The 71521-nt window shown below is 35.2% G+C and overlaps 5 protein-coding genes across 9 annotated transcripts; all 5 read left to right on the forward strand.

Moving 5' to 3' along the window:
* Window positions 1–156: 156 nt before the first annotated feature.
* LOC133291177 (uncharacterized) lies at window positions 157–6761 on the forward strand. The gene is made up of 4 exons (XM_061489429.1): window positions 157–262; window positions 335–1326; window positions 5486–5535; window positions 6578–6761. The coding sequence occupies exons 1-4, from the start codon at window positions 157–159 to the stop codon at window positions 6759–6761; spliced, it is 1332 nt and encodes a 443-aa protein (XP_061345413.1).
* Window positions 6762–13019: 6258 nt separating this feature from the next.
* LOC133291684 (uncharacterized) lies at window positions 13020–17078 on the forward strand. Its single transcript, XM_061490015.1, has 4 exons — window positions 13020–13380; window positions 15766–15782; window positions 16409–16673; window positions 16777–17078. Exons 1-4 carry the CDS (start codon window positions 13020–13022, stop codon window positions 17076–17078), a joined length of 945 nt encoding a protein of 314 aa, XP_061345999.1.
* Window positions 17079–23024: 5946 nt separating this feature from the next.
* On the forward strand, window positions 23025–35828 carry LOC133292091 (uncharacterized). 3 transcript variants are annotated; one of them, XM_061490612.1, is made up of 12 exons: window positions 23025–23321; window positions 23410–23458; window positions 23573–23719; window positions 25505–25633; window positions 25714–25785; window positions 25920–26010; window positions 31779–31848; window positions 31972–32067; window positions 32178–32277; window positions 32373–32459; window positions 32555–32646; window positions 32878–35828. In XM_061490612.1, the coding sequence occupies exons 1-12, from the start codon at window positions 23079–23081 to the stop codon at window positions 33007–33009; spliced, it is 1308 nt and encodes a 435-aa protein (XP_061346596.1). In that variant the 5' UTR covers window positions 23025–23078; the 3' UTR covers window positions 33010–35828. The 3 variants fall into 3 exon arrangements, with proteins under 3 accessions (XP_061346596.1, XP_061346475.1, XP_061346537.1); XM_061490491.1 differs by having other exon boundaries at window positions 25505–25626; window positions 25716–25785; XM_061490553.1 differs by having other exon boundaries at window positions 25505–25626; window positions 25716–25785; window positions 32564–32646.
* Window positions 35829–42496: 6668 nt separating this feature from the next.
* LOC133291350 (ATP-citrate synthase beta chain protein 1-like) lies at window positions 42497–50769 on the forward strand. Of its 3 annotated transcripts, XM_061489765.1 has the most exons (18): window positions 42518–42600; window positions 43292–43336; window positions 43774–43892; window positions 44003–44105; window positions 44323–44388; window positions 44729–44852; window positions 44942–45076; window positions 46016–46076; window positions 46154–46230; window positions 46354–46509; window positions 46609–46737; window positions 46886–47018; window positions 47130–47257; window positions 47473–47578; window positions 47698–47774; window positions 49678–49748; window positions 49856–50140; window positions 50437–50769. In XM_061489765.1, the coding sequence occupies exons 3-18, from the start codon at window positions 43793–43795 to the stop codon at window positions 50510–50512; spliced, it is 1827 nt and encodes a 608-aa protein (XP_061345749.1). In that variant the 5' UTR covers window positions 42518–42600; window positions 43292–43336; window positions 43774–43792; the 3' UTR covers window positions 50513–50769. The 3 variants fall into 3 exon arrangements, with proteins under 3 accessions (XP_061345686.1, XP_061345749.1, XP_061345617.1); XM_061489702.1 differs by lacking the exon at window positions 43292–43336 and having other exon boundaries at window positions 42497–42600; XM_061489633.1 differs by lacking the exon at window positions 43292–43336 and having other exon boundaries at window positions 42548–42600; window positions 43748–43892.
* A 12044-nt stretch (window positions 50770–62813) lies between these two features.
* On the forward strand, window positions 62814–69385 carry LOC133291263 (phytochrome B-2). Its single transcript, XM_061489528.1, has 4 exons — window positions 62814–65131; window positions 65884–66691; window positions 67514–67807; window positions 68419–69385. The coding sequence occupies exons 1-4, from the start codon at window positions 63037–63039 to the stop codon at window positions 68630–68632; spliced, it is 3411 nt and encodes a 1136-aa protein (XP_061345512.1). The 5' UTR covers window positions 62814–63036; the 3' UTR covers window positions 68633–69385.
* The last annotated feature ends 2136 nt before the right edge of the window (window positions 69386–71521 follow it).

Raw genomic sequence — 71521 nt, forward strand, 5'->3', positions numbered from 1 at the left:
ATTCTTACAGAAGAGTCTATAAAAAACATAACTCTTGAAGAAATTGATAAGGTACTGCAGAGCAATGGGAAATGCCTTTCTGATTATCCGTCAATGCCACGCATCAATAGTGAAACTTTGCTTAATATGCAAAATCGATTAGTGTTGGATGAATTAATGTATGACAGATTTGCTTTGGAAGAGGAGCATAAAAGACTAATTAATTCCCTCACTGATGAGCAGAAAGCTGTTTATGATAAAATTGTTTCAGCAGTTACGGCAGGTAATGGAGGGTTATTTTTCCTATACGGGTTCGGTGGTACACGAAAAACATTTATTTAGAATACTCTTTCAGCATCTATTAGATCAAAAGCTGGAATTGTACTTAATGTTGCTTCTAGCGGAATTGCTTCCCTTCTGCTTCCTGGAGGACGAACAGCGCATTCTAGATTTCGTATTCCTATTCAAATCAATGAAGATTCAACGTGTAATATAAGGCCGAAATCTACTATAGCTGAGTTGCTGTCAAAAACAAAGTTAATCATTTGGGATGAAGCTCCAATGGTACATAGATTTTGCTTTGAGGCTCTGTATAGGACACTGAGAGATGTTCTTAGAATTTCTGATACAAGCTGTGTTGATATGCCATTTGGTGGAAAAGTTGTTGTTCTAGGAGGTGACTTTCGGCAAATATTACCTGTCATTCCTTATGGCAGCAGACAAGATATAGTTCATGCAACCATCAATTCTTCTCATCTATGGTCCCATTGTCATTTATTAACTTTGACCAAGAACATGCGTCTTAATTCTGGAAGTAGCGCTCACAATTTAGAGGAAATAAAAGAATTTTCTGAGTGGATACTTAAAGTTGGGGATGGTAATCTTGGAGATGATGTTGATGGAGAATCTATTATAACAATTCCAGATGAATTGTTGATTAGAGAATCGAAAGATCCGCTGTCGGATATGGTTAATTTTTTTTATCCGAATCTCTTGGATAATATTTTGGATCAGACCTTCTTTAAAGAACGTGCTATTCTAACTCCTAAATTGTCCGATGTTGCTATGCTAAACGAGCACCTAACGTCTATGATTCCTGGTGAAGAAAGGACTTTTTTGAGTTCGGATAAAATTCTTAAGCAAGGTGGGACTTCCTCTGTTGAGGATGATGAAATCACCCCTGAGATCTTAAATACATTATCATGCTCAGGGATTCCTGATAATAAATTAATCTTGAAAGTTAAAGTTCCAGTAATGCTATTAAGAAATATCGATCAGTCGAGAGGTTTATGCAATGGCACGAGATTGCTTATTACAAAATTAGGAAATCATGTTGTTGAGGCAATTGTACTTACAGGAAGCAATATAGGGGAAACTGTGTTAATCCCTAGAATGACGATGAGCCCATCGAGTCATACATTTCCTGTAAATTTCCAAAGAAGACAATTCCCCCTGATTGTATCATTTGCCATGACTATCAACAAGAGTCAAGGACAATAACTTTCACATGTTGCAATTTATCTCCCTAAGCCTATCTTCACTCATGGGCAATTATATGTGGCACTGTCTAGAGTAAAGAGTAAGCATGGATTGAAGATATTGATACTTGATGAAAATGGCTGCGTTACGAATAGTACCCTTAATATAGTTTACAAGGAAGTATTTCAAAGACTGCTATAGTATATTGGGTTCTTTCTTCAAAGATATAACTTCGTTGTATGGTACAGGTAAAGACAAAAAAAATGATTGTTTATTCGCGTCTCTTTTCCTTATCTATCTTCAAAGATATGACCTTTATTATCCTATTTTCTTTCCTATTTTTAATGTAACAATGAATGACTATTTTGTTATTTAAAAAAATGACTGTTTGGGACCTTTGAAATACTGACAAAATGAGTTCGGCCCGGAGGGCCGACCCACCATGCCAAACAAACCAATTTTTTTTCTCGTGCATCGGCACGGGTAATTCACTAGTATTGTTAAAAGATGAAACCTTCAAATACAATTGTTATTTATTAGGCTTTTGCATTTGTCATGTTGCATAACAAATGTAAAGTTTCCTACACATACATCGATATTTGTGCTGCATTTTCTTTTCTTTTTTATTTTAAATTTGGTGGACCCCACATTTATTGTCTCTATAGCATGACAAGAGAATTATCCTACAACACAATACTTATTTTTTCCTATTTATTAACATTAAATGTTAAAATGATTATGATTTTCTGGGCATTGTCTCTATAGCATAACATTAAATGTTTTGAATTTTTTTTTTTATTAACTTAGAAACATCGTCGTTCAATCTCTCTCAGCGACTAAGAGTACGGCTTCAAAAGCCATCTTTTTATTAGAACAGCGAATGTATTTGGCTTTGATATCGGAAGAAAGATAAGACTAATCCCTTTGTCCAGGATTTGAACTCATGATCAAAAAACACTCATGAGAGCTCAGTTGTCAACGAACCAAATGTTTTGCACATTCTTTATGCATTCAACATTTCGTATTTATTTTATGAAATAAGTTTAACATTAAAAAAAATATTGGCTCTTAGGTCTGTAAAAAAATTTCATTCAAGCCACTACCCCAACAAACCTTTCAGCACAACCCAAGTAAGCGGTTTTAGCCCCTTTCATCCATGGCCAAGAAATTCGGGCCGTCCAATTTTAATGAAGGTAATTCAGCCCAAGCCGAATTTGGCATCCTCGTGGAACTTCGTAAGTCAACAGTAGCAGTGTAACATCGTCTCAACCAGTGTTTAAAAACCCGGCCGGCCATCGACCCGGCCGAGGTCGGGAGTTATAGGGTCACGGGTCCAACTGGGGGGTTACAGGGTCACTACGCTGACCCGATTTTATATATTAAAAAAATCTAAAAATATATATTTTATATGAAAATATTAAAAAATAAACCACCAATCATCAAAGATTCAAAATATACTTAACATAATTCATCAATTACAACAACAAGTTAATGGGATCACTATGCTGATCCGGTTCTGCCTCTTTTGAGAAGGTCTCTAACAAAGAAAAATTTAAAAAAAGAAAAAATGAGTTTTTGTTTTTCATCGACGACCATAAAGATTTTATTTTAATTGATAAATTTTTACCTTTTCTAGAAGATTTATGGCAGCGAGGTGAAGATTGAAGACGTCTAGGTCGCGGGGAGAGAATAGAACGATAAGATTTAAGTTTGCAAGAATTTTTATTTTATTTTTTTAATAAAATAATGTTGTTTCATGAAAAAAAATTTAAAAAAAAAAAAAACATGCAATGACCCCCTTCGACCCCTCTGACCTGGGAGCCACTGAAACCCAGCTGAATTTTGGGGGTCAGAGAGGTCGATGTGCATATAAGGTCCAACTTGTGACCCCAACTCTCAGAGAGGAGGGGTCAGGGTTGACCCGAGTCAACCCGAGAGATGCGGTAAGATTTTTAAACACCGGTCTCAACCACCATTTGGATTGTAAATTGCTTTGCTAGCATCTTATGTACACAAGAGTGGATAATTTTTCTATTTCCAGTTATTATTTTTTATTTAATTTACTAATCAGTAAAAATTAATTTTTTTGATATAATAGTGGAATCTCGTATAAGAAAATTACATGAAAGAAAGAAAAAATATGGAAGCAAAGTATAAACCAACTAACTCACTTAAAAGTTCTCAAAGGCTTATTATATTAAGGTGTGCAAAGATAAATTACTTTAATTACTTCAAATTGTTGGGAATGGTACTGAGAGTGCAAAACCGTTTGGGAGGAATGGCATTTATCAATTGGTCAAATGGCAACTGACATCAGAGTTTAATTCAAAATATTATATTTTAATCTAAAATCTTAAGATAGTCCGTTAACGAGTTTTTTTTGCACTTATATATTATTCATTCGGTTTATGTCTAACTGATATAGGACTTCTTTACCACTCACACTTAAATATTTTTAACACAAATTTAATTTTAGTTAAAATTAATTTCATAAAATCAAGATAAATGATAAATATTATGAGATAGATTATTTTACTTACTTTTTTTCATACCTACCTTGCCTACTAATTTTCAACACTGTTAGATCAAAATATAAAGAGAAGAGAGATAAATGATAAATGTTAGTTGAAGATTGTAGGTAAAGTAGACATTATAAATATTATCGGATAGATTATTCTACTTACTTTTTTTCATACCTATCTTGCCTACTAATTTTTAATACCGTTAGATTAGAATATAAAGAGAAGAGATAAATGATAAAGATTAGTGGAAGATTGTAGATAAAGTAGGTATTAAAAAAAGGTAAAATACATATCTCAAATATCACACAGCTTTTAAAAAACTGAGAAAAAACAATAGCGTAGTGATTGTAGTAATTACGAGTATTTAAATAAAAAAATTTCAGTTTAATATAATTATTTTTAATTTAAAGGCAATGTTATATAGTTCTATTGTAATCTATTGCTCAACAATAAATTTTAGAAAAAATTAATGAAAAGGACCACTAATACTATAAAATGTAAGGTTAGGTTATTCTCACACATGGTATAAAAATAAGAAATATTTTCATTAAAATAAATAAATAAATAAATAAGTCTTGGTTACGAATATATTTGCATCTAACGGTTCACATATCTAATAAATCAGAGTCGGTAGATATAAATAGGATTAACAATCAAAATTACTAGTTATACCAGTATAAAATGATGTAATCTTAAAATGAATGAAATAGACAATTAATTATTCTGAATGGCTAATCAATTATTTTTAGTGGTTATTATCATTACAAAAATAGTTATTAATCTTAGATTTAATAATGTATTATTGGTGGTGTTTTTCACTAATTTCCCCTAATATTTTAAGTTTTGATTCATAATTCACAACAAATTTAGTACGGGGGAAGTGGGAGCCTTAATGGTTTATGTTATATGTTACATCGGTAACATCACCACCATTCCAACACTCTTTTACCCACCACTCTGCCAGTTAATTATAGAGGTGGCAAAATGGGTTGAACCCAACGGGTCAACCCGCCAACCCGTCAAAACGGGGCGGGGCGGGTTATATATCTTGACCCATCAACCCGCCCCGCTTATAAGCGGGTTTAAACGGGTTATGGGCGGGGCGGGGCGGGTTAACCCGCGGGTTTTTGATTTTTTTTATCACAAGTTCATAACCCAACACGGCAACACCTCATCACCACTCATGAAGACCTAAGTGAAAAACAACCCTCACACTCACAGCACCGCGTTTCTGTTTTCTCTTTTGTCTCTCTCTCTCTCTCACAGTTCCATCCAAGCTGGTACCTTTCAAAATTCAAACCTTTGGCTTTCATATGATTTTATGTGAACTTCATCGTTGTTCTCTCTATTTTTTAATTTTCCTTTCTTTGCACTACTCCTTTTTTCTTTTTTAAGTTCAGATCCCTAATTTTTTTTGAAAGTTCAGATCCCTAACTTTAATTTTTTTTTCCTATTTGTCTATAGGATTTTGACTACCCCTTAAGAGTTGTTTCTACTTTCTAAAGGGTTTGGAGATTGCAATCTTCGGAGGCGTCGAGAATCAGTGTTTTGAAAGGTCTGTATTCTGTTATTCTGAATCCAAGCATTGATATTTAGTTATTTACCTTAAAATTTCGAATCTTGGTTCTGCATGCTTTTTCCTTAAAAGTTCATAAAAAAACCTGCTCGAGTATTGTTAAAGATTTATCTGTCAAATAGTGTCATTTTGTTGCGATGGGTTAAAGCATATCTGTTTATAAAATGTTCAGTCACTGTCTAAACATAGGCTACAAAATATCATCAAAATAGATAACAAATTTGCGTGGCTAATGAATACCATTATTGCAAACCGTGTGTGCTTCAATGATATATTCTGTACATGGTTGTGATTTAGTTATTTGTTGTCTAAGAATAATCAAAAGTGTATACACACGTCATGATTCAATTTGCAGCATCTTGGATATTGCTTATCGAGCACCAATAAATCAATTTTCATGTTTATATAAACTATTCACCAATTGTACGATCACAATAATAATAATATATTATGTCAATAGATTCTTTGGGTGGAAAAGTTTGTCATATGTGATTCTTGCAACTAGTACGGGTCCTTCCTAGGATGTGAAAAAAATTAAATGAATCGAGCTGAATTGTGAATTGATATGATGAACCTTGAATTTTTTTTACTTTTTTTTACATTTTTTAACCAGATCAAGAATCAAATCATTTTTCTTTAAATTGGTTTAAGATTCTAATCATATTTTCAAAACATGAAACGAATTTTCAAAATCGGTTTAATTTGTCCGAACCAAACCAATTTTTTACTATGTTAACTATATTTTGGGTATCATACTGGTGGATTTTAGATCTCTTCAATGATATTTTTTCCTTCTAATTTGTGAGTTATTGTACAATTCAAGGATTCAAAAAAGTCCGTAGACTATGTTACTATGTTAACTATATTTTGGGAGCTGATGTTTTTTTTTAACTATACCATTATTGCAAATATTTTTTTTTACTGAGAGGATGAATTCACATCTTGAAGTACAACTAAGGCTCTAATACTGATGTTTGAATTCACATTTCTTATACTTATAATCTAATGAATGCTATGGCAGAGTTCATATTGTGCTGCAAATGGAATCAATTAATAACACTATGGATGATGATGCTGAAAAATTAGACATTGAGATTGAAGAAGAATCTGTATCAGTTCAACCATCTACAAAAAAAAGCCAAGTCAACAACATCAGAGTGCTGGAAATATTTCACAAACATAGGACCGGGCAAAGATGGAATTGATAGGGCAAGATGCAATGCTTGTAAGAAAGAGTACAAAGTGGGTGGAAAGCAATATGGTACTTCAAGTTTAAACCGTCACCTCGATAAGTGCAAACAAGTAAAATTTGAAGATGTTGGTCAAGTCATGATAGATATGCAAGGCAAACTAAAGTCTATGAAAATAGATCAAGGCATCTCACGTGAAATGTATGCTGAAGCAATTATTGAACACGGTATGCCCTTTAAGTTTGCTGAGTATAGGAAGTTTAGGCGTTGGCATTCTTACATATGTCCTGATTTGATTCACATTTCAAGAAATACTCTTAAAAAGGATGTCTGCAGTGCTTTCATGAAAGAGAAGGAGAAGCTTAAAAACATATTGGCTAGCATACGTAATAGGATATGCTTAACTTCAGATTTATGGACAGCCCATAACGGTAATGGTTACATATGTTTAACCGCTCATTATGTTGATGCAAAATGGAAGCTAAACAGCAAAATTCTCAACTTCTGTCACATGCCTCCTCCTCACACTGGTTTTGAGTTGTCACAACAAATACTTGATATGTTGAAAGACTGGGAAATAGAGAAGAAAATCTTTAGTATTACTTTGGACAATGCATCTGCCAATGACACTATGGTCAATCTTTTGAGAACTCAACTCAATATGCAAAATTGGTTGTTATGTGATGGAGCTTTTTTTCATGTGCGTTGTTCTGCACACATATTGAATTTAATTGTTCAGGAAGGACTTAAAGTTGCTACTGATGCTTTGTACAAAATCAGAGAGAGTGTCAGATATGTAAGGAGTTCAGAAATTAGAATGAACAAATTTAAAGAATGCATTGAACAAGTTGGTGATGTTAACACTTCAATTGGGTTACGTTTAGATGTGGCTACCAGATGGAATTCCACTTATTTGATGCTTGACAGTGCTCTCAGATATCAACGTGTGTTTACAATTCTCCAATTGAATGATAGAAATTATAAAGATTGTCCTTCAACAGATGATTGGAAAATAGGAGAGAAAATTTGTCGGTTCTTGCAGCCATTTTTTGAGATAACCAATTTGATTTCTGGCACTTCTTATCCTACTTCCAACTTGTATTTTTTGCAAGTTTGGAAAATTCAATGTGTTCTAATTCGTATGATAAATGATGAAGATGAAGTTGTAAAGAGCATGGCTGAGAGGATGATGGTGAAGTTTGATAAATATTGGAAAGAGTATAGTGTTGTGCTTGCACTAGGAGCGGTTCTTGACCCTCGTGTGAAGTTTGCTACATTATCTTATTGTTTTTCCAAGATTGATGCTAGTATATCTGAAGAAAAAATAGAAAATATAAAGATAAAGTTGTACGATCTCTTTGAGAACTATGCAAGCACCAATTCTTTCAATGTGAATGTTCAAGGTGATGTTAACTCTCAAGCTTCAAGCAAAGGGTCAAAAGATAATAAGGGGTGGTCTGATGAATTCTTTGATGTAAGTTTATGTATATTTTAACATGATAATTTAGTTACTTTATATCGTGCATTTTTTTTAAACTTTATCATATTTTAATTTTCATGTGTTTTTACTTGTTATGTGATAGGAAATGAAAATGCACAATCATCGCCTTGCAATTAATGCTGGAAAGTCTGAACTTGATGTTTATTTGGATGAACCTGCATTGGTTTTTACACATTGGGAAAGTTTAGATACATTGCAATGGTGGAAGGATAATAGTGGTCGCTTCCCGGATCTCTCAATAATGGCGCGTGACTTGTTAAGCATTCCCATAAGCACTGTAGCATCTGAATCTGCATTTAGCATTGGGGGACGCGTCTTTAACAAATATAGAAGTAGCATGGTATCAAAGAATGTCTCAGCTTTGATTTGTACCCGTAATTGGTTGACTGGTTTTGATAGTGAAGGTAATTTATTTAATTTAAATAAAATTATAATTTTATTTTAATTCATGGTTGTTTGTCAATTTTACTCTTCCACTTTTGATTTTTTTTTTTTTTGTAGATGAAATTGAAAGTGAAAATGACGATGACGACGATCATGGCATTGGCAACAAGATTTCCAACGCAGGAGCTTCTTCTAAAAGAGCATCTAATGTTATTGAATGTTGATCTGGAAGCAAATTGTGATTTGTGTTAATGTTGTTGAATTATTTAGAATTTGTAAACCTTATTTAAAATTATCAAATTGTTGAAGGATGTGTTGTTATGGGTTCTGGTTATGGTGCTATTTTGGCATCTGTTGCATTGTGTATTAAAAGAGCCTACCACCATTTTGCAGTATGCTGTTTAGAAATAGTAGGTGGTGAGTTTTAAACTGGGCGAAGCACTTATTGGTCATTTTGCAATTACTTTTTTATTGTTCTCATATTTACTCTCATCAAGCAAGTTTCGGTTGACAATTCATTTATAAGCCTTATGATATATTGATATGCTTGGTAGAAATAAGAAAATGCAGATGGTATGCAAACTACTATACCTCTTATTATTGTATTTTTCTATTTTTACTTCTCCCAAGCTCAATCTTATTCTTATTAGGTTTGATTAATTTGCACCAGAAATGCATGTTTTCGGTCTTGTGCTTAAATGAATTAGGCTTCTATCAGTTTTGTTTATTTTCTATTTTCAATATACATTTTAACCTATTTGCATAGTTCTGTGAAGCAAATTGGAATAGCAGGAAGTCAAATGTGTTAGAATTTTTAAAATATCTTCGTAATATTAAGATTACACATAGAACAGAGTATGTCAGTTGAGATTTTTTTTTTCAATTAATATTTTGGCGGGCCAACCCGCCAACCCAATAACCAATTTTGTGACTTAGCGGGTCAACCCGCCAACCCGCCTCAAAACGGAGCGGGTTGATATTTTCAACCCACATTCGATTGGCGGGTCAACCCGCCCCGCCCCGTTTTTGGCGGGTCGATGGCGGGTCGGGGCGGGTCAACCCATATTGCCACCTCTGGTTAATTACTTCCCAATATGCCAGTCATGCAAAACTTGTAAGGTCAAGTAATTAATGAGTCAATTTCCGTCGTCCGATGTTCTAGCAACAAATAATTCTCCCACGTTTATTTTCGAGTTTTTAGATATAAAAAACGAGGTTAAGCAAAGATTGTGAAACTGCCAATAATCTTATAAATTTTAAGCATTCAATTTAAAACCTAGTGTTATATGGATTTAAGAATTTAATTGAACTAATTTTTTTTTTTTTGGAGATTACAAAGAATTGAACACAACACCCTACACTACACACACCCCACACCACTAGGCTAACCCTAGTGGTGCTAATTGAACTAATTTTCATCACATGTACACTCCCCCACCCCACCCCCCTAATTTTTAGAGATTGATGTTTCTCCTATAAGAAGAAGACAACTTTAATTCCTGAAGTTACATGAAATTAAGTGGATGGGAGCATATGAAGAGTGAAGAGACAAAAAAAAATTAAAAAAATGGGATCTCATGTACTTTAATGTGTGTGTAGATTAGAAATGTGTTATTTAATATGATTATGTCAAGAAGGAAAATATTACTCACCTTTCACATGAGATATCATCTCTCACTTCGATTTCACCTTTTTCTTTTTTTCTTTTTTCTTGTAATGGTGGGACTCATCTATTTTCTCTCTACAACATAAGATAACTATCTTATGTTACATGAGACTAATAAAACCCATAAAAGAATCATATCAATTTGTGGTTATATCAATGACGATGATTTATCAGTACTCTCTATTCCTATATTTTTCTCTCATATTCCTCATCACCATTTATCTAACCATGAAAGATTATAATTATCTCATATTACATGATCATGTTAATTAAGGATCTATTTCTATTGGAAATAAAATAATAAATAAGAATGGGTAGTATAAACGATATGGTTTAAATGTCGTTTATTTCCTTTAATTTTTATGTGATAATAATTTGGCTTATTCAATACATTAGTATGTGAAATTATTTTTTCCTATCATAAATACATGAGGCTAGCTAAGCTGTAAAATTTCCAAGTGGCTGCAGCTATTAAATCCCATCACATGGTCATACATGCACGAACAGGGTGAGGGTGGCTCTCCCCAAAACCTTAGGTTGCTATAAATTGCACAGCAATTAATAAATTAATGTTCATAGTGATTCTTCTGTCTATCTGAACTTGAAAATAGAATTAGCTGAATCCAAACGGTTTACGAACCCACAACATGTGCTTCTGAAAAGCATCAGAAAGGAAGATCTTACCCGTTCATTGATTATTTCATATATTTTTGTTAAAACGCGGCTTTGTCTTTTGGAAACCTAACAGTGACTTATAACTGTGGTATGAATACTGAATAAAGCTTTGATTTTAGAGGCAGCTTTCAACCATATACTTTGAAACCAGTTGCCAGGTTCCAGGCCTTCTTTCTTTCACTATCGAACTGCAAAGTGGGTAAGAGAACTAGCATCAGTTGTGGTTTTTGTTTTTTTTTTTTTTTTGGTACATAGCATCAGTTGTGGTTTGAATCCTCCTTTCACGTGTGTATCTTAACTTCTAATTAACAGACATTCATGGCATATAGTTTGCTGAGAATTGATACACATATATGCATAAACCTCACTTGTGATAATAAATAGGAGTAAGAGAAATCCTTATACTAAGTCTTATTCTCACTTTTTTTCAAAAAATGATGTAACACTCCGTTCTAGAACCGGTTTATTAACATTGCATTATGATATTAAGCGCAGTTACAATAACATTGGTTCAATTAGAAATCCGGATAATAATTTTAATTTTCTTTTTATTTTTAACAAAGCCGAATATATAATAACCAATTGTGTGACTATAACCATATGACATTACGAAATAAATAAAACTAAGCTTAACCTCTTTTATTATTATATGAATTATTTATTTTCTCTATAGTTCTCAACTCCTACTATATTGTATATCTCTTCTATAGCTTCGAGTGGGTTCAAACCGCGCTCAAATCGGAGCTCTATAGCTCGAGTTATCCCAGTTTTACTAAATTAAGTTTTTGCTGATTTTTCGAGTAGAGCGTTTTAGCGCCCGACTTAGCGTTTAAACGCCCAGAGACAGAAATTTTGGCCTTCTCCAGGTCTTCAACGCGTTTTAGCGCTCAACTTGCGCGTTAAAACGCCCAAGGGCAGAGATCTTTCATCCATTTTACGAACCCAGCGCGTTTTAGCGCCCTAATCAGCGCTAAAACGCTCTCCAGCTAGGCAAAACATGTCCTCCTCTGTTTTTATGTAACTTCATGAGAAAACTCCTCCCTCTTTCACCATTCTCTTAACTGGCTGATAGATCATATAACTATCCAATATAGCATTCATCATAGTTTAACATAAGAAGTTATTCAATTGTACAAGAACTCATAAGATTATACTATTTCCTAGTCTTAATGACATATCCATATGGTACTCAAAATACGTATCCAATGATAACTCAATTACAATTCAAGTTTCACCGTCCTTTTCCACAAAATATATTCATCTTGACATAATTGCATGCATAATCAAAATACTAGCTAGAGCCTCCATCGAATGATACAAGTATGCAAGCATGTCAAAATATTCAAAATGTATGTGAAAGTATGCATCACTGCTCGGGCCTCCTGCCTTGAGGTTCGTCTCCTGTACTATCTATGGATCCTGAAAATAAACTCCACAAGGGGTGAGAGACAATCTCAGTAAACTCAGGGACTTTGGAGACTCCTCCAACCCTGAGCTCACTTACATGTTATACAGGCATCAAAATAGCATATAGCATACAACATATAATAATTCTACTGGCCAGAGAACCATCCAATCGAGCATAAGCACAAGACCAACCAATCTAGTTAAGCATAGGCACAAGACCATCCAATCCAGTCAAGCATAAGCGCAAGACCAACCACAAAACAAGAACGTGCATATACACCCAATTTTCACACCAATGTACACACATGCTATACAAACCACAACTATCCACATGAGTGTGGCGAAACAACAAGGGGTAAAGTCCCCAAAATCCAAGAGTTTACCTCTTTGTAGGCTTATCCTCTAGCTTCCTCTTGGCACCGTCCTCACAATATTACCAATTATAATTGTCCAACCTATAAGTCTCCAATTCCAAGAGTGAAACACTAACCCCCAATAGGTTTCTATAGTGATTTTCACATGCACTCAACCATAGGATCAATATTCCTACATCAAACAACAATGGTTCAAGCATCAACACCATTATTAATTCATAAATTTCGAAATCCCCAATTTTGCCTCAAAACCCTAACCCCGAATCATGAAATCCACTACAAACTCAAGAAAAACAACCTACAATGGTTATGGCTTACCTCAAGGCTTCGCTCAAGTTGATTTCCAACATTCCATAAGCTCAAAAATCCCATCAATGGCTACCCTCTTGAAGACCCACAAAAATGGCACAAGAATGGTGGATCTCTTGCTCTCAAATCTTAGCTTCTTAGTAGTTAAAGAGATGAAGAGTGAGGAAATGGGGTTAATAGAGGAAACCAAGTGTAATGGAAGCTTCTCCTTGACTCTTATGGTGGAGTTTAAACAAAGAGAAATGAAAGGGGAAAAGGAGATGAGGGAGACGATGGGGAAGGAGAATGGAGAGGAGAGAAGAAGCTTTTATGATAAAAGTTATATCTAAGTTATAATTATTGCAAAAACAAAAAATTTCTTCTATCAGCGATTATAACTATATATTTTGGGGAGTACATAGTTATAACATTAAAAAAAATTCTCCTTTTGGAAATTATTGGCTAACGTGAAGAGAGATAAAAAAATTCATATTATAATTATATATTTTAAAAAGTACATAATTATAATAGATGGCAGAAATTGTTTTTTTACAACGCGAGAAAAAAAACACCCATAAAAAAAATAGTTTGATGTATTGTTAGCGAAAAGGCTTTTACAGAAAAAGTGACGAGATATGCATTAATGCATGCAACCGTGCCTGCATATGCATGCATGCCCATTCATGAATGGTACGTTTACTTGAGGGTCAAATTCCCTTTTGTCAAAGTTGGTATAGGTCTATAATATGTAGGCTTAGTAAAAACGGAAATTTATTGTTCAATTGGAAGAATAACAAGCTATTCCTACTAGTTACTTGTTTTCCCTGACATAGGGGACTGTCATTACTCTCCTGTAATTTTCTTCTTATAGCTTGGAAGTCATGGTGCCTTGTCCTATCTCTATATGCTAGATCCATCTCAATGTAAAAAAAGAAGGGTACCCAAAAGCTTATCGAGAAGAGAAGAGGTAAAATGGAATATTGGAATTTGAACAAACCTTGAACTGAGGCTGTGGAGTATGGAGACAGAAAAGGGTAAATTACTTTTTGACCAACAAGATTGTTTCTTTCCATTTAACCTTTTTTGGGTTAAATTCAAACCAAACAAAAGGTGGGTTAAACGAACATTAATAACTGCATAGGGATGATACACAACGAAATGTTACAACCTCCTTAAAAAATACTTATAATAGAAAGTTTATTTTATTATTTTTAATAATATTTATAACTTTGATATTTTATTTTTGTCCTAGTTATAAAAAAATTTGAATCTGTCACCGATAAATCGGGATGTCCAACCTAATATTTGTTATGTTTCTATTGTATCTGTATGTCCTCTCTCGTATATAGGAGAGATACCTTATAGATCACCGGAGCACTGTACACTATAATAAACAGCATAGTCAAATGGTGGCTTAAGAGAGAGGGTTTAGAACCTGTGTACCTTATTGGCTTAACCATTGGCGGACCCACTTGCGGGCAAATGCCCGCAAGTGCGGTCATAAACTTTTTGATTTTAATTTTTTTTTTTTTTTTTTGTAGATTGTTATTTGTCTCTTGATTCAATATATATATTAGGAGTAAATAATTTTTTAAGTCCCTAACAAAAAACATGATTCTCAATTTAGTCCTTTACAAAAAAAAATTAGTCTCGAGGTCCTTAAAAAATTTAAAGTAGATCAATTTAATTAAAATCGTGGTCCATCACAAATTCAAAAAAGACCTACACTAGTCCCACAGAAAGACCAAAGTGGGTCCATAGGGATCAGGTGACTAATTTTTTTTTTATAATGGACTAAAGTGAGGACCAAATTTTTTTTAGGGACCAAAAAGGATATTTATTCTTATATTAGTTAGCAACGTAACAACGTACGAAGATGATTAAAACAACGCAACAACGCACATTGATTAGAAAGAAAACTTATTCTTCCTCCCTTGTCACGTACTCATTTCCACGTTCTCTTCATCCTTTGTTTCCTTTTTTATTTTTATAAAAAGAGATGATTGATTGTAGGTCTGACATTCTCAAATAAGTTAATATCTAGAGACGAGACCTTCACTGTGATTTTGTTTTACTTCTGTATAGGTAGTGTTAACTTTTTTATTCACCACTATAAAATAGAAGGGATAGGTTATTCTACTTACCATTTTTTTGCCTACCTCTACCTACCACCCTCCAACACCGTTAGATCAGAATCTTAACTAACATTTATCTTTTTCTCTCTTCTTGAGATTTTGATCTAACGGTATTGGAGAGTGGTAGGCAAAGGTAGGCAGAAAAATGTTAGGTAAAATAACATATCCCAAAATAGAATGATGATGTATGGATGTACTGGAGTATATTCTCATATTTGTTTTGAAGGATTGATAAGATTTAGGGGGAAAATAATTGGTCAAACTATTGTCTGCAGCTTGTTATGGAAGCAACTAGATTATGAGCGGGTTCAAGCGTTAATTTAAACTTTTATATAAAAAAAAAATTCTGGGGCGCTGCCCCCGAACCCCGCCACTGATTGTGCGGACATAAATTTTTTTTCCTGGGTCCGCCACTGGGCTTAACCTCTTATTTATAGATAGGTTATCTGACAAGAGTGTATTTCTGAGTCTCTTAGGAATATTGGAGTGCCAAATCCAACTGCTTAGCTGTTTGGATATGATCGTCATTTATAGAAGATTCCATTCCTTTGTCTTTTATTGAACCTTCTATAATATGAGCCTTTGTCAGGTTCAGGAGACAATTCTGTTTGAAGAGTTAAGGATTAAGACTTTAAATCTCTCTCAAAGATGGTCTCGTGTGCCAACGTCATTTGGTATCGATTATTTATTATATTATTTTTTATTTTATTAGGTTTATAAACGTTTTCAATAATATCTTAATTACTTGGGATAAAGAGAAAATTGTTTTTTAGGTGTCATTCTTTTATCTTTAGCATCGTAGTTTTTTGCAGAATCCTTCGATTATAGTTTTTTTGCTTTGCTTTTGTAGTCAAATAAAAATATTAAGGACTGTATGAATTCTCTCATTTATAATGTTTAAATATAATATAAACTTTTTACTGTCATATTAAAAATTTATAGATAAAAAATAAATATATCTTTGTTGTAATTTTATTTTATTTTGGTAAATCTTTTTTGTATTTTTTAATCTTATTCGATGTCGATATATTAAGAATTAAACAAGGACCACTTTAGCCTCTATCAGTGTACTTATAATCTGCAACACCACCATGCCATTCTTGTATATGTAGCACTAGGGGTCCCTAGCCCTACAAATCCTCCTCCACTCTCTTGAATCTTCAGAATTGTTTTCCTAAAAACTTTGGAGTTTGAGTACTTGTTTGTCAAGGGAGATAAGCAAAGAAACATAGCCAAAGCACTCTGCAATTAACATGACCATTACAAATTCATGTCCTCTGTTCTTCCTCTGTTTCATAATGCCCCTTCTTGTATTTTGTGATGTGGGAATCCATTCAGGTACCATAACAAAACCTCTTGCTTTTCTCTCTAACCCTTCCTCAGAGACTGAAGCTTACATAATATTGGCAGGTCATGAAGACACAAACGGGTCCATAACAGTGTCACTGAAAGCTGAACATGCACACCCCACGTCCAGAAAATTTTTGTTGCATAATGGTATACATTCAATTCTGTGTTCATAATATATATTTTTTCCAACTGAGATGAAAATCTTCCTTCTTTTTTGTTCCCTTTTGACTGTGCTTTTGATCATCAATAGGTTCTTGCACAAACAAAGACATAAGCATCTCACAAAGCAAAGGTTCTACATCTGGAATCCCACAGTACATTGTGCAAATTGTTAATACCTGTGTTTCTGGTTGTGCTCCTCATGACATTCACCTCCACTGTGGCTGGTTTGCTTCTGCAAGAATAATCAACCCCAAATTGTTCAAGAGGCTCTCCTATGATGATTGCTTGGTGAATGGAGGGAAGCCTTTAGCTTCTAGTGAGATCATTAGATTCACTTATTCCAATTCCTTCATGTATCCTCTTACATTCAAGTCTGCCAAGTTTTGCTGAGTTCAAAATATGTTATAGCTAAAACCAAAACACAAACTTCCAAAAATGATAACCCCACATATCCAACACCTTGTTGATGTTAACCACTGAAATTATAGAATCTGCTTTGGCTTTAGCTATGTGTCATTTTGATTTGCAAATGTACAATGATCTTACCTTCAATGATTTTACTATTATGTTATGCCTCAGACACCCCAAAACAAGGGAATCTTTATTACATAGGGGATTTTGGACTTTTCAAGTGAAAAAAAAAAAATGCTTCCATGGTTGTAGCTGCATGTTGCATGGAACTCTTGCAAGTTGGAAATCTATTGATTCTGCAGCGCATACGTTGATGGTGCAGTGTGCCTGCCTCTAATTTGTTTTACAAGGGAGCAAGCAAACATAGGGAAAGGGAGAGAGTTGTTTGTGTCTCTTGTTCTTTTCTTTTTATCGCTCTTGAAGCTTATTATGATAATAGCAGTCCTGAGAGTCAAAAGAGGTTAGACTCAAACATAGAGGAGACAATGACAACACCCTGTAAGCACAAAAAAGGTTCCAACTCTTCCCTTGCCATTTTCCTTGCTCACTGATCTTCGTTGGGAAAGGTGGTTGTGTGTCAGTATTCAACGTTTATGAATCAAACGACTTTGTAAAATACATCATTGGGTTGTGTTTTTTGCCTTTTATTTTAAAGTTAGTCTTTTTTTTTCTTTATTTATTGTTCCTCAGAGACTAAAGTAAACTAAATAAATCTGTACTAAAAAAAAAACTAAATAACAAATCACTGTTAACACAGATGATAAGGAATTTAGATCTCTTAATAAGAGGTCTCGAGTTCAAGTGCTGCGAATGTAAAAAAAGGATTTGGGAGAGTTACCCCTTTAATGGAATCTGACAAATGCTAAAACCGAATGTAGTCCGAAGAATGAATTGAGAAATTAAAAAAAAAAATAAACTAAATAGACAATGCATGCACATTTTGATTGCATCTCTAGGTCTTACTTATCGAGGCTTTGAAGGGTCAGCAATTATATATTCGTCAATTTAGCAATTACTAAATCTGTTGGGCTGAAAAGAAAAGAGACTTGATACCCTTTACTCTGTGTACCTTTGTTACAATTTATGAGCCATTGTAACTTGACAATGACATTACCTCTGGGAGAAGCAGGGGAGCAAAGAAAATAAAAATTCATGAAAGAGAAGAAAATAAAGTATCGTTTTTTGAAATATGTTTCATCCAAAGAATAATCCTAGGTTTCTTCGAAATGGCTAATAGATCCTCATGTGTTAAAATTTCAGGTTAACTCTCTTTAAATTTTTGTCATGTATATTGCTCCCCTTCTTCAAGGATTGATCTCCTATAAAGGAACAGAAAATACAAAGAGAAAAAATGTGCTCCTAAATAAAATGAATGTGTAAAGCACAAACATCATTTTCAACATGGAGCTATGTAAAGCACAAACATAATTTTCCTTCTCTTCTGCTGCATCTTTCCCTCCATCATATTTTCCTATAACTGAAGCGCAAATGCAAGTTTCTATAGCAAATCAACAAATGAGGGCGTTCAAGGCCCATTGTTTGGGTAGTATTTTCTCAAATGAAAGAGTTATCGTTCTCAGCGAACAAGTTGAATTAATTTCCTTTTTTATTCTATTCTTAAATTCTTGAAATTTAAGTATTCATTCTTTGAATCAAAGTTTTTATTAAAAATCGTATTAAACAAAAATAACAGAGGAATATCTAATCACAAATGTAACAATTATACGATACTGGAATTCTTGAATCATGGGTTTTTCCAAAGAATTTCGCATTCCTGCGTTTTTCCACTGCTAAGGCACTTTTATTACATAATTTGAACTACTAAAGCACGTTTAGCTGGAACTTCCCAGTTCCAGAATTGTTCCTCAGAAGGGTCTTTTTCCAAAGTCTTCTGATTCTTTATACAAAAATGTCAACTTCCTCCTCTGGTTATCCCTAACCTAAAGGGTTCAATTAGCAAGGAAGCATTTACTTGATTTCCCAATCATAGCTCATGCAAGAATATTCAAGAATCTTTCCCAAGATTTCTTGAAACTAAGAGAATTGCTAATCAAATGAAATAAAAAGATGCATAACAGTGTTCAGAAAAATAAAGAATCACCCAATCATCGTGAATCCCAAAAAAGGAAAGAATTAGAAACTCATATTCAGAAATATTGCAAATCTAAAAGTAAAGAAACATGCATCACCAATATTCATTAAAGAAAACTCAAAGTAAAATTACAAACCGGTTCTTCAAGAGTCAAAGTTCCTAAACTAGAGCTAGGAAGAAAACGTGCAGAAGTATGAACACAGTAGCTCGCATGCAGATCCGTGATTCCTTTCCTTGAAGGTGCGTTGTCAATGCACTTCGAGTACAAGAATTGAAGAATTAGCATCCAGCTTTCAAGGAATTTCTCAATACTCAGATTCCAAGAAAAAGATTACAAAGATTCAAAACTAAAAACTGAAACTAAAAAGTACGAAAGTTCTCTCTATATCTGGCCCTAATGACTCAGACTCCTATTTAACTAAAAACTAAAGAGCTGCCTCAAAATGCATTGCTGTCCATCCATCTTTTTGTCCATCCATCTTTTTGTCCATCCAATGGTTCAGATTTGATCTCACTTTCAAAGAGTTGATCATATGGCTCTCTAACTGCAGTAAAATAGTAAAAGAGAATAGTAAATCATCAAATTATCTCTTTCTCTCTTTTTTACCTTATTGGGCTGATTGGTACTCATTTGGCCCATTACCATGCACTAATATCCAGCCTGTTGGGAAATTCGTTCCCTCAAACTCCAATGTCAAGCGGGTCCAGGGAAGCCCGTGGCGGGGAACCACCACCAATGAGCTAAGGCTACACCAACCGTAGCAAGTGGATCCGACACCATGTCTCAACCCAAAACCTTAAGGCATTGGGTTCATGGGTTCTTTCACTTGTATACTCTTCACTTAGCTCATTACCAACCAATGTGGGACTCATCACACCTGAATATCTCAACAATCTCCCCCTCAAGTGTGAAACTCACCATTGGTATACTCCCCCTCCACCGAGTACCCGAAGCGCAAAGTACTCGACCCGCCTCCTAGCCAATCACTAGGCTAGCTCGAGCCCAATCCGGCTCTGATACCACTGTTGGGAATGGAACGAGGGAGCCCAAAACCCTTTGCAAAGGGTACATCCACCAATAGGCCAAATGACAAACCATAATAAGCGGGCCGACACCACATCTTAACCCAAAACCTTAAGGCCGTAGGTTTATGGATCTTTCACACTTATATGGTCATCACTTGGTCTATGTCTAGTCTATGTGGTACTTCTTTACAACTCATACTTGATTATTTCCAACACAGCCTTCAACTCAAATATTATAAAAACAAAGCCATTAAAATAATCATAATTTATAGCTAACACCCATTATCATCATTCATCAGGCATCAGCCACACACTTCTGAGGTTTTCCTCATAAATTATTTTCAGACGCTCACGGTTACTTCTTCCTTTAATTAAGACTTGGATCTATAACATCTTCAGAAGTCCCATTCTTTAGGCTCGGTAAAGCTCAATCTGCTAAGCCGAGTTGTTATTTTGGGCTTGCCAATTATGTGCTCAGGACAAGCCCAACTTCAGGAGATTGCAAGGAAAGGAGAGAGGGACAAACATGACATGAGTAAAGTTTATTACAGATTTTTTTTTTTGGTAATCTGTTTATTACAGAATTTAGAAGAGCAACTGTGTGTTGAAATAATTTAAAAGAGTAAGGTATATTCTCTTTACATGTAACTCCGTTGGTAAGGGGACTGAGTTCCAGGGGTTGGGCTCGTGAATTTAAAAGGCTTGGGATTCGATTCCTGCGAGGTGCATTTCAGAGTCAGTGGAGAAAACTTATTAATTATCTCCTCCAATCTACGAAAGGGCTTAGTCCCATCCCAAAGGGGTGGGAATACTTTTGGGTTTACTCAAAAAAAAAAAAAAAAATTCTTTTCTATCTGCTACACTGTTTTAAAAGAATCACATATATTTAACTTTGGAGACATTTCCCTTTGGAAAAGAAAACTTTCTCCAACCATCACATTCTCCAGTAAGTTTTCTTTTTAGTTCTTGATTGATAAAACTCAAAAGTTTGACCAAAAGGTTAGAATGATTGATTTTCGTAATCACGACTAGGTCAAAATCAGGGCTGATTGGTCATAAAGATTTGTTGTAACTATTTTTTTTTCCAGAAGTTATTTTACCAATAAAATAAAAATATAATGCACTCATATATGTTAAATCAAAGTTCACTTTTTTAGAGATCTCAAATCTCTTAATATATTCTTTCTTAAAAAATGCCACCTATTTTTTTTTCAAATTAAATTTAGATTCTTTTAAATTAATTATTCATTTTTTTTTTTATTTTTTTCAATATTTTTATATTTATATATTTATATTCTAATTAATTACATATATACTTTTTGTATTTAAAAAAATCCTCTCTTTTAATTCATGTTTTTTTTAACATTTTACCTAAATCTAAAAATAACAATACAATGTACAACTTGCTAGTTAGTATATACTTTAATGTAATGAAATTTTACACTAAACATTCATTAATACTTTGATATATCATATTTGTTACTTTTATTTTAATTAATAAAAAATAAATTAGTAACAAATAACAATGTGTCAATATATTAGTAAATATCAACATAAAACTCTTTTATATAGTAGTTGATTTGATGCTTATTAATAAGTTTATAATAATTAGAGTGTTTTATCGAGCATATTATATATATACACACACGGATGTCTGTGCGTCAATTTTATTATAATAAATATGTAAACTAATTGATTTATGTGTTTGCTTTTTATACCGTTAATATAGATAACTTATCTACAGTGAACCTAAAGTGATGTTGTTTTGAGGCGAAAATCAAGATATTTTTATAATTATAATTTATTTTAAGGTTATAATAGTCTTTTTTATTATAATTTTTTAATTTTTCAATCCAAAACGACGTCATTTTGGGAGTGAATATAAATAATTTATTTACTTTTGCTTTAGAAACTTAAAACCTTGATTTATATATGAGTTTTATAAGAGTTATGTTGTAGGAAAAATGATTGTGTTATGTTATAGAGATTCGTTTTGCGTGCTGAAGTTTTTTTTTTTTGTTGCGGGCCCCACAAAATGTTGTGTGTGTAAGAAACTTTTTATGATCATGTTAAATGATAGATGATAAACCTTTATATATATTTTTTGGAGACATTGATTTATATATTTGTTGTCTCTATTAATTTACAAAATATTTTCAGTTCTGAACCGTACATTTAAGTCTATTCAAAAGGTCCTGAATCACTCCCTCGCTCTTCCACTTTTCCCCTGCACACATGTCTCTGATATCTCTCTCACCTGAGGGACCAGCTCACTTAAGATAGGCACGTGTGCAAGGAAAAAATAATAATAAATAATAATTTATATTTTATATTTTATTTTTTAAAGACATTAATCCTAGTTTTTCCCTAATTATAAAAGGGAAATATGTCTCTCATGCAGTAGGAGAGAGAATATTTTTCCTACACATACACATACATCGAAATGCGTATCTTCTCTTTTCTTTTTTATTTATTGTGGTGGGACCCACAATATCTTTGAGTCTACCACATGAGATAAGATACCTCCTACTACGTAAGAAAATACAAACCCATTATAAAATGAAGGGTTTTATAAGAGTTATGTTGTAGGAAAAGTGATTGTGTAATGTTATAGAGATTCGTTTTGCGTGCCTTAATTTTTTATTTATTTTTTTGTTTTAAAAAGTGTGGACCCCACAAAATGTTATAAGTGTAGAAAAGTTTGTTGTGTTATGTTAAAGGATAAAACTAAAACCCTAAAATGAATATGCTCAATTTCAGGAAAAAGAAAAAATGCCCCATCAATATTCAATTAGGGGAAAAAAAAATCTGTGTTTATCTTCCGCAACAGCAACACGGTCTGCTCGCTGCTGCTGGGAATAATGGCTCTGAGATTTTTGTGCACTACAAATATTTCAAATCAAAAACATCATGGTTCTGCTAAAACTCTTGTCTGTGAATATGCAATTCCAGCGAAAGTGGAGTTGAGAAACAGCAACAAAAAGTGTCTTGAGAATGTGAAGAGCCTCGTGAACACTGTGGGGCTTCCCTCCATTTCATCAACTCCTCTTGAATCTCTCCAGAGAGGTAACTGGGTCAAGCTCATTTGTGGTGCAAGCTTTGAGGTATTACAACCCAACACTCTCTTCCTTTCTGTTTCTCGTACTTCAAATATATAACTCTCTCTCTCTTTCTCTTTCTCTCTCTCTATAGGATGTTGTTGATATAAGAAACCTTAGTCTGGTTTACACTCTTGCAGGAGGTAAGGTTTTCTACAGTTATAATTTGTTTAGTTATGCAAACTTGACCTTATAAGGAACTTAGTAAGGAATATCTTGTTAGTTAGCTAAATTGGATTATTTATATATGTTTGCAGTTGACTGCATTGACTGTGCTGCTGATGCATCGGTTGTCAGCGCTGTGAATGAAGGAATTGAAGTTGCAAGTGATATCGTATGTCTTCGCAGGCCGTGGGTTATGATCAGTGTCAATGATGATAAAGATCTTCACTTTCGTAAGGCTGGTAAGAGTGTTCCTTGTTGAGCTTAATTCTTGTATATGTTATTCTTCAGCATCAGCATAGGTCAGAAATCTTGTGATATAGTTTGATATGCAAATTCACTCTATTTTTTCTTGTCTCATGATGTATAATATATCACAGCATTTGAAGTATCATGATTAGATTCTTGGTTTCAAATAATTTTACATTTAAAACTATTGGAGGGCGATTACACTCACTCTGTTACTGCAAACAATCTTCTATTGCAGCAACCCAATTTATATGTGTAGAGCATAGTTTACATATTTGAATTGGAGTACTTCTAGTGTCTGATTTGAATAATTGGTGGTAACTTGAACAAAAGTTATGTCAGTTTTTTCAAATTTAGCCTTCTACTATGGAATAGATCATGAACCAATAATAAACTTTGATATAGAACATATGACATCCAATTTTAGGACTTGGATATGAGTCAAACAATTCTCAAATTTGTAACGTCCGACCACTTGCAAAAATCAATGACTGTCTCCACACACTAACACGAGACTTTTCAGTGTGTTTTGTCTTCACTCGCACACTTCCCGGGAAAACATCCCAGGAGGTCACTCATCCCCGAATTGCTCCAAGTCTAGCACGCTTAATTGTGGAGTTCTTCCGATCCGGGCTACCGAAAAGTAGATGCATCTTGTTAGTATAGGTAATACCAATTAATTCTTATAAGTCATTCCTAACTGTACCGTCTCATACCAGCACAGTCTCTGGAATCCCTCTCTTTCGGGTGTTGATTCGATTCATTCATGAACCCCCACTGCAAGATTTGGCATGAGCCGCTCATTGTCCGTGCCCTTTCGCACCGGTGATCACTCCCTGCCCTTGCCAGCTCTTAGGATGTTACATGCCCACCAGCTTCCGCCTGGTTCGTCCTCGAACCACACCATACTGGAAGAGAGGCCCTGCTCTGATACCACTTGTAACGCCTGACAACTTGCAAGAATCAATGACTGTCCCCACACACTAACACAAGACTTTTCAGTGTGCTTTGTCCTCACTTGCACACTTCCTGGAAAAACTTCCCAGGATGTCACCCATCCCAGAATTGCTCCAAGTCAAGCACGCTTAACTGTGGAGTTCTTCCGATCCGGGCTACCGAAAAGTAGATGCATCTTGTTAGTATAGATAGTACCAATTAGTCATTCCTAAGTGTACCGTCCCATACCAGCACAGTCTCTGGAATCCCTCTCTTTCGGGTGTTGATTCGATTCATTCATGAACCCCCAAGCTGCAAGATTTGGCATGAACCGCTCATTGTCCGTGCCTTTTCGCACCGGCGATCACTCCCTGCCCTTGCCAACTCTTGGGATGTTACAAAATTGAAGATGTCAACTTGCTAAGTATGTGGCGAGAGGCTATTAGTCAACATTGATCAAGTGACAGTTTAATCTCTACAGTCTAAAATATGAACTTGAACTCCTTGTTAAATTCATAATCATGACAATAAGGCAATGAGCATGCAGTAGTTATACTGAAAACGAACATGAATTAAAAACATTGTTCCTCTTATGCCAGGATTTTCCTTTTATATTACTTTGTTTTATTCCCATATTTCTCAATGGAGACTAGGGCTGTCATAGGTGGAATGCCATGCCACTAGGAATACATGGCCATCTTTTATGATCATCATATTAAAAAGTTTTTGTCAAATGACAAAAGTGTTAAATAATACATCTGGTTTAAGTTCGAATTTTAATAATAAAATCTTAATCTATCACTTTATGACAATTAATGAGTGTAGTAATTCCTTCTGAACAGAATTTGATCGAGAGGACTGTCCAGCAGACTGTTCACGGCCTTGTGAAAGTGTGTGCCCTGCTAACGCAATATCATTCGGGAAATCTACATTAGGAATTTCATATAATACTGAAGCTCCAAGGGTACTAAAGATTTAACTTGATTTTTTTAACTTACAAGCTGTCTTTTTCAAAATTAAAACTTGTAATGTTCAATTGGCTTGAGCATGCAGGACGGAGTCATAACGGAACGCTGCTATGGCTGTGGTCGCTGTCTTCCAGTTTGCCCCTATGATAAAATAAGTGAGATATTTTCCAGCTCCATCTGAGATAATAACTTCTTAACTCTGTCTTAATTATTTATTCCAAGTATGTTTAGTTTCTGTATACATGATATTATTCGATTGTCAACAATATATTCTGATCCTTTTGATCAGGAGAAGTAACATATGTAAGAGATGCTATTACAACTGCTGATCTTATCAAGAGAAGTGATGTTGATGCTTTGGAGATACATACAAGTGGGAGGTAATATTAATGATCAAATTGATTATATCAACTAATAATAGGGGATAACTGTAACCCCTATGGAGATATGTTTCATGATTGCTGTCTCCCTCCAGAATTTTATCATTCAAGTGATAAGGGGATGATTCTCAATTCACATATACATATAACCTGTTCACAAAGCTTTCTGTGCTTCCGGCACAGCATGACCGTGATACGATTTGTATTAGGAGGGTAAGGATATTTCTCTTGAAAGAGTATACTTTGTCATTGGAAAGTTAGTTAGGAGGAGGGTTTTGTTTGTTTAAAAGGAGGTGTTGTCCTCTATATTGGATAGACCGAATATTTTTTCTAAAGATTGGTTGAGAGTGCTCATTGAGAAGGGGAGTGCCCCTTGCCAAGAGAAGTATCTCTTGAACGTTCTTTCATCTTTGTTCATCAAAAAACAAATATTTTCCTTCCTTCAATTTTTCTTTCATTCTTCCTTTTAATTCTGCACCTTGCCAAGAGAAGTGTCTCTTGAATGTTCTTTCATCTTTGTTCATCAATAAACAAATATTTTCCTTCCATTTTCAATTTTTCTTTCATTCTGTTGGGCTTCCTCCTTCAATGCTAAGCCCAATCCCATTTGAGGGGTTTCCTAAAAACCCTAATCCTAATTTCCACCTCCTCTATATATACTCATTAGTTGAGGGTGGAGGCTAGGTCAGATTTGAGAGAACAAATTTGAGAGAATTATTTGATTGTTTGAGCAAGACTTTATGCTTTGCATTTGAGAGATCTCTAGAGAGAGTTTGAGTGAAACATCTCTAGGGTAGTTTGATTATCACCATTGTTGGAGAGGTTGAGTTAACCACCACATTGGTGTATTTGATTCGTTGTAACCATTATTTTCATAGTGGATTTCTGATCTGGACTAGGTCCCGTGGGTTTTTACTTCTTCATTCAAGAAGGTTTTCCCAAGTTAAATCTGGTTGTGTTCTTCTTCTCTCTCTCCTGTTTTCGTTTTGATTTTTCCGCTGCGCTGCCTGACCTGGTGAAGTTCAGGCTGAGGTATTGTCGAGATCCGAGATCAGGATCTTGTTGATTGACTTCCGCACAAAGGCCCCTGAGCCGAGCTTGAGGGAACCGAGTTTTCCCAACAGTGGTATCAGAGCCCGAGTTCGACGGGTTCTGAGGGAGACGAGATGGAGACCAGTGGCATAACTCATGATGGAGATATGTTCAAGTTGACCGCAGATAATTTCACATATTGGAGACCGATGATGGAAGATCATCTCTACTGCAAAGACAGATAAGGAGTGGGAGATCCTGAGCCGGAAGGCGGTAGCCACGATCAAGAAATATATTGATAAAAGCCTCTTTGAGCACGTGTCCGAATTCACGAACGCGTATGAGTTGTGGACGAAATTAGAGTCCATGATTCAGAAGAAGACTCCCAGGAACAAAGCACACCTGGTTCGCCGACTTGTTAAGCTTGAATACAAGGACGACATGAGCATGATTGAACACCTGAACACCTACAAAGGTATTGTGAATCAGCTGTCAAAGGCTGATATGAAAATTGATGAAGAATTGCAGGCATTGCTGCTGTTGAGCTCGCTGCCAGAAAGCTGGGATACTTTGGTGGTGACCCTGAATAACTCGACTCCAGATGGAAAATTGAAGATGGATGTCGTGACAGACAGCCTCCTGGGCGAAGAATCCAGGAGAAGAGAACGAGGTACTACGAGTACGTCTGAGGCCAACGTTGCTGAGAACAAAGGGAAATCTGACTCCCGTGGTAGAAGTAAGAGTCGCGGTAGAGGTCGTGACAGACGAGACAAGTCCAGAGGTCGGTCAAAGCCGAAATATGAGGTGAAGTGCTTTTACTGTGGAAAGACAGGCCATAAGAAGCCAGACTGCTGGACCCTGCAAAATGATGAGAAGAACGGTTCTGTGAAGCCGGATCAGATTATTCCCAAGAAGAGGGAAGACAAGAGCACCACTGCGGTGGCTGCCAACCCGGATGCCGAGATATTCCTCCTTGGTGAGGATAATTATTTGAATGTTGCATATGATGACTGCACCTGGATTGTTGACTCCGGTGCCTCCTTTCACGTTACTCCACACAAAGGTTTTTTCTCCTCTTTCCGAGGTGGTGATTTTGGAGTCGTGAAGATGGGAAATCAAGTGACCAACAAGATTGTTGGTGTCGGTGATGTAACTCTGACCACGGATGTCGGATGCCGACTTGTGTTGAAAGATGTGAGGCATGTTCCTGACATGCATTTGAACCTAATCTCGGTAGGCAAACTTGATGATGTCGGGTTAGTGAACTACTTCGGTAGTGTGAGATGGAAGCTGGCCAAGGGAAACTTGGTCGTGGCCCGAGGTAAGAAGGAAGGCTCCTTGTACGTGATGCAAGGAAAGATCAATGGCGGAGAAGCCAATTCTGTTCGAGATGAATCTAGCTTGGAGCTATGGCACAAGCGCCTCGGCCACATGAGCGAGAAAGGGCTACAGATCCTGAACAAGAAAGGACTATTGACCGGGTTGAAAGGCCAAGCGTTGGAGAGTTGCACGCACTGCCTAGCTGGAAAGCAGCACTGAGTTTCTTTTGTGAGACCGGATCAACCAAGAAGACGAAGGAATATTCTTGACCTCGTCAATACTGATGTTTGCTCCATGTCGGAGAAATCTCTTGGAGGAGCTCAGTACTTTGTTTCATTTATTGATGACCATTCCCGTAAAGTGTGGGTATATTTGTTGAAGTCTAAAGATCAGGTACTCCAATCATTTAAAGAATTCCATGCTATGGTTGAAAGGGAGACTGGCAAAAAATTGAAGGTGGTCCGATCTGATAATGGTGGTGAGTATTGCGGCCCATTTGATGCATACTGCAGAGCGGCCGGGATTCGACTTGAGAATACGCCCCCCAAGACACCTCAGCTGAATGGACTGACTGAGAGGATGAACAGAACATAGCATGAGCGGCCGGGATTCGACTTGAGAAGACGCCCCCCAAGACTAAAGAATGCATTTATTTTGGTTCGCCGAGATGTGAGTTCGGGTTCCGACTTTGGGATCCAATCAATAAGAAGATCGTGAGAAGCCGAGATGTGATCTTTCATGAGCATGAGAACATTCATGACATCTCGAAGCCCAAAGTCCGATTTACTGTCAGACGTGAAGAACTCATCCCTCATGTCCGAGCTGAAGCAGGGGGAGAAAATGAAGAAAATGAAGAAAATGATGATCAACAAGCTGAAGATGACCAAGACACTGAGGTCCGAGTTGATGATGAGATCCGGGATGAGAATGATGAACCGGGTTCTTATGCTGAAGAACAGCCGAGATATCCAACTTGAGAAAGAAGACCCTCTACGAGATACCCATCTGATGAATACACCGTTGTTGCTGAAGACGGTGAGCCTCAGAGTTATGATGAGGCTGTGATGAGCTCAGAGAAAGAAGAATGGAAAAAGGCAATGCAGGACGAGATGAAGTCTCTGCACGAGAATCAGACTTATGAGCTGACCGAGTTGCCTAAAGGTAGACGAGCTTTGAAAAATAAATGGGTCTACAAGATTAAGAATGAAGAGAACGGGCAAAAGCCGAGATACAAAGCCCGGATTGTAGTTAAAGGCTGCAATCAGAAGAAAGGAGTAGATTTTGAGGAGATTTTTTCTCCTGTGGTGAAAATGACCTCGGTTTGAACCGTGTTAGCCATGGCGGCTTCAATGGACCTCGAGGTAGAACAAATGGACGTGAAGATGACATTCCTTCACGGTGATTTAGAAGAAGAGATATATATGGAGCAACCTGAAGGGTTCCAAGCTCCAGACCAAGAAGACTTGGTATGTCGGTTGAAGAAGAGCCTCTATGGCTTGAAGCAAGCACCTCGGCAGTGGTACAAGAAGTTTGAATCATTCATGACTGATCATAAGTTTGAAAAGACAGATGCCGACCACTGCGTATTTGTGAAGAGGTATGAGGCCGGAGATTTTCTGATTTTGTTGTTATATGTTGACGACATGCTTATTGTAGGGAAAGATAAATCGAGGATAGCCGCCCTGAAAAAGGCGTTGAGCTCGTCCTTCGCAATGAAGGACCTCGGCCCTGCAAAGCAGATTCTCGGAATCAAGATCATCCGAGATAGACAGAAGAAGCTACTGTGGTTGAGTCAAGAGAAATATATTGAGAAGATTTTGAAGAGATTTAGCATGGACAAAGCCAAAACAGTGAGCACCCCCCTAGCCGGACACATAAAGCTGAACCAGAAGCAATGTCCGAGATCTGATGAAGACAAAGATGAAATGATGAAGGTCCCGTACCAATCCGCCGTCGGAAGCTTGATGTATGCAATGGTTTGCACTAGACCCGACTTGGCGTATGCTGTTGGAATGGTAAGCCGGTATTTGTCAAACCCCGGCAAAGAGCACTGGGAAGCAGTGAAGTGGATCTTCAAGTACCTCCGAGGTACGACCGACTTATGTCTCCGATTTGGAGAAGGCAAAGCCGAGTTGCAAGGCTACTCGGATTCTGATTTAGGGGGAGACGCCGACTCGAGGAAGTCGACTACATGATATTTGATGAGATTTGCCGGAGGAGCTGTCTCTTGGCAATCAAGACTTCAGAAATGTGTTGCACTATCGACAACTGAGGCTGAGTACATTGCCGCTACTGAGGCAAGCAAAAAGATGCTGTGGATGAAGAAGTTCCTCATGGAACTCGGCCATGATCAAGACAAGTACGAGCTGGGTTGTGACAATCAAAGCGCAATCCATCTTGCGAAGAATTCGACCTATCACTCCCGCACTAAGCATATTGGTGTGAGGTATCACTGGATCCGGGATGTGGTGGAAGGTGGTGAGCTCGAACTCGTCAAGGTGCACACTGACCAAAATTGGTCCGACATGATGACAAAGCCGGTTCCAGCAAGAAAATTTGAAGACTGCTGTGAAGGAGCCGGGTTGATGCTGAAGCCGACGCATTGAAGTCGGAGGGGGAGATTTGTTGGGCTTCCTCCTTCAATGCTAAGCCCAAGCCCATTTGAGGGGTTTCCTAAAAACCCTAACCCTAATTTCCACCTCCTCTATATATACTCATTAGTTGAGGGTGGAGGCTAGGTCAGATTTGAGAGAACAAATTTGAGAGAATTATTTGATTGTTTGAGCAAGACTTTATGCTTTGCATTTGAGAGATCTCTAGAGAGAGTTTGAGTGAAACATCTCTAGGGTAGTTTGATTATCACCATTGTTGGAGAGGTTGAGTTAACTACCACATTGGTGTATTTGATTCGTTGTAACCATTATTTTCATAGTGGATTTCTGATCTGGACTAGGTCCCGTGGGTTTTTACTTCTTCATTCAAGAATGTTTTCCCACGTTAAATCTGGTTGTGTTCTTCTTCTCTCTCTCCTGTTTTCGTTTTGATTTTTCCGCTGCGCTGCCTGACCTGGTGAAGTTCAGGCTGAGGTATTGCCGAGATCCGAGATCAGGATCTTGTTGATTGACTTCCGCACAAAGGCCCCTGAGCCGAGCTTGAGGGAACCGAGTTTTCCCAACACATTCTTCCTTTTAATTCTGCAAGTCTCAATTTTTAAGGAATTAAGAACCGTAACAGATCATGTCCTCATTGATGGCTTTTCTCAATTTCATATTTTAGAGGGAAGGGTTTTCGAAAAATTCAGCAAATTTTATGAATCGATCAAATCTCATTTTTCAATAGTTTGAGATATGTTATTTCTGTGATGTTTGTTATGTCTCTAAATCCATTTCCTCATGTGATCTATGATCCTTCTGTAGGCAGAGTACAATGTTCAAAGAACTCTGGTGTGCTCTAGGAGATTCAGTGGCAAATTTGAGGCTAATAGCCGTAAGTTGTGCCTCCGACCTGCTCCAATATTTAAAGGGGGATAATTAATATTTTTCAATAAATGCTTAGCCTCTGTGCTATTTCCATTTAAGTAAAAAAGAAAATTCTATTGAAATGATCCAGGTTAGCTTACCTAATGGCGGGGATTCAACAATATCCTCTATGAACAAAATGTTCTCTATTATTAAACCCAATCTTCGAAGCTTCAACTTATGGCAGGTGCGCTCTTTCTTTCTGTTCATCAGTTTGAACAATTTCAATATTTATAAACCAAACTTTATTCTTATATTTCTTTTAACAAATCCATCTTTTCCTTATAAAAAATCAAGTTAGATGGCCGTCCCATGAGTGGAGATATTGGGAGAGGAGCAACTAAGGAATCAATTGCCTTTGCTGTTCAATTGGCTAAAGCAAAAGAAAGACCTCCAGGTTTGTATTCATTATTCAATATGTGGTCCCTCGAAAACCTTCAAGGTTTATATCTATCCTGAGCTTGCTAATGTTTCTGTCCCTTTACATGGTAGGTTTTCTTCAACTTGCTGGTGGAACTAATGCTCACACAATTGATGGGTTAAAGAAAGAGGGACTCTTTCAAACAACATCTATTACCGGTAATGTTTCCATTTTTTTACTTTGTATATTCTCTTGTTACTCACTCTTTTTTTCATTGCATTATAAGCCTTCTTTTTGGTTAACTATTCTTAAGAGTTCTTAGATGATGAAGTGTCAACAATCAGCTCATCTGATTCATCGCATGCTTTAATTGGGGGCATAGCTTATGGCGGCTACGCACGGAAGGTAACACATAATTTATGCCCGGTTATTTACGTTTCATTCTGTTTCCATTCTTATTATGTGCATTTAGTTAAAAAGTATAGATGTTAGTCGCATCTATTTTACTCTTGCATTTATTTGGTTGGCTCTGATATCATGTAAAAAAACATTTTAACTCAAAAACTTAAACTTGTAAGTGTTAGACCTTCAATGATTTTATATTATATCTTTCTAATAATGTACATCTTTGTTCAGATTGTTGGTAGAGTATTGAGATCCATGCAATCCCAACATGGTGGTGCTGCTCAAATCGAGGATCACCCTAAGCATCTCTTGATGGCTCTTAGGGAAGCACTTGCTTTGGTTGAACCTGTTAAATGTCTATGATCCAAAACTACTACACATTCACCCTATTTGAAACTGTAGTGAATACAAAGATAGAATAGAAACTTGTTAAAAGATAATAATAATAATAATAATAATAATAATAATAATGTAACAGCCCCAAACCCTGTAGCATGATATTGTCCGCTTTGCCCTCGGGCTCACGGTTTTGTTTCTTGGGACACCCCACAAAAGGCCTCACACTAGAAGAGGTATCCACACCCTTATAAGACATGCTTCGTTCCCCTCTCCAACCGATGTGGGACATTACATCCTCCCCCACTGGGAATACATCCTCCCCCACTGGGAATACATCCTCCCCCACTGGGAATACAGCGTCCCTGTTGTACACACCGGTCCAGGGCCAGGCTCTGATACCAAATGTAACAGCCCCAAACCCTGTAGCATGATATTGTCCGCTTTGCCCTCGGGCTCACGGTTTTGTTTCTTGGGACATCCCACAAAAGGCCTCACACTAGAAGAGGTATCCACACCCTTATAAGGCATGCTTCGTTCCCCTCTCCAACCGATGTGGGACATTACATCCTCCCCCACTGGGAATACATCAGAGCAGGGCCTCTCATCCAGTACGGTGTGGTTCGAGGACGAACCAGGCGGAAGCTGGTGGGCATGTAACATCCCGGGCGCTGACGAGGGCGGGGAGTGATCGCCGGTGCGAAAGGGCATGGACAAGGAGCGGCTCCTGGCAGGCTTCTAGGGACGGGGGTACATGAATGAATCGAATCCACACCCGAAAGAGAGAGATTCCAGAGACTGTGCTGGTATGAGACGGTATAGTTGGGAATGGATTATAAGAATTAATTGGTACTACCTATACTAACAAGATGCATCTACTTTTCGGTAGCCCGGAACGGAAGAACTCCATAGTTAAGCGTGCTTGACTTGGGGCAATTCTGGGATGGGTGACCTCCCGGGAAGTTTTCCCGGGAAGTGTGCGAGTGAGGACAAAGCACGCTGAAAAGTCTCGTGTTAGTGTGTGGGGACAGTCGTTAATCCTTGCAAGTTGCCGGGCATTACAAATAATAATAATAATACCACCAGAGCACAATGTAAAGTACTTTCCATTCATGCAGCAAAATGAAAAACTGTTGTTTAACTGTTATCAGTATGAGATGACAAAATTTGTGCTTGATTGGTGGGGAGCGCCAGCCCAAAACTGCAGAGCAAGATAGCATAAGATGCATGAGTGAATTCAAAGTGCAAACACTTATTCTCCTATAGGTTTCTCATCTTGTCCCAGAAATACATGGTTTAAACGTGTAGGTTGTTGGAAATCGACAATTTACATAGTACACAAATCGCAAATGAAAAGAGAAAGAGAGAGAGAATTGACATGGTGATTTATTTTGGTTCACCCAACGTAGGTTATGTTGTTTAAAAGACAGTGAGTGATAATTAAAATCACTAATAGAATTGAACTGGTGTATGAAGCAGATGAGAATACTAATCATGAACACAATGCAATGGATAAAATAAAGAACAAACTTACAGTATGTTAGAGTACAGAACAAAATGAACAATGTATGCAGGATAGTATAAGAAATCCAAGCTCAATAAAAAGTGTCTCCTTAAGACATTTTGTTTCCTCACTGACGCCGAAGGTTGATGAATACTTGTCTCCTAGGTTAGAACGGATTGCGTCTGAAGAATGATGACACTATCAGTCAACAGTCTGAATGAACACAACAAGATACCAGAGAAATTACACCAGAAAAAATGGAAGGAAGCATGCAAAATCGGATGAAGGAAAAATTCCTGCAGAGTAACAGTGTAGAAAATCGGATAAAATTTCTGAAGGGGTCAGGGTCTATATATAGACACTGACCGGTCACGATGAACTGCCGTGACTGACGGCTGCGAATGGGTATAACCGATGACCGGTTCGGTTCAATATTGAATGAACGTGTCGGTTCGAACCGAAAAGGAAGAACCGGTTCGGTTTAAAACGTTCAAAAAATCGGCGGGAAGAAACGTTTGGTTTGAAGAATCTGGTGGAAAGCAACGGATAGGGACAAGGGTATTTTTGGACAAAAAATTAATAAAATAATTTTTATTTCACACACACGTACGAGTCGAGCCGGCCGGCCAGATGACGACGCGCGTGTGGTTGACCAAAGGCCATCTAGCCCCTCTCCCCTCCACAAAAGTGTAGTGCCCCAATTTAGAAGTGTGAGGTGGGAGTTTATATACCCTCTCACCTCTTCTTAGTTATCCAATGTGGGACTTCTTAAAACTCACCTAACCCTTCAACTTCCCTCTTCTCTTTTCTTTTCTTCCTAAACCCATTTCTTATTCATAACTCATAGGATGTATATACAAATTTCCAACGTCCAAATTGTCTGTATTATTTTCATCTCATCGTCACTCATTACAAGTCACTCGGTTTACAATGAGAATATACATAAGATTAGAAAATCCTAAAAGTAGCTATTTATGGGTCCAAGCTCAAACTTTTTATTAAGAAAAAGAAAAACTATAATAAATCAGAGGCCCACAATAGTACCTAGTCTTTACAGGCCTGAGAGTGCTGCTCTCGGACCTCTGCTGCTCACCTGGGAGCGGGACTCCAGTTGCCTTTTGTCTTTCTGCTGATCCTAACAATAAAAATTCTCATCAACATTTAAAGTATTAGCCATACCCAACATAGACTAGTTTGGGGTCCGAGGGGATGGTGGAGTTCTTGGCTTCTTGCACTGAGACGAGGGATATATGGCCCTATGGTGGGCCTGAGTGAAATACAAATATAATGTAATTGTGACAAAGCAAATCAAACTCAAAATAGCCTAAAAGGGCCCGTTTGGTACGCTGGATTTTTAGGGATTTTTGAGAAACTGAATTTTTCTAAATTTTTAATTTTCAAATATTATCATAAACTGAATGTAAAAATCATATTTTTGAAAATTGAGATTCTCGGACAAAAGAATTTTTTTCCTCTACCAAACGCCCCCTAAAAGTATGAAAAATTTGCAATGAACTTATAATTCCCACAATTTGGAGTAATTATTTGTTAGGTACAATTTATCATAAATTCTTAAATCATTATTTGGCATGTATAATGTTATGGGGCTATGACATTTAACAAGAACAGACGTGGCCTGGGTATAAACCAAAAGGATTAAATAACAAATTAACAATGAATAAAGAAAAATAGAAATCATCACAAATTTATCACTTCACCCTTTTACAATTCTTTTGCCGAAACTGAGCTTAGAAGGCATATCGGTTTTCAAGGTACTCAATATCACTATTCTATTTTTTAATAGAAAAAGACGATTGGTGGGACTTCCAATTTTTTAATTTTAATTTTTTTTTCACGGTCTCCTTTAGGATGTTTACGACAACAGTAATTTATATAATTAAAAACCTTCACAATTTTTTGGTTAAAAAAAAATTGTTTCGTTCTGCAAGCTTTTTTTTCCATTAAATTAAAATGTGATAAATGTTATTGTATATGGTCTGATTTTTATCAAATTAAATTGATTGGATTTGGTACCTGCACATTTATATTTCAGAGAAAAATATAAAAAAAGAATTCTTCATAAAAGTAATTTTAGTTTAAATTACTAATTATTTACACAATTAACAATTGAAAAATGGTTATTATTAATAACTAATTAAATATCATAAATGATTTTAAATTTTTAAAATAAAAAATATTTGAAACAATTTTTTTTTCTATTCTTCTATGCATAACCCTACACATGTTCTAATCTTTTAAAGCTAAGATCAAGAGAAGAAACTTAAAACCACTTGTTTATTGCTTTGATAGTAGATCTAATGTTTCATTGAACACGAGAGGGGTTCCTCGTGTCCCATGCTATGCATATTTTACTTAAAAATCAGTTTCCATCGCTTTGCGGACATTGACAATGCATGCTTTCAATAATTTTTCCTCATAGATTACAATACCACGTTGCTATTTTCATAATTTTGTTGTCACGTTCAGGGCATATCAATTCCAATCATTACAGAATGGGACATTTAACAAAGATAATGCAAAGAGTAACTGAGAAACATATATTTGTCATTTGGACATAGCTATATTCTAGGAATTGTTACCAGGAATGAATGCACGTGGCCTCAACAGGTTGTTTCTCAAATCAAATATAACAACTAAATGTCAAAAAAGTAAATAAAAACTCAAACTTAATTAGACAAGTCACGGATGATTCGTAAACGAGATTAGTGTTTTTAGAAGATACTACACATATTTTTAATGAGATTTATATATTTTTTTCTATTTTCTTTTCGTATGGACTCATGATCTCCACACACTTTTATATATGTAAAAAATAAAGTTATCTGCTATAACATGACAAATATTAATCCTTTCATAAATATACGTAAATAATTTGTATCAAAAAGTTCACTTACACACGCACATATATCATATATCTGTGTTAAAATGTTATTGTTAATAAGATCAAGATCAGGATCATTTTATACCGGTGTAAGATTAATAAGTCTTACACCACATCTCAACCGTTGATTTTTGTGTATCTAACGATTATAATTTAGGAAGTCATATGAATTAATTAATCATTAATTATATTATATATACCAACCGATGATTTTCATTTATCAACGATTGAGATGTGATATAAGACTTGTTAGTCTTACACTGATATAAAAAGAACCTGCCCCTTGTTAATATAATTTATAAAAATATTACACAATTTTTCGTACTTAAATAAATTTTAGTACTATATTCATTAATGTGTATAAATCATGATCTTAATATTATGAGTTAATCTAATATTTTTCTTTTACAAATGTTAAATAGATAATATCATTAATACAAAATAATACATGCATCACCGTGCCCTACAAAATAATATTTTTCTTTTACAAATGTTTAGCTTGAGTTTCACGAGGACTCATTTTTGTCCGTTATCGGAGAAGTTGCATAAAGTTTACTCAAATGTAAAGGGACAAGGGTAATACGTCTCTCTAAGTTACAGGAAATAAATAAATAAAAAAATCTGCAAAGACAATAAAAGGCATGGGTCCGGCCGGCCGTAATATAAGGAGAGAAAAAGAAAAAATATGAAATGTATTTGTCATGTTAAATAACAAATGAATAGTTATTATGTTAAAAAAAAGACAAGATAAATTCATTGAATAATGTGTCCTTTCACTTTTTTAATATTATATAATTTGTCTTTTTCTTGACAAATGCATTTTTAAAAAAAATATCAATCGCCCCACATCATGTATTGTCTCAGCTTGAGAACCTTTTTTTTACTTGGGAGATATATATTACCCATAAATAATATAACATGTGCATATATTTACGAACAATAATATAAGAGTTCGCTTTTTTTGGTGTTACTGCAGATAATCTGCAGTAAATCTAATATGACGTCACTTTAAGACGAAAATCATGATATTTTTATAATTTTAATTTATTTCAGCGTTATAATAGTCTTTATATTTATAATTTTTTAAGATTTCAATACCAAAACGATGTCGTTTTGAAAATAAATGCAGATAACTTATCTGCAATAACTGCAGAAATATTTTTCCCATAATATAAGGTGCATATTTTTTATATACAAAATAGTTAAATTAACAGTTAAAATGAGAAAATAAATTATTTTTATAAAATATATCTTTAACATAATTTTTATATATATATATGGGCTTATCATTTCTCAAGCTGTCAGAGATAACTTTATTTCCGGCTACTAAATTATAACCGTGCAAAGATGGATCAATAGTGATAAAGGAAGAGAGAGAAAAAGGAAATCATAACCATTCAAAGATGAATCAATTAATATAAAAAAATAAATAAACAAAACGACGTAGTTTTAAGGAGACCGAAGATAAATTTATCTCAAGTTGTCGGCATATATATATATATATATATATATATATATCAATTATTTATAATTTTTATGATAAATAGCAGTTGAGAATTTCTCACTTTTTTTTATCAAATGCATTATGAATATTGAATAACAGAACAATCTTATCTCTCTAGAGAAATTAGTCATTGGGAATTGAGATTGTATTTTAATGTAAAATAGTATCCAATATTTCGCTGTTAAAGAGTAGCCACATGTGCGTGGCTTGTTAAAACGTCTTTTCAGATTCTATTCCAGTATGTATTAAAATTTTCGTTTTCATATTTAGAATCAATCAATTTTATTCATTACATTTTTTATTTTTTAAAAGTTTATTTTATTTACTATCAAATTAATTTTAAAAACTTCAAATTTTATCCAAACAACACAAATTATTGCGTAAACTAATTGTTTTTAACGCAAACGTCGATTGCATATGTCCAAACAAACACTTATTTTGTTCAGTTTTGAATCATTTTATTTAATTTTGACTGCAACAACAAATCACCTAAATGGCAATAACTTTTGACACTTTTTAAAAATATTTTTTATCATTATTAGATAAAATCTCATACTAATTTCATTCAATAACCTAAGTCCATTATCTATTAACCAACTTAGCATAAATTTTCATTTATTAGATAAAAGGAAAAACAATTTTCATGTCGCAGGGAAATTATTTTTTTCTATCCGTGATCTTTCGATTTTTTTACAATATTTTTTTTAATTTTGTAATAGATATCCTACATAAGAAAATAGAAACCCTTAAATAAAATAATAGTAAAAAAAAGTGTATATACTAATATAGCACTCTTATTTAATTTTTGATACGGGAAAACTAATTGCGGTTTTGAGTTAGATATAGTCTATTGGTTTTACCCGCATAATATTTTTTCCTTTCTGGCTGCAAACAGCATTGATAACAAGACACCATAATTTGACTTGAAGTTCACGCTAGCAACAACGTTTGGGGCCATAGCTATCAAGATTGATTTTTATGGCTCAACATACTTTCATTCCCTACAATTGAAGTCAAGCATAGTTCCTCCACAACAACTTCTTCCCTTTCAAGCATTCAAATATAAAACTAATAATAAAGTTTGATTTTAGACTTTACCGAAGACTGGAAGCTGTATCCTGAAAAATAATGATAACCTTAACGTACAAAGCACGCAAAGGTGGTGTTTGGTTGAGAGCTTTTCAGCGAATATCTATGTTTCTGAAGTATGGCTTTTAGAAACACCATGTTTGTTAAGACTAGTTTGGCCTTATTGGATTAGAAACATTCCCCTTCGTAGTTGAGACTTTGTGGGGTTAGGTGGAGTCAGATTTTGCTCGTATATCAACATTGTTTTACTGGTGTTATTTATACTTTATTATTATATATGTTACTTGCGCTGGACATTTTTTATGATAGATAAGATGTAGTAGAATATATTCAAAAAAGTATATCATAAATAATAATAAATTTGTCAACAACTTTGTAGTTCAATTGGCACTAATCTAAATCTTTAAAACTTAAGTGCGATATTGGAGCGAAAAGTTTTTTTTTTTTTTTTACCGTAGTACTGGCACTAGTTTAAATCTTCTTAAAGATATAAGTAACATTAACTTATTATTTAAAGATTGAACTTGGGTGGCCTCTTAGTGAGACCTAAGGGAAAGAAGGAGAAACGAAAGAAAAAAGGTTGGAAAGTAATAGAAAAAAATCCAAGCCTCCTCAAACTTCTCAGGTGAGTTTTGGAAGGACAAAAAAAGGAGGTTAAAATTTTATTTTTAAACTAAGAAAATTATATAATATTTATAAAAATTATGTAAAATCATTAGATAGTTTTATAGTAATATATCATTTTTTATTTAAAAAAATTATTGTTTATTTTTTAAACTGTTTGTCATGTCCTCAACTCATACTTTAAAAAAAATAAATAATAAAGACCCTACTTTGATAAAAAAAAAATTTAAAAATATCGTATTATTTTTTATTAAATTATAAACTTTATGTTAAATATTATATATTGAATAATAAATTTTACAAATTAAGAAATAAAAAATAGAGACTTACAAAATTAGAAGCTAGATGACAAAAATTACAGACTTTTATTACTTAATTTATAATTTTTATTATTTATTTTATATATTAAAAAAATATAGTATCATACTCTCACTAATTTTTAAGAGATAACGAAATAAACTCCTACATGTTTAGTAGTTAGTACAACAATATTATATCTTGCAAGGAACAATAATATTTACTCTCATCTAAAGATTAAATGATAGCCCCCGTGAACACTTGTAATATTTCCGCTCCGAACATATCCCTCAGTTGTGCTGTGCTTTTCCTTTGCGCTGTCTCGCCGTTATTATTTGCTGGCGCCATTCTCCCTCGTCGTTTTCACTACCGTTGAGCAGTGAGTACGAAGGTAATTTAAAATAAAATTATAAATTATATATTTAAGAAAATATATCATTATAATATTAATTTTTTTTTTGATGAAATATATTAGCTGATATATTATGCTCCTACTAATGGAATGCTCCATTATACGGACACGTGAATTTTTTTGAAATTTACTTGTCGGACACGCTCAGACACGTGTTCAACATGCGGTCAACATTTGAAGACACGCTCGGACACGTTTTTTTTTATTTTTATTATTTTTTTAAATCTTAATTTTATTTTGTTAACTAAATATAAAAGAAATAATTTATAAATTAATTTTTTTCTGTTATAAAATTCGACATTAAAAATTAACAAACTACGAAAAATTATTTATATTTATATTATGAAATTTAAATATTTAATTGGTTATATGACTTATTATGAACTCTTATATGTATTAAATATAAATCATATTATATATATTAAAAATTTTATTTAATATCAAAACGTGTCCCAACGTGTCCAAATATGACATTTTTTAGAATTAACGTGTCGGCGTGTCGTGTCGTGTCCGTGCATCATAGATGGAATGTACATACAAGTGTAATATATTAAATTTTTTTCCTTCTTCACCGCTTTCTCTTCGTGTTATATTTCGGTTACACCTTTCTAAACTCTCGCTCCTCTCAACTATTACCTCTAATTATAAAAAGATAATACTTTTCTTATATTATATAAAAAATGTATTATTTCTTACACTCATATTTTTAAATAGATTTTATAAAATAAATTTATTTTTACCTCCAACTTTTTTCTGTCTTATTTATTATTTGGGTAGAAAATAATAATGTAATATAAAAAATATTACCTTTATAAAAATGTATCTAATAAGAAATTAAGTATTATCTTAGGAATACATAAATATATAACTTGTTATAATTTTTAGCATTTTTTATTTGTTTAATTATTACTTTAAAAAGTAGGAGCTTACAGGGCGAAACTCGTGTGGAATTTTTTAATAAAGAAAAGAAAAAAAGGGCAAGCAATATGCAATAGCCACCGTACGTACCTACCCTCGACTCTTACCACAATTTTCTTCTTTCCATCTAACACATAAAAGAAGTTTAGTAAATTTTGTACAGCCAACCAAACCCAGTCATGAGCTAAAGCTAACTACCACCCGCCACGTGATTCACTCACACTATATAACTCACTCTCTTTCTCTCTATATTCATCACACTATATTTAAACCCCTATCTACCACCCTCTCTTCCTATTTCTATCTTTTTTCTTCCCAACTCGCTCTCGACTCATTTCCTGGCCGATTCCGCGAGGCGAGTGAATCAGGTACACTCTAACTAACCACCAAAACCAAGCTTCTTCACATTCGCCATCCTAGATCTCACTTTTTTCCTCTCTGGATTCAATTTCCCTGCTTCATTTTGAATTCGCATTTTTTGCTCATGTGCTTGAATTCTTCTTCTTCTTCTACTACTTTCTTATTCCTCTTTTGCTTGCTGAATTTGAAATCTGTGGAATTTTAGGGAAGATCTCTCTGCTTATGCAAGAGACCTTCTGATTTGTGTCGGAATTGGAAATTTTCGATTTCGGTTGATTGTTTTGGAGTTCAAGTTTCGGCGATCATACGTGCATTTTGTGTAGATTTGGTTTTGACTTGTGGTTGTGGTGGTTGCACTTTGGTTTTCGTGGCTTTGGTGAGCGTTAGTTTTTTGGTTGGTTTGATGTAATTTTATAATGGTTGTGGGAGTTGTTGTTTGGTTGCTGTAAACTTGGTCTGGTTGTGGATCTGTTTCGTTTGGCAAGTTTCTTTCTTTTTTTTTAATTTTCAAAATTAATAGTTTGCGTTTCCGCATTTCCGTTCTTGTGGTGATTTGTTAAATGATCGGTTTCGTTTTTATTGATGAATGAAATTGTGAATTTTGGTTTCCTTGGATGCTTGTGTTGAATAACTACGGAGATTTGAGAGCTTTTTGTTTTTGTGTTTGTTTTTTTTCCCTTCTTGTTTGTAATTGAACAGGATGACTTCATACCCGGCAAAGATTTGGCTTTTCTCGCATTAGGAGTATGGTTGACCCACTCTGTTTTTTGGCATCACTAGTCTACTTACCTTTTTGATTGGTTTTTAATTCATCCTTTGGTCTTCGGATAGATTTCTATTAAGCTAATGAGGATATGGAGTATGGACCTTAAGCTTCTTACTTGTATTATGAAGATTTAGACATCACATGACACTATTGCTGTGAATTATAAAATTATTTGTAATTTTGTATTTAGTTGAATCTATAGTTGCTTAAAAATAGTTGATTGATGTTTGATCCTGGAGACAGGTATTAATCTCTATGCGTGATTTCAACTGATGTGGAGAATATCTTACATTATTAATATTTTTATTTATTTATATTACACTTGAAATTTAACTTTTGCTATGAAAATATCGTAAATATTGTTTTATATCATTTCTTCTGCAATATAGAAAATAATGCACTAGTTTGTCATCAGATCTATCTGTTTCTTCGTCATGGCCACTGGACAACTTTTCTCGCGTACTACACAAGCTTTGTTTTACAACTACAAGCAACTTCCCATCCAGCGGATGCTTGATTTTGACTTCCTTTGCGGTTTGTATCTGCTCTATCATCTTAATTTTCTTCCGGATGGACTAGGTCAAATCATATAGTAAGATTAACCATTTTTAATATTAATTGAAGCTCCAATTTTGTATTCATAGGTAGGGAAACACCATCAGTTGCGGGAATAATTAACCCTGGTTCTGAGGGATTTCAGAAACTCTTTTTTGGTCAGGAGGAAATTGCCATCCCAGTTCATGCTACGTATGTGTTCCTCGTTCATTTCTGTGCACAAACTGTCCTTTTTCTGTTTGAATATTGGATATGGTTACTCGTAGCCGAGGGATGATTTTTCTACATTTTAGTGATCTCCTTACTATTTCAGCATGCCATTGAATACAAAGTAACCAACTTGTAGAGCTTGATTTCTTGTTTGTCTGAGTGTAATGTGTTCTTAGCCCTACGTTGACTTATTTTGCAGCATTGAAGCAGCTTGTGCTGCACATCCTACTGCTGATGTCTTCATCAACTTTGCATCATTTAGAAGGTCAGTAAATTATTTAATATTGTTTTGACTCGAGTCTATGCTATCTTATTACAAAATAGAACATAAGTACTGATAGCATATCTAGAAAATATCTCATAATGTCGGTGGTGTATCATAATTTTGAGTATCTTGTATGATCTCTTATGAAAGATTTCCATATTTCTTTAAATTTCATGATTTGTTTTCTTATTTAATTACGATTAGAAACCTAGTATTTTTGTCTTTTGTATCACATCAAATCACTATCAATGTCAAATTATTGAGTCCCTATTTTTTATTTTCCTTCTTTCTCTTCCTAAATCCTTATAATTTCAACTAGTACAATTTGATCTACATACAGTGCTGCTGCATCATCCATATCCGCTTTGAAGCAGCCAACAATTCGAGTTGTTGCCATTATTGCTGAAGGAGTACCTGAGTCAGACACTAAGCAATTGATTGCATATGCCCGTGCAAACAATAAGGTGAGAGTTGAAATGGAAATTGATGGACTTAATAGATATATAATAACCTGGAAAAAAAAAAACTTATTTTAGTGCTCATGGTGTGGTAGGTTGTTATTGGCCCAGCAACTGTTGGAGGCATTCAAGCTGGTGCTTTTAAAATTGGTGATACAGCTGGAACAATTGACAATATAATTCACTGCAAGCTCTACAGGCCTGGATCTGTTGGATTTGTTTCTAAATCTGTATGTAGTTATTCATTTCCTGCTTATGCTACTGTCATCTTTCTCAAATTTAGAATCGACCTCGTTATCTAGTACCACTGTGAAGCTTCTGATAATACTAACCTGTTTTTGTGTTAAGGAGGTGTGGGATGTGTTCAAGATGTTTGCAAATGCATACATTTTACGTTGAAAATTATGATACGTTGTTTATTTTTATTGTCTTGTACCAGAGAAAGATTCCACCGTTAGGGACTAATTTAAGTTCCAAAAGAAATTTAATAGTATTCCTAGTAGAGATGACTACGAATCATGTCTTTTTCCTGTTTATACTTGTCCATCATGGCTTAGTTCATTTCAAATTTTGAGACATAGTATAGTTTCTAAACAGTCTCTTGAATACCTAGTCTTCTTACAAGCTTAATGAGTAGGTTCAGCATGTGTAGATACATAGATAGTAAACTGAATATAGATACAAGTGCAACAGGACAAACTGGAATGATTATGTACATTGCAATCCTCATCTTTGAATTTATTTTTTTATCATTTATATTTTGTTTCTCCTTTCTGAAAGAACCAAGGGATTGGCTTAAATATTTTGGTAAACATTGAACAATCTGATGTTTACATGATAATAATTATGGTGGAACAGTGATGCATCTATTTATCACTTGAGAAGAGCAGTACAGCGTACTGGCAACATACCATAAATAAATTGGTAGTGTACTTGCATGATAGGATTCTTTGACATTAATAGCCACTGTTCCCCCTCCCTCTCTATTGTTAAATAATGGTAATAGCTTCTTTAGCTAAGATAGGATTTTTACATGAAATTGCTTTTATTTGATGTTAAGAGTATCAAATGGTGGTTTATAGAAATTTAGAATTTGAGCTTTGTTTCTTTTGGTATGATCTAATGCATGCACGGATGGTTCTGAGAGAAGACAACCTTTTGAATTGCAGGGTGGGATGTCCAATGAATTATACAGCACCATTGCCCGCGTAACTGATGGGATTTATGAAGGTATTTATATGCTGATTTTTATCTTTTCTGTTTTTGTTAATGCTAGTGTTGAGTTATATCTTCTTGCTTTGCTATAGGTGTTGCCATTGGAGGAGACGTTTTCCCAGGTTCCACACTTTCCGATCATGTTTTACGGTTTAACAACATAACAAAGGTAGATTTTTGCTTTTGTCTTGGGGAACTGCATAAAATATCTACAACCCATGAATAACTGACTAGAATATAGAGCATATCAGGTTTTTGTCACTGACCAGTCTGGATTTACATTAAACCTCAGGTTAAAATGATTGTTGTACTCGGGGAACTTGGCGGGCGCGATGAGTATTCCTTAGTGGAAGCCCTAAAACAAGGGAGAGTGACAAAACCAGTTGTTGCCTGGGTTAGTGGAACCTGTGCAAGACTCTTCAAATCTGAAGTACAATTTGGTCATGCTGTATGTCATCGTTCCCTTATCTTTGACTAAGTTCTCAATAAAAGCATTCGTCATTAAAGAACAGCATTCTTAATCTCCATTGACACTTGTATAAATCAGGGAGCTAAGAGTGGTGGTGAGTTGGAGTCTGCCCAAGCAAAGAATCAGGCACTAAGGGAAGCTGGAGCTGTTGTTCCCACTTCGTACGAAGCTTTTGAAGCTGCAATTAAAGAAACATTTGACAAATTGGTTAGTTTGCATGTATATTGAAATTTTTCATTTCTTTAATTAAGTTTTCTCCCCTCTTCCCTATCCCCTGAAGTAAACAATGTTTTAAAGAAGTCTCATGCATTTCCTTGATTAGCTATAATATCTTAGTTGGCTTATCTTTTGCCAGGCCGAAGAAGGGAAGATCACACCAGTGAAGGAAATTACTCCTCCACTGATCCCTGAGGATCTTAACTCCGCAATTAAGAGTGGAAAAGTCCGAGCTCCAACTCATATTATTTCTACCATTTCTGATGACAGAGGTATGTTGGGATCCACTAATGTTATAATTTAGAAATATGGTCTTTCTTTTTGTGGCCAAAGCACTCAAATTTGACAGTTAAACTAAAGTTTTCTTATAATATTGTCCGAAGGTGAGGAGCCATGCTATGCTGGTGTACCCATGTCTTCCATTATTGAAAAGGGTTATGGTGTCGGTGACGTTATCTCTCTTTTATGGTTTAAACGCAGCCTTCCCCGATATTGTACTCAATTTATTGAGGTAGGATATTCAATAGTGCAGAGCTTTCCTCGATTATCTTCCTACTTTTTGCCATATGTTTGTCTCTTGAGTATGTGAAATTGTTGTACACTCTGCAGTCCAACTTCTTTAGATAATTTTTGTGCTGTCAGTTTTCCATTTAGTTATTTCTTTTCAAAGCAAACTATTGATATTATCTTCCAGCTTCTATTGAGCTGATACATTTCATTGATCAGATATGCATCATGCTATGTGCCGACCATGGTCCTTGTGTCTCTGGTGCTCATAATACTATTGTGACTGCAAGGGCTGGAAAGGACCTAGTTTCCAGTCTTGTGTCAGGTAAAAACATGTCTTTAGTCTGTCTACTTTTGTTGACGTTGGGCTAGTATCTGATGGAGTGACCAAAACTTTGTATGCTATAAAGCCATAAAATAGTTAGCAATGCACTTCTGAAACAGGTTTGCTTACAATTGGTCCACGATTTGGGGGTGCCATTGATGATGCTGCTCGCTACTTCAAGGATGCTCATGACACGGTATGATTAATCAACTTTTCCTGTGAAGCTGGATGGAACTAGAATAAAATTGTTGTGGGGAAGGGGAACAAAATCTTAATGGGTAAAAAATTATCTTTTATAAAAAAAAAATAGAAACTAAGGGCATTTGTAAAATTTTGAAACACCCCCCCTCCTCCTCTTTCCCCAAGTCAACAAACACACCACGTACTTTATCTGATGCACTTAAGTCACCATAAATTATTATAATTGCAGACGTTTCAGTTTTAAAGCTTTTTATGGATTTTAATAATTGCAGACGTTTCAGTTTGCATGACTTTATGTTTTGTTTATGGTTATTTCCATTTTGTGTCAGTTTTTAAGACCATTGATGGTCCTTTATCGTCAGTTACTTTTTGTATTGCCTGATTAAAAGGCTTGTTAGAAGGATGTGAAAGGAAGACTTTTGATGATTGATGATTGAAGAATGATAATATAGCAGAAAACTTCTGCATTTTCCTGAAAGCCATAATTTTGCATCATTGGTATCAGAGCTCAGGTTGCCTTAAAGATGGCTGAGCAGGAAAATCCCGGAGGTCATGGTCGTGGTCGTGGACGAAGAGGTCGTTGCGGCAGACGCGGTCAACCTACCGATGGTGATTATTATCCTGATGCGAGAGATGCTGAAATTGAGGAAAAGGACAGACGGATCCAAGAACTCGAACAACTGCTTGCAGAGGCACAGTTGCACGAGTCAGATGAAGGATGGGAATCTGAAAGATCATCTCATGAGGAGGAAAGGAGATTCTGGAACCGGAACCAGCAGCGACGAAGACGAAGTCAACCTGGAAATCAATCCTTTTTTGCTAATATTGAGGTGATGATTGAGATCCCGGAATTCGAAGGCACCACTCATCCAGCACCGTCGAAAAGGTCTTTGACATCATAGACTTGACAGAAGACCAGAAGGTCCCAATCTATGATGAATATGATGAAGAGCAAGATGATGAGAATCCTGTTATGGATGCTCCAATTTATGACAAGTTCCCTATCTATGATAAGTATGATTGGGAGCAAGACGACGACGAGAATCCAGAGGTACGACGACGAGAATCCAGAGGTGAAAGAAATCTCTTGTAGTGATTCCGATGGGAAGTCAATTATTAGAAATTCTAATATCTCTAACAAAGATGAAGTTCTACCCAAAGATATCATGCAGAATGATCCTTCATCCAAGAAGTCTAAGTCTTTAGTTTGCAAGCAGTATTATGAATTTGGGGACAACGAGCATAACAACCTTATGCTCCATGGAGATAAAGATTTAGCTTTTGGTAAAAGTTTAATTGGAGATCGTCAAGGGCAATGGGACTTGCGGGTACATCAGACAAAGTTTTCCTATGACGGATCACAGATGCGATCATTGATCAAAACTACAAATGAATATACCAAGCATGTCAAAGAATTGCATTTCCAAGTTCTAATCTTAATTAGGAAATTTGGTGATATTGTACCAGAAGAGTTGCCGCCTGGATTACCACCTGAAGACGTTGCAGATTCGAGGGCGAATCTTCTCCTAGTGGGAGAGGATGATGCACTTAAGTCACCATAAATTATTATAATTGCAGACGTTTCAGTTTTAAAGCTTTTTATGGATTTTAATAATTGCAGACGTTTCAGTTTGCAGACGTTTCAGTTTGCATGACTTTATGTTTTGTTTATGGTTATTTCCGTTTTGTGTCAGTTTTTAAGACCATTGATGGTCCTTTATTGTCAGTTACTTTTTGTATTGCCTGATTAAAAGGCTTGTTAGAAGGATGTGAAAGGAAGACTTTTGATGATTGAAGAATGATAATATAGCAGAAAACTTCTGCATTTTCCTGAAAGCCATAATTTTGCATCATTATCTTTCATCAAACATGTGGTACTGAACTTTGTCTTGTCACAGGGGCTTACACCTTATGAGTTTGTTGAAAGTATGAAGAAGAAGGGAATTCGAGTGCCAGGAATAGGGCACAGGTAATGTGTTATGTTTGTTCATGTACTAAGTAAACATTTTTCTGTTTCTATTGCTGTTGCATTAAAAATCTAAATCTCTCGAGGCTTGGTTTTGCTTTGTGATACAGGATCAAGAATCGGGACAACAAAGATAAGAGAGTTGAGCTGCTACAGCGGTTTGCACGCACACATTTTCCTTCAGTGAAATACATGGAATATGCTGTTCAAGTTGAAACGTACACTCTCACGAAGGCAAATAATTTAGTTCTTAACGTAGATGGAGCAATTGGATCACTATTTTTGGATCTTCTTGCTGGTAGTGGAATGTTCACCAAGCAAGAGATTGATGAAATTGTGGGAATTGGCTATCTGAATGGGCTCTTTGTGCTGGCACGCTCCATTGGTCTGATTGGGTGAGTATAAATTAATTATGCATATTTCATTGTGTAGAGCAGTTTTTGGATATTATTTTATTTTTGGATCCCTGTAGCCTTTTTATTATCCACAATTCTCTTGTGGTCCAAAGGATTCCACTTTCAGTTAGGTAGTCCTCGTAGTCTCTGATACAGGTTGTTCATGCCGATTGGTGACCAAGTGTACATATTGCATGTCTTTTGAGAATCAATTGAACTCAGAATCTCGATCCCCCTCCAAAAAAAAAAGTATACATGACTTGGTCTAATTCATTGTTACTTGTTTAAAATTTCAGGCATACCTTTGACCAAAAGAGATTGAAGCAACCGCTCTACCGCCACCCATGGGAGGATGTTCTCTATACAAAGTGAAACGGTTTTGTATGGCTGGAAGAAGTTTGGCATGCTTCAAATTAGCATTAGCAATCTTTTGGGAAATCATGCATCTGAAATATGCTGGAATGATTTTCTTAGCTGTTAGACTATTGTTGTACGATCTATATTGGTGAATAGCTATCTTCCATTCGAAAATTGTATTAAATTTCATAAAGAAAGAACGCATAGTCAATTTTAAAATTATTTTTCTAGATGAAGATTCTGATCTCTGTCCTGCTGTGCCTTCAAAAGGAAATGATAATAACTTGAAGCACATTTTATTATGCAATCTTACGAAGTTCTGGTAACCATAACCTCGTATGACATGTTTATGGTAAAAACAATTTCAGTCCCCAATTCATGGAAGGTTGTGGTACGGCCATGGACATGCTAGGTCTGAATACCGAATACGTCAGTAGCCATTTTTCTCATGCACAGCCCTTTAGTACCCAACCACAGTTCCCATGAAACTACAATATTTATGGTCGGTTTAGTATGAGGATAAAAGTAATTTTAACTAGTTGTACAAATCACCTCGTGTATTTTTCATTTGAGGCTCTTAATTTTATTTTTTTTATATATATAGTAAACGAAGCTCTTCCTTTTAAGGAAGTACGATGCTCCGATAACCTCCCACTATTATCTTCCAAAGACCAAACAGGTCCAAAGACACGTTCCCTTCATACCAAGACAGTTTTTAGCCTACTTAGGTAGACCCCAAAGATATGGAAAAGTTGTCAAACTAACTTCCCCCTTAGGAAGGAAAGAACCATCAAATTGATAGTGAGCTGATAAAAGGTCCTATAAGCATCGTTTGGTTTGTCTTAGGTGTTAAATGGCTTGCAACGCAAGTTATTGATTTAGGTGGAAACTTTTTAATTGGGGTCAATTGGAACAATATTTTGAGTTAGTGAGCTAAATAGAATGGTGATAAGAGTTGAAAGGTAGTAGTTAACATTTAACCCATCTATTTACTATCAATGTGCCTGTACTTGTATAAGAGTTGAGATAAAACATTAGTTGATTTTATAAAATATTCTGAAATATATTTTTATTATAATAATTTTTTCCGTAATCAAGTTTATCCAAGCACTCGACAGCGGTAAACAGTATAAAATAACCGTAACAGTGGTGCCATTACACTGGGACCTGGGCTTTGTAATCCAGGACCGTAGCATTACTCGTCTTAATATTATTTGAGGGAACTTGCGATATAAGCACAAATAGAACTATAGAAGTTCCACCGCTCTGGGTTGTTTTTAGAAGCACCCTAACAATTCAGGGTCTGTATCCTCAAATGGGAAAATTATTGGCTCTGAGTTGTGACATTTTGATGCTTTCAATTTTCAATTTTTATGGCCAATAAAAGTTGTGTTCAATATCAAAAAGTTAGAGAGAGGATTGAAGAGTTATCTCTTGCTATAAGACAACCTCGCGAATAGCACTAGTATCCTGTTTCAATCATGATGTTAATTTTAAAAAATAAAAAATAAAAAATGGAGGTGATAATCATTAAACATTGTTACTATTAAATCTCTAGCGCTCACTCAAAAGGGGGAAAAAAATCTTTAGCAATAACAATAGTAGTTAATGTCTATATTTGTCGTGATTTCTTACTACACAATTATTGTAGCTATGATAACATTATTCTCTTATTCGCTGGTTCAAGAATTATTCATTCCATTACCTCGAGTACTACTTTCTATCGCTTCATCTATCGTCGACAATTTATTCAACCACCTTTCACATGGTTTTCACGTGGTATTATCTGCTTTATATTCCTTGATTCATCATCTTCCCCTTGCTGTCACTGATCCTTACTCAATCAAGTTATCATTTTTATGGGTACAGAAAGCAGTGTAACAGAGAGCATCTTTCAATACACAGAAATCAATTATATATATTAAAGCGACAACAGTGAGTGTTTTAAAGATTTTTGTTATTAAATTATTTTTAAAATATGTAAATTGTCATTACATTTATTATAACACATTCGAATCTTCCACCCATGTTAATCATGGCTTTGATTTCATTCTCACCTATCTTTTTAGCAGGTAATATGTAATGCTACTATAAATTCAATAAAGTTGATGGTCTTTCCTACATGTCTCTCCAAATCTAAATTTTTTATCCAAAAAAATTGAATAACAAAAAATATTAAAAAAAAACACATATTGCTATATATATATATATATATATATATATATATATATATATATATATATATATATATATATATATATTCACAATATTGTTAAAATCGATATCTTATTTAAAATCGAAAAAGGGTAACAACATCGTAAATCATAAAATCGACATGAATTGTAAGATCTTATTTGTATATATAGAATATTAAAATCATATGAATGATCAAATCCAAGTATGAAAACAACTTAGACATTTAAGCTAGATAATTACAAAGAAACAAAAGAGTTCAAACTCAACCATGAAAGCATCAACAACATCAATTCCAAGTCACTACTAAATTCAAATAATTCAAGTCACACCCTAACAAAATCCCAAAATCAATCAAAAGAGTTCAAATCTAAATTATCAAATCAAGTCATTTAAGTCATAATCATTATCTTCATATGGCATCTTCTCCATTTTTAGGCAATTCTTCATCAAAATTTGGCAATCCCAAGTCCAAATCATCCATGGGGTTAGGTTGAACCAAGTGCCATTCTTCTTCATTTTGTTCCAACTCAAAATCATCAAACTCTTGAATGAGGGAAGCACTCTCATCATCTTCCATAATCCATTCTTCATCAAATGAAATATCACCAATTTCAACATTATAGTTTGCAAGAGTTTTTCTAGAAGCCTTCTTCTTGGCCAATCTAAAATTAGCCATCAGAAAAACAACATCATTCATGGTCTTTTGTTTCAAACGATTTCTTCTTTTTGTGTGCACCTAAGCAAATAAAAAGCAATTAACATGAAATTTATACCTTTGAAATGAAATGCAATTTATATTTCATATTCTTGAAACCTTATCATTTCAAAAGCACTCCAATTTCACTCGCACCCAGAAGAACTGCTTGTCAAGCTTAATACACGAATAGCAAATTTTTGAAGCTCTAGATGATCATCCCCATGAGACTCCCACCATTCTGCTGGAGCTTTTTTCTCAATTGCAGCCTTGGCTATTGGATTACCAAAAAAAACCCTTTACTCTTGAAATCTTCTAATTGAGCATCAATATTAGATATTTCTTCTATATCGCCCACCATCTTGTTTAAGCAATCATACAATGCATGTTTAACATCATATTTTGGTTGGAATCCAGGCTTTTATAATCGCGAGTTAAGGTAGAAGCCTGCAGCATGCAAAGGTCTATGGAGTTGCCCATGCCATCCTCTATCAATTACTTCCCATATAGGCATATAACTAAAGAATGAAAAAAACTAAATTAGTTTAGAAAACAATGACTATACAATTTAAATTCAAACTAAACAAAAATTAAAATCGAATTACCTTCTTCTAACCTCTTTGAAGTTAGATTTAACTTTCTCCTTAGCCTCATTAATTTTCCCATAAATGAAGCCCATTGTTGGCTTCTCATCCGAATCAACCATGTGAAGCACTTTGATCAGAGGACCGGCGCTCCTTAAGCAAATCATAATATTTTTTCAGAACACATTGTCTGTAATAGTATCTTTAATTAGTTTTCCATCATTTTTCTTTGTAAACCGAGTAAACTTCTATTCATTGGAGGTAAGCATTCTTATCAGTGCTCTTTATTTTAATACAGGAACCCCAAAGTTAGATAAGATGTGGCAAAGCGAGTCATAGTCGGTCTTACTAATAAATTCATAGTTTATCATGTTTTAAAGGACTAAAATCACATTACTAACTAGCCAAAAGCATAAAAACTTTAGAGTTATTTGGCTAAAAAGCATGAACTTGGAATTATTGACTCGTGTGAATGGCTTTTACTTGTTTTGTAAGACAATTGAGTCAAATTGGAGCAATGTTTAAGCTAGAAGGACTTAAAGCGATAAATGAGGAGCAAGGATTTAGTGAAAATGTCCCGAAGTTGTCTTTCGGTCAATTTTTCGTGTCCAAGATGATTGATTTTGATCTTTTTTCTTAATAGAAGTTGTGGTTCTCTCTTTTATCTTTTCAAGAAGACCAATATCACATCAATCGAACGCGTACAACTCAAGTTATGGCCAAAATATGAAACTATATTTTTTTTGTCAAACTGCCGCGTTTTAGCACGCTAAAAGGCACTTTAACGCCCAATTGCGACCCAATTAAGGCCCATTTTGTGGTTTTATCGTAAAACAAGGATTCTTGCACTTATTTAAGATATTCTTCATGAGTCTTTGATAGAGTTGACACCGGAGGTGTAGTTTTCATCGGAGGAGTGAGTCTTTCATACTTTTGAGAGCTAGAGACAGGTTAGAGTTGAGATTACACTAAAACCCTTGAAGATTCAGCGTGTCATCACATAAATGGAGTTTGGGGGAAGCCTTCTTGTTTTCTTGTGTTCTTGATTCCACCATGTTAGGATTGATTTTCTTTGTAGTTAGCGTTAGATGGAACCCAGTTGAATCTTTATGTTTCTGAACTAATTTTTAATATTTTTCATTTTTATATTGAATGAATGTGTCTTTTCTTAATGTCTTCTATGAGTTGTTCTTGTAGATTGAATTAGGATTCGTAAACGACAATAAGGATGTTGGAATATGAATTTGGTTTCACTCATTCATCATTAATTTGTATGACTCTAGGTATGACGAATTATACCATTTTTATGATTTTTGATATTAATGCTTAAATTCTTTTGAGAAACAGCAAGGAATTAGGATTCTCTTAAGAGACTAAAGGGTTAGAATGCCAAGGGATTAAATTTTAACTAATTTAAGGAAATTGATGGGCAATATAAAAAATGCGATTGATTAAGGTTTTAATTCTAAAAACTAAAGGGGAAATTGAGGGAAGCCGAATCCCTAACTGCTTTTCTTGATTGACAAGTAATCTAAATCTTACCTTCCTGGCTTGTTATTTAGTTCGATTTTCATATAATATTCGTGATCAAATTTCATTCAACTCTCTTGATTGATTGTCCAACTTAAGCGTAAATAGTGAATTAATGATTGAAATTCTAATCCTTGTGGGAACAATCTCGTAATTAGTACACTTTATTACTTTTATGATCGATGCATTTGCTGAAGTCACAACACTTACCAAATCAGTTCCTATGGTGAATGATAAACCTATGGTTTACCATGTTTTAGGCTAAATTATACAAGAGTTATGTAGTAGAATGCATGGAATTCAAGGTTTTACAAAATATAAATCATAAGATAGGAAATTGAGCTGACGTTTTGATGATATATGCATTTTGAAGGTAAAACCACAAGAATTGATGCTAAAAGTGCTAGAGAAATCATGACAAAGAAGTAGCGACTCAATATGGACCAAGGGAAGCCAAAATCTTACAAGTTAAGAGCCAGAAAAGCACGCTCAAGCGCACAACAGGACGCTCGAGCGCTTCAAAGCAGGAAAAACATCCAAACTGGGCACAACCGGATGCTCAAGCGCACAGATGCACGCTCAAGCGCCCAAGAATAAAAAATTCAGACTCGAGGAGCACGCTCGAGCGCCCAGTAGCACGCTCAAGCGCGCTCAGGCAGGCAGAAATAGCAATTTGAAACAATTCATCACGCTCAAGCGGCCAACAGCACGCTTGAGCGCCCAAGCACATCCTGACAGTAAAGATTTGACAAAATTTAATGAAGATTTGCTGAGATTTTCAATAGATATAAGATTTTGATATCCGAAATTAAAGCGGAAACATATCAAACCTGATTTAAAGAGATTCATGGAAGATTGAAGCAAGATTATAACAAGATTCAAAGTCAAAAATTTGTCACCAATCTACAAGATCTTAAATGCAAAAAGGAAACAATTGTAGAATCAACTACAAATCTGATACAGATTCGGGGAGAGATGCAATGAAGGATACAACTCCAATGGCTATAAATAAGGAGCTTGGGGTCAGACCAAAACACCAATTCACAAGTCCAGAGCATTACACCAAGACTGAAGGAGGAATCCTGTTGCGGAGCACTGGAACACTGAGGAACCAAGTCAACATCACACCAATGGAGGCTTGGGGTTCTCTTTTCTTTATCATTGTTTTTCAATTTAGTATGCTATAGTAGTCTTTTATGTATTTAGGGGTAGATGGAACCCAATTGAATCTTTATGTTTATGAATTAAGTTGTTCTTGAATTCTTTTCTTTTTATAATTGAATGAATTTATCTGTCTTTAATGCTTTCTATGAGTTTGCTCCTTATATAATGATTTTGGGAAATTCTATGACAATAAGGATGTTGATGCATGAACCCTGACTTGATAAATTTATCACAATCCTTGTGATCTAGGGATAAACATAGGGTAATTGTGCAATCTTGAAATTCTTGATCTTAATGCATGTTTTCTTGGGGAATAACCGGGAAACTAGGGTTCTTCTGAGATCACATAGATTTAGGGTAACAAGGAATTGAGCCTTAATTAACTTAAAAAGAATTGATTGGCAATATATTAAGAACGGATTCTTGACAGTTTAATTCATAACATATTGAGAAAATTGGAGGAAGTCGAAACCTTAACTACGCTTGTTTTAAATTCTTAATCAAACATCATCCTTTCATTCATTCTTTTTAATTCTGAAATTTCTTGATTGAATGATATTACTTGTTTTTAATTTTTAAAGTTCTTCAATTATAATTCTCTCAAATCCAATTCTTGATTGTCCAACTAAGACGCAATTAGCGAACTAGTGCTTGAAGATTCTGATCCTCGTGGGAACGATCTCGTACTCCGGTGCACTTTATTACTTTACGACCGGTGCACTTGCCGGGTCGCAATAGTGAACTTATGCAATATAGAAATCAAAGAAGTTCTTGAATGAATGTAGTTATGATTCGCCCATTTCAATTATGTCCTGGTGAACTGGTATCTTCTTCTCAAAATTGTCCAACATTAAATCAATGCAATGTGCTGCACATGGTGTCTATTACAACATTTTCCTTTCTTTCATCAACATCTCTCTATCAGCTTTGTAATTTGCCGCATTATCCGTCACAACTTACACAATATTTTCTTCAACAACCTCCATAACAACATCCTTAATCATCTTAAAATTTTTATCAGTAGTCTTGGATATATCAGATGCATCAATATACTTCAAGAAAATAGTTCCCATAGGGCTGTTCACTAAAAAAATCTATGATTGTCCTCCTTTTTTTTTTCAGTTCACCCATCGGTCATTAATATGCAACCTGTTTTCTTCCATTGAGCTATATGTTCATCAATAGCCCCATTGTCAAATATTTGACCCTGCAAGCATAATATACCATAATTGCTAGTTACTAGTCTACAAATCAGTCACAATAATAAGCCTATAATCACTACAAAATCAATCACCTTAATATAGCAAGCAACAGAAAAATCTTTCAAATTTACTCATGCATTTCAATTCAATCAATATAACATAAAGTATTCCATTTATTCGATCAATTCATTTATACTGCTTAATGTGTAGAGTGAATTTCATATATTATAATTAGTTTTATCTTGAAACTAGCACAACTCTTTTACCATAAGATTTATGAGAACAACAACAAAGTATATCACTGATAATGCATCAAAAAAAAAAAGAAAATAAGAAAAAATGATGTCTTTTCCCACCAAAAAATAAGAAAACAAAAAACACTTCTTGTTAAAAAACAAATGTTATATTTATTATCAAAGATCTTAGTATGCATATATATACACACGTGTATTACTAGAACTGAAACAATGGAAGTTTATTTGTGTTGTGCTTCATACACATAACACACCCTCAAGTTTTCTTTATTCCATCTATTTTGAATAGTCTCTCATTTTCCCCTCCTTGCTGGTTTTTCCAATTTTGGGATTATTTACTTGTTGTTTATGCTTTGTTTTTTAGTGGTTTTGCCCTTCAAAACTGCTCATTTACCAATTCCAAAAAAGAAAAGAAAAGAAACTATGCTTACATGATTAAATGTTGCAAAATAGCTATGTTGTAAAAAATAGAGTAGAATAAACCAAGGTGAGAGTCACTCAAGCTAGGTGGCAAAAGATAGACAGCTAGTAGCAGCATAACACCAGTTGACAATGATAGTGGTAGTCAGCCTCAAACACGTAGCACCAGTGAGCCTCACACATCGTAGGGTTTTCGATTGGGAATTTTTTTAACATATGAAAGTTAGATTAGATGGGTACATTTTTTTTATAATTTTGTGTTTTTTAGTGGACGTTTTTTAGGTGGGCTTTTAGTTATGGGTTGTTTATGCTTTTTCTTTCAATCACAAACATGGTGGGTGTACGATCCCACTGATTCCACGTTCATAAATGTTGATATGGAATGAAACGATACTACATACGATTTGAATTGTAGGAACAATAAAAATTGTAAAATTGGTCGATATTATTATTTTACACGCGATTTTAATAACCTTGGTTGTTCATGCTGTGAAACGCTCCTTCAATAATGTAAGTGGAGCTCTACCAAGGTCCTACTCTACCTAATCTTTCGTGTCTTAATCTACTTCCTGTGGACAATTTGGAGAAAAGAAGGGCTAAACCATTGGAAATATTGTTTCATTGCAGAGCATGACAAGCTGATTAAGGAATATCAATAACTCTAAAGAAGATCATACTTCGTTGGAGAGGATGAAAGAATAAAACAAAAAGAGTAAACACCCTTTTTAGTCCCTGGCAATATCTACGAAGTCCTTTTCAGTCCCTGGCAATAAAAAAGGACCAAATTGGTCCCTGAAAGTACAAGAAAAGGGTCACTCTACATATTTGGGAGTTGACATAAGGACTAACATGGCCCTTTTTTTGTAATTTCAGGGACCAATTTGGTCCTTTTTTATTGTCAGGGACTAAAAAGGACTTCGTAGATATTGACAGGGACTAAAAAAGGTGTTTACTCAAACAAAAAAAGGAAGATGACTCTTTTCTTTCGATGGAGAGAAATTAAAGAAAAGGATAGCACACAACCCTGAGATTTTAAAAGGATAATCTCATTCATTAAGGGGTATCTAAAAAAAATAACAGTTCATTATTCTTCAAAACTTATCATCGTTAGTCCTGATCTCCTATCATCATGTAGATAGAAAATTCTAGTCAACACTATCATTGCTTTCATCACCCGCCATCTCTATTTTCTTTCTCTTTAGTGTTATGTAAAGAAAATTCCGATGAGCCAAAACATGAACTGCCACTAGCTCAAGAGGTACAATCATTAGTTTTGTTAACTCAAATGATCAATTAACTAATGTATTCACTAAGTCTTTAAGAGGGCCTCAGATAGATCACATAAGTAACAAGCTTGGTGCATATGATCTATATGTTTTAGCTTGAGGGGAATGTTGTAAATATGATTGTATATAATAGTATAGTGTATATGGAAAAAGTCCCACATCATGTTAAATCTCTTTGATTATTTCATTTAGTAAGTTATATAATAGAGTCTTCATTGTATAGTTAAGACATGGATTTCAGTAAAGGCCTCTTGGATCCTGATATTTAACATAATCGTTGATGGATATTTTGGACAAACAAACGCTCGTTAATAAATTATCCATGAAAAAATTGATAATGTCATCTAATCAAGTAACAAATGTTGTGGAAGATAAATCCATCTATAATTCTGCAAATGAATCTTTGATAATTATACGCATCTAGGGTTTGTTCTCCTCAACATAGTAACAAATTATACTTTCGTTAAAATTATGTTGTGGGTGTCTTCGTGGATGACTAAATAGAGGTGATTCGATGGAATTGTTCCGATTGATGGCTTTGATGGAATGTTAGTCTTCAATGGATACAACTTGTTGAGACAAATTTAGGAGACAATAATTTTCGTGTCGATGTTCCTAAATCAGTTTTACTAAGTTTTCTACCACTCACATTTTGTTCTTTTTATGATGCCCAGAATCCGTGGTTAATTATTTCCTAGAATATATTACCTATGTTCTTATGGCGACACTTCCATGTATGTTTGCCCAATCACACTGAGGGCTCGTTAGGTAGTCGGATTATTTTTGTTTTCTTAGGATTCCTTGGTTGGGTAAATAGGAATGCAACATTTGGTAGGCATAAAAGTGAAATTATCCAGAGAAAGTTTAAATCTTGGTATTTGGAAATGCTGTGTTTATGATTTGGAAATCCCAACTAAATAATTTCACCGATTAGATGGAATTGTTCCTTTCCCAAACATTAAACAATGTTGAATATTTGACAAGTAGAGAGAGACAAACCTGAGTGGGATATGAATATTGTAAAAAAAAAAGACTTAATATTTAAAATTGAGGGTAGATTTGTAAATTCCATCCAAAATTCCAGCATTTTTTTTTTTGGATTACATCCGGGTATTCCCGCAGCCGATAGCCATAAGACTAATCCATCGCCTCGGGTCAGCGCACAAGCGGTAAAGAGCTGGCCACGGAATGCTTTCCATTCACAAGAGTTGGGGTTCGAACCCCAATTTCAGTAAAATTTTACTATCAACCAAACGTAGCAATATGAAAATACTCCTTTACTAAACACCCCATGAAATAATGTGATTCAAATGCAAAATGACATTATGTTTGCGAAGTGAATAGAAATCAAAGCCTTCAAAATTATGATTCCCTTCGTACTTATACAAAATTTTGTCATAATTTGAGTGACACTCGTTCAGCGGCAAAACAACATGTTTTTTCAATTTTTTTTATTAATAATTATAATTAATTTAAAAATTAATTCCAAAACTATATATTATAAATTTAATTTCTTCTTTTTTTTAAATTTTTTTTAAGTAAAACAGTTGTGTTAAGCAAAAATGCCTCACGTAGTTGGAAGAAAAATAGCTATTTATTGATAGAAATATTTTGTTTGGAGGTTGAAACATGCACGATTCAATATACTATTTCAATTATAAGAATAACAGTAACAGAGGCAGACATATTAATATATTATTTATATTCATATATAAGAAAATTAAAAAAATATACGGATATGCACGCTGTGCAATTACTAATAAATTGTTTTATCTGAATTATTAATTAAAATATAAATTGAATTAGTTTCAACAAATTAGATAATGAATAAAATATTTTACTTTGCAATACATTTTTTTAACTGGTTCTTAAAATGATTAGCATTACGTTTACCAAAAAAAAGAAGCATTACATGATTCATTGTGTAATTTTTTTTAATTATAATTAAATCAAAATCAAATCTTATTAGTTATATGTAAAATACTAATTATACTATTCATGTGTGGATAATATTATTTAGTTATACCAAATCATAATTGCTCTCTGACACAAATTTATTCACATGAAACAACTTGCACCATGAAGTAATTTATGTGGGGTATAAAAGTTGAGCAGGTAACGATGAGAGATGTGTTTATCCGAATAAAATTATCTTAAAGATACTTATAATTTAAAAAAATAAATAAATAAACAATATCATTCGTGAGCGCCTGAAATCATGGGATGTGAGAAAAAAAATAAAAAACAGAAAGAAATTTAAACGGAATAACAATTCCTCAACATGAAGTAATAGTTCCAGCAGCACTTTACCAAAGTCCTTCGAGTGATTAATCAATTCTTATCAACAAAAGTAATTATAATCCTAAAATAAAAGTTTGTAATGGGTTTGTTAATCTTTAATCACGCAAATGTTGATTATTATTTTTTAATAATAATTAAATTTTATTTATTGAATTTATGTTAAGATAAATAGACACAAATTTTTTAAATAATTTAATAAAAAAAAGTTCACCTGATCTGATTATTTAACACGAGAGTAATAGGAAGATTGTAACAGCTTTAGTACAAGAAACATTATTAAAGTACTCGAGAATCTCTCAAATCTAACGTTGTCCAAAGGCGGCAAAGTTTACACCAATAATCACATTGACTCCTCACTCCTCAATGACCCAAGTCCTGCCACAAGAAAATCCATCGCAGCAAAATCGAGAAAACCAAAAAAATAAAAAAACAACAACCAATGACGGAAGGAAAATGGAAGAAAGAAAAATGAATAAAAAAAGAAGAACATAAACCGATAACAATTAAAAACATAAAAATTAATGTCAAGCAGTTAAACTCGGAAAACGTAAATCTAAGTTTTAAAAATAATCATAAACAAACTTATATATATTAAAAATATATACATTTTCTGGTAACGTTATAATTCAAATGAAAAAGAAAAAAAAGTTGTCTTTGCTTTTAGACCACAAGGTCACATGTAGAGAGAGAGAGAGAGAGAGAGAGAGAGAAGCTATTATCGAGCATTGGTGCAAGAAAGACGCCAAACAAGAACAAAAGCGTTTCTTCTATGCCGCTTCTGGCGCTATCACTCACTCACTAACCCACTCTTCAGTTGTTTTCACTTTTTCTAACTCTTTGGCTCTTCCTACTCTGCTCTGATATTACTATCATTCTTCTTCTCTTCTCTTCGATCCAATTTTTTTTGAATGGCCTCAGCAAGCAGAGCAGCAATTTCAGTTCACCAACAAGTTCAGAGCTCAACGACCACAACAAAACGACCACACAACAACAACAACAACAACAACAACAACAACGCAGAATCGATGAGCAAAGCCATCGCTCAGTACACCGAAGACGCGCGTTTGCACGCCGTTTTCGAGCAATCCGGCGAGTCCTTCGATTACTCGCAGTCCATGCGAATCGCCGCCGAATCGGTGCCGGAGAAGCAGATTACGGCTTACCTAGCTAAGATTCAGCGCGGCGGTTTCATCCAGCCGTTCGGTTGCATGATCGCCGTCGACGATCCAACGTTCCGAGTCCTCGGATACTCCGACAACGCCCGCGACATGCTCGGCATAACCCCTCAGTCTGTCCCCTCTCTCGACGACAAGGGTTCCGACGCCGCCTTCGCCGTCGGCGCAGACATTCGCTCTCTCTTCACTCCCTCCAGCGCTATCCTCCTCGAGAAGGCCTTTTGCGCTCGCGAAATCAGCCTCGTGAACCCGATTTGGATCCATTCCCGGAGCTCCGGGAAGCCTTTTTACGGCATCCTCCACCGGATTGACGTCGGCATCGTCATCGATTTGGAGCCCGCCAGAACGGAGGACCCTGCGCTTTCAATCGCCGGCGCCGTTCAGTCTCAGAAGCTCGCGGTTCGCGCCATTTCCCGGCTTCAGGCTCTTCCCGGCGGCGATGTGAAACTCCTCTGTGACACCGTGGTTGAGAGTGTTAGGGAATTGACTGGTTATGATAGGGTGATGGTGTATAAGTTTCATGAGGATGAGCATGGTGAGGTTGTTGCTGAGAGTAAGAGGCCTGATTTGGAGCCTTATATTGGTTTGCATTACCCTGCCACTGATATTCCTCAGGCTTCTAGGTTTTTATTTAAGCAGAATAGGGTTAGGATGATTGTGGATTGTCATGCTTCTCCTGTGAGGGTTGTTCAGGATGAGAACCTTGTGCAGCCTCTGTGTTTAGTTGGTTCCACCCTTCGTGCCCCACATGGTTGTCATGCTCAGTATATGGCTAATATGGGGTCTATTGCTTCTTTGGTTATGGCTGTCATCATCAATGGGAGTGATGAAGGAGCCGTTGGCGGCCGGAGTAATATGAGGCTGTGGGGTTTGGTTGTTTGCCATCATACTTCTGCTAGGTGTATTCCTTTTCCTTTGAGGTATGCTTGTGAGTTCTTGATGCAGGCCTTTGGGCTCCAATTGAATATGGAACTTCAGTTGGCGGCGCAGTCGTTGGAGAAACGAGTTTTGAGGACACAGACTCTCTTGTGTGACATGCTTCTTAGGGACTCTCCTACTGGCATTGTTACTCAGAGTCCTAGTATTATGGACTTGGTCAAGTGTGATGGAGCTGCTCTCTACTACCAAGGGATTTACTACCCCGTAGGTGTCACCCCTGCTGAGTCTCAGATAAGGGACATCATAGAGTGGTTGTTGGCCTTCCATGGAGATTCGACGGGTTTGAGTACTGATAGTCTGGCTGATGCTGGCTATCCTGGGGCTGCCTCTCTTGGGGATGCGGTTTGCGGGATGGCTGTTGCTTATATCACAGAAAAAGATTTTCTCTTTTGGTTCAGATCCCACACGGCAAAAGAGATCAAATGGGGTGGTGCAAAGCATCACCCCGAGGATAAGGACGATGGACAGAGAATGCATCCTCGTTCTTCCTTCAAGGCATTTCTTGAAGTGGTAAAAAGCCGTAGTTTGCCATGGGAGAATGCAGAAATGGATGCAATTCACTCTTTGCAGCTTATTCTGCGAGACTCGATTAGAGATGCTGAGCATAGCAATTCTAAGGCTGTTGTACATTCCCATTTTGCGGAGATGGAGTTGCAAGGGGTAGATGAACTGAGTTCTGTGGCTAGAGAAATGGTTAGATTGATAGAAACTGCCACTGCTCCCATATTTGCTGTTGATGTTGATGGCCACATAAATGGCTGGAATGCAAAGGTTTCAGAATTGACAGGACTCTCAGTTGAGGAGGCAATGGGGAAGTCCTTGGTTCATGATCTTGTGTATAAGGAGTTTGAAGAAACTGTAGACAAGCTTCTTTCTCGTGCTTTAAGAGGTATTCTCTCTTAAACTCTGGTTTTCTGGCCTATTCATTGAGTTTATCAAATAGGAGAACTCTGACCAAACCATTAGGAAGAGCATGACTTAACCAAGCACAAATTAATGGATGCACAATCATGTAAGTAATAGTCATGTGATTTGTAATTCAATAATGACTGCAATGTGGGCATAGATTTCAACTGCATAACAATGCAAAGCTTTTAAAAAAGGAAAGAACAAGAAGAAAAGAAGAATATTCATGGTCCAATCCATTGCCGTCCTCTGTTGGTTAGGAATCATGTCATTTGGGCTTTAGAGTCTGCTTTGTTTGAGTAGGTTGAAAGTGGGAAGGTGGAAAATTTGGAATGAAAATCAATTTACACTGTCTTGGTATAACAAAAGCATGAGATGTCGAAAAATAAAACGAACTTATTTTCACTTTGTACCCTGACTTTAGTTGAAAATCATTTTTACTTTCCTCCATCTTCTGTTACTGTCTTGGTATAACAAAAGTATGAGATGTCGAAAAATAAAACGTACTTATTTTCACTTAGTACCCTGACCTTAGTTGAAAATCATTTTCACTTTCCTCTATCTTCTGTTTTCCTATTTCTCTCCTACTCAACCAGGCAGACCGGATGTAATTGTGCTGCCATATGTCACTGAGCTTAGAAATAAACTGCTACCTACTATCTAGTTTGGCTTTAGGAAAAGTAAGGTATTGACAATTGCTTGTACAATGGCATAACTTGAATTTAATTAGTACAGGTGAAGAAGATAAGAACGTTGAGATAAAAATGAGGACGTTTGGCCCCGAACATCAAAATAAGGCAGTTTTTATACTGGTGAATGCTTGCTCCAGCAAGGATTATACAAATAATATAGTTGGAGTGTGCTTTGTTGGTCAGGATGTTACTGGTCAAAAAGTTGTAATGGATAAATTCATTCACATACAAGGTGATTACAAGGCTATTGTGCATAGTCCAAATGCATTGATCCCTCCCATTTTTGCATCGGATGATAACACGTGTTGCTTAGAGTGGAACACTGCCATGGAAAAACTTACTGGTTGGGGCCGTCCGGATGTCATTGGAAAAACGTTGGTGGGTGAGGTTTTTGGTAGTTGCTGCCAGTTGAAGGGTTCAGATGCTATAACTAAGCTCATGATTGTCTTGCACAATGCTCTTGGTGGACAAGATACAGATAAATTTCCTTTTTCATTTCTTGACCGACATGGAAAGTATGTGCAAACTTTCTTAACAGCAAATAAGAGGGTCAACATGGATGGTCAAATAATTGGGGCTTTTTGTTTTTTGCAAATCGTGAGTCCTGAACTTCAACAGGTTCTGAAAGTCCAGAAACAACAGGAGAAGCATTGCTTTGCTAGGATGAAAGAGTTAGCTTATATTTGTCAAGAAGTAAAGAATCCTTTGAGTGGCATACGCTTTACAAACTCCCTTTTGGAGGCTACAGCATTGACTGATGAGCAAAAACAGTTTCTTGAGACCAGTGCTGCTTGTGAGAAGCAAATGGTAAAGATAATACGGGACATTGATCTGGACAGCATTGAGGATGGGTGAGTTTTCTGAGCAATCATTTAAAATCTTTTGGTTGTCTGGGAAAACATGTTAAAAGATATTAAATTTGGCTATAGAAGTCCAAAATCCCTCACATGAAAGCCTGTTGGGCTTGAAATGTGATGGATTACAGACTAACAATTCAAAGCTGTACTGTATTGGAATGTAATAGCTTAAGTTTTAAGAACAAATGGTACTTTGACATGATATTAAGGCACCAAATTGTCCTAAGGTTTAACTTGTTGCTCTACAGTCCAGTGACAAATATGTGTAGTTCCAATATTAGATAACTTTGATTTGTGAGTCTGATATCCAATATCCATACACATTTCAGGCCTCGCAGGCTTTCTTTCATGTGAGGGGTGTTGGAATTATAAGTTATTCTTAGACCCTTGCTTATTAATTGTGCTAAAGGTCAACAGGCTTTTTCACACGTCATATGATTCGTGATGACATGTTAGTATGCTAATTGGGCATTGAATTTGCATTTGTAAATTGGTGTATAAGATGATTTTATGTTGAATTATCTTCTCAGGCAATGCTAAGAATACAAACCTGGTATAGTTGTTAAGCTCACCATATTTGTATTCTGCCTTCTTGCTAAGATATGTAAATTGGGGAATTTTATGTATCATGGGAATATCAAATATCAATTCTATCTTGCTATAACATGCTTTGCTAGAGGGTTGATACTTTCAAGTTTTACATTCTTTGATAGTTGGCTTTAGTGTGCTTAATTACTTTGGTGTCCCCCTAAACTTACTGCTTTGGTTTCCTTTAGAGAAGGCAAAATTCATGTCTTTATCTTCCTTTGGAGTTAGGTCCTTGGAGCTTGAAAAGGGGGAATTCTTGCTTGGGAATGTCATAAATGCAGTTGTTAGCCAAGTAATGCTATTGCTAAGAGAAAGGAATCTACAGTTGATTCGTGATATTCCTGAAGAAATCAAGACGTTGGCTGTTTATGGTGATCAATTGAGGATTCAACAAGTCTTAGCTGATTTCTTATTGAATATGGTGCGCTATGCACCATCTCCAGATGGCTGGGTAGAGATTCACGTACGTCCAAGAATAAAACAAATTTCAGATGGACTTACTCTTCTCCATGCTGAATTTAGGTACAGTGGCATGATCTTCAAGTCATCCCCCCTCCCCCCCCCCCCCCTTCTCTCCCTCTCTCCCTCAATTTAGTGTTACAGATGATAATCACAACCCTAACTTATAAGCTTCAGGTTTAAATTCTGTCTTAATATGACAATTTGATATTTGAATATTATGAATCTGTGTAGATTGCTATTGTAAAATCTAAATTTCCCATCTGAACTCACCCCTGATAAGGAGAAAGACACCAACACCTTTTAAGTAACCATATAATGACTAGTAATTTGTGGGTTAATGAAATGACCTACCCTCTGCTTATAACCCTCTATGGAAGACCCTTATAGGATCTGTTTTATTGATTCTCTTTGCACTCTTGACGATGCACTTAATTTCTTGTAAAGAGATTACAGTAAGGAAGAAAAAATGTTTTGATAAGAAAAAAAAAAAAATGTTGGTTATTAACTAAATGCAATGCACTGTATTCCAATTCTTAGATGCATATATTTAGCCACTCGTAATTTAGTGCTGAAATGATGATGCTTTTCTGTTCATTTAATTTTCACTTTGCTATTATTATTTTCAAGGGAATTCTATTTGAGTAATTGTGTTTTATTTATTTTGTGCGAAGGATGGTATGTCCTGGTGAAGGTCTTCCTCCTGAATTGATTCAGGATATGTTCCATAACAGCCAGTGGGTGACTCAAGAAGGTTTAGGGTTGAGCATGAGCAGGAAGATTCTAAAGTTAATGAACGGCGAAGTCCAATATATCAGAGAGGCAGAACGATGTTACTTTCTTGTTCTTCTTGAACTACCTGTGACACGGAGAAGCTCAAAGTGTTAGTTAGGTATTTTGCAACTGTAAAATTAAAGCCCCCAGGCACCACCTCTGATGTTGACAGTTAGACAGTTTGTTGTCATACTCGGAATATGCTCACCTAACAAGGAAACTCAAGGGACAAGCCTTTGGACAAGCTGATTTGGCCAGTTATCACAGTCGCACATAATTCTAAATTCTACCAAGTTGGATTGTTATTTTGCACCCTGGCAAAATTTGTTCGGAACAAGAAGAGTGGCTAGTTAATTTGTAGCTAAATGTAACCTTAAATTTACTGATAAAGTAGTGGCAGAGTAGATGAAATGCTGTCTCGCCAGTATGTGTACATCGTCATGGGCAAGTGGGTGTCCTACCAAATTTTTCTAGCAAATGCTTAAATCATTAGCAGCAACAGTGGACTCCACTCCATGGTTGGATTGAACTGCATCTATCTCCTGCCATTGTTCTCTGTTCTGAAAGTAACTGCTTGTACCGTATGCCTTTCCAACTTTGCAATTAATTGTAAAATCTTTCTCTACAACAAGGTTTGCTCTCTGCAATGTTACTTTTCTACTCTCCACCTTATTTTTTCCTCATCGCCTGTACATACCTTCTTTGTAATAAAAGCTTGGTTAGCCTGTATTGTTTGGAACTTCGTGAAAGCTGCCTTTTTTTTTGAATTAAAAATAAATATGCACTTGGGGTTTTAGCCCCTCCTTGTTTACAATAAATAAATAAATAAATAAATATGCACTTCCCTCTTTATCTATCTATGTGTGTGTTTTGCAGATTTATTTTATTCCTCGATACATTAACATATAAATTAGTCACAAATGCCAGTCCAGAAAGCACCGGGGAGTGAATATCCTCAGAGAACTCCAAAGCTTATGTTGATTAATGGATGGTTTGGTGAGCTTGAATCTTGGGTAGTATCTTGTTCTTGAATTCACCGTTTAAACATCACAAGTAGGAGAATTGTTTATTTTTATATATTGTCCAGTAGAATTATGTATTATAAGAAGGGTTTAATGTTTCTCATATTGTAGGATATAAAATTATCTCATACGTACACATAAAAATGTGTGGAGTTTATGTTTTATTTTATTTTTTCTTCTCTTTACATGATCTCGTATGAGCTATACACACTTTTATGTATAAACTCTTACAAGAAAGAATAAGAAAGTACAACAATGATCCAAAATGCTATCCAAAGTTTGGCATTCTCCGTGTAGAGGATGAAACACCTTGCAAATTCAACAACATTACAGAACAGTAAAACCTATCTTCCTTGAGGAACTTGTCACAGAAGAATGTCTTGTATCATCTCGGCAGAATGAAAGGACTTTAGAGACTGCCGTGCCAAACTTGTCCTATACTGAGGTCTGTATGAAGAACTGTGTGCACTCCAAATACAGGTCAGTAACGTTGTGTTTTGATGCATCTTTGGCCAACATGTCAGCAACTGCATTGGCCTCTCCAAGCATGAACAGAACTATTGATTTAGGTACCTGGATAGATTCATGTTCTGAGAGTTAAGAATTGGTTGTATTTCCTGTAATCCCTTATTTGTAGAACATTACCCATGAGTAAAGCCCAAGCTTCATTATCGTTTAAGATGCTAGTAGCATCTCCAATGTATATATTATAAGATAGTAAGAACTTGCCTTGATGATCTTTGAAAATGACACCTATTCCAGCTGAAACTGTAGCACTTTGAAAAGCTGCATCAGTGTTTAGTTTTAGGGTTTTATTAATCTCATGTTAAAAGAGATAAGTTATCTCAGGTCATAGAGACAAACTTGTGAGCTCCACTACTTGAAAAAATAAAAAGAAAAAGGTGGCACATTTATCGAAGGGTGTGTAGGAGAGAAAACTCATCTCATATAATATAAGAATAGTTTTTTCCTTAGTTTTATAGAACTTTTTTTTTTTTTTCATAGATGGAGCATTATGGGGATCTTATGTTTTAACTTTATCTGGTTATATAGTGGGATTAATTATTTTGTTTTTAAGAAAAGTTGTACTACACAATCGAAATTCATTAAAATTTATGGTCACATCTTGCCAGATAAGTTGCTTTACTATTGTGCGCCACCACCAGTGGCTCCTTTAAAAAGAATATTCGATTATATTATTGGTTTCTTTGCTTGTGACGAACTGACACCGAAGTCTGAACAATAAACAGATGCATGGCCATAACTTGATAAAGATTTCGCGTTACTCTACATTATTTAAATATCATATTTTGGCATAAATTTCTCGTAAATCTTTTTAATTTCCACATTAATAATCTGTCTTTGATCGGATTAAAAAGATAAATTAGTTGGGGTATGTGTAAATTCTTCCGAAACTACTTATTCACAATGTATTTATTTTTTTCGTAAAAGTATTTTAAAGACCATGACCGATCTCAGGACATAACGATGACTGTTAGGACTTAGGACTAATTACAATTCTTATTTCTCACTGAATGGCACTTTCTGTTTGACTGGCAACATGGCATGCCAATCATAAAGAAATGCAGCACTGACTTTAATTCCCTTTAAATATGAATATATCATAGGATAAACTATCAAGGTCTTGTCGTTGTCACATTAATATTCTAAAAAATTTTGTCACTAAGGGAGCGTTTGTTACAAGAGAAAAAAAATTTTTACTGAGAAAATAATTTTGCCGGAATGTGATTGGAAATATTTTATTCCGGATAAGTTACAAAAATGTGTTTGGTTGATCAAAATTTATCCCAGAAATATTTGATTAAGTTTAATGAATTGATGTTTGGTTGACTGTGAAATAGTAGTAGGAATGTAGGTTATTTTACAAACATAACCCCACTTTTACTTCTTTTTTTCAAAATTAGTACACAAAAAGTAGGGTTAATTTGGTCAATATTATTTTAGTTGCTTTTTACTTTTC

The sequence above is a fragment of the Gastrolobium bilobum genome, unplaced genomic scaffold (assembly GCF_033153095.1).
Source record: "Gastrolobium bilobum isolate Gb01-03AN ecotype WA unplaced genomic scaffold, APGP_CSIRO_Gbil_v1 utg11619, whole genome shotgun sequence".
NCBI classification, from domain to species: Eukaryota; Viridiplantae; Streptophyta; class Magnoliopsida; order Fabales; family Fabaceae; genus Gastrolobium; species Gastrolobium bilobum.

What these genes read in the sequence shown, in the direction of transcription:
- LOC133291177 (XM_061489429.1), top strand. Translation starts at nt 157, where the DNA reads ATGTATGACAGATTTGCTTTGGAAGAGGAGCATAAAAGACTAATTAAT. An exon ending in TGTTTCAGCAGTTACGGCAG is followed by an intron (nt 263 to 334) that starts GTAATGGAGGGT and finishes ATACTCTTTCAG; the next exon opens with CATCTATTAGATCAAAAGCT. An exon ending in ATCATGTTGTTGAGGCAATT is followed by an intron (nt 1,327 to 5,485) that starts GTACTTACAGGA and finishes TACTTTCTAAAG; the next exon opens with GGTTTGGAGATTGCAATCTT.
- LOC133291684 (XM_061490015.1), top strand. Translation starts at nt 13,020, where the DNA reads ATGAAATCCACTACAAACTCAAGAAAAACAACCTACAATGGTTATGGC. An exon ending in AAAATTTTTGTTGCATAATG is followed by an intron (nt 16,674 to 16,776) that starts GTATACATTCAA and finishes GATCATCAATAG; the next exon opens with GTTCTTGCACAAACAAAGAC.
- LOC133292091 (XM_061490612.1), top strand. Translation starts at nt 23,079, where the DNA reads ATGGCTCTGAGATTTTTGTGCACTACAAATATTTCAAATCAAAAACAT. An exon ending in TTTGTGGTGCAAGCTTTGAG is followed by an intron (nt 23,322 to 23,409) that starts GTATTACAACCC and finishes CTCTCTCTATAG; the next exon opens with GATGTTGTTGATATAAGAAA. An exon ending in CAAATTTGAGGCTAATAGCC is followed by an intron (nt 31,849 to 31,971) that starts GTAAGTTGTGCC and finishes GAAATGATCCAG; the next exon opens with GTTAGCTTACCTAATGGCGG.
- LOC133291350 (XM_061489702.1), top strand. Translation starts at nt 43,793, where the DNA reads ATGGCCACTGGACAACTTTTCTCGCGTACTACACAAGCTTTGTTTTAC. An exon ending in TACCATTTCTGATGACAGAG is followed by an intron (nt 47,019 to 47,129) that starts GTATGTTGGGAT and finishes TATTGTCCGAAG; the next exon opens with GTGAGGAGCCATGCTATGCT. An exon ending in GTGCCAGGAATAGGGCACAG is followed by an intron (nt 49,749 to 49,855) that starts GTAATGTGTTAT and finishes TTTGTGATACAG; the next exon opens with GATCAAGAATCGGGACAACA.
- LOC133291263 (XM_061489528.1), top strand. Translation starts at nt 63,037, where the DNA reads ATGGCCTCAGCAAGCAGAGCAGCAATTTCAGTTCACCAACAAGTTCAG. An exon ending in TCTTTCTCGTGCTTTAAGAG is followed by an intron (nt 65,132 to 65,883) that starts GTATTCTCTCTT and finishes TAATTAGTACAG; the next exon opens with GTGAAGAAGATAAGAACGTT. An exon ending in CTTCTCCATGCTGAATTTAG is followed by an intron (nt 67,808 to 68,418) that starts GTACAGTGGCAT and finishes TTTTGTGCGAAG; the next exon opens with GATGGTATGTCCTGGTGAAG.